General features: G+C 40.4%; 1 protein-coding gene across 1 annotated transcript; it reads left to right on the forward strand.

Moving 5' to 3' along the window:
- Positions 1-27,455: 27,455 nt before the first annotated feature.
- RSPH3 (radial spoke head 3) lies at positions 27,456-48,383 on the forward strand. Its single transcript, XM_048226195.2, has 9 exons — positions 27,456-27,516; positions 28,598-29,291; positions 32,600-32,687; positions 39,751-39,892; positions 41,453-41,598; positions 42,598-42,801; positions 44,527-44,689; positions 46,590-46,676; positions 47,456-48,383. Exons 1-9 carry the CDS (start codon positions 27,456-27,458, stop codon positions 47,785-47,787), a joined length of 1,917 nt encoding a protein of 638 aa, XP_048082152.1. The 3' UTR covers positions 47,788-48,383.
- The last annotated feature ends 18,904 nt before the right edge of the window (positions 48,384-67,287 follow it).

The following is a 67,287-nucleotide window of genomic DNA, read 5'->3' on the forward strand; positions in this document are numbered from 1 at the left end:
AGTGCTGCCCTCCTCCTATTAATAGACTACAAAGAGGGGCCCCGGGAGACAAACAAACCTGCAGAGTGCAAAGTCTTGCCAGAAAAAGGAAATGCAGAATGATACCATCTCTGCAGGAAAGGAAAGACACAGTGTTGGCACTAGAGGATATGACCCAATTCACAGGGCCTGAGTCCACACCCCAAACGGCCTACAAGGACCAGGTACTAAACTTGTCTGAGCCTCAGTTTCTTCATCTGTAAAATAAGGATAATGGCAACACATCAGTTGTGGGAGGCACACAATAGAAAACTGAGATAACCCCTTAAACAAGATGGGGGTTGTGTTCTCCATTAAATGAAGAACAGACAGGCAGTGCAGGGCTGGCAGTTCCAGGACATCCCAGGGCCCCGGGCTCCTTCACGCCAGGGTCAGCTTCACGAGCATGGGACCTGTGCTGTCTCACTGAGCCCCACGCTGAGAAGGACCCAGCACTGGGGTTAACGCTCTGCTGCTGGCATTTTCTCATTATTAGTAACTGTTGAACAAGGGCCCCTCACTTTCATTTTGTGCTGCCCCCTGCAAATTAGGTAGCTCGTCTTATTCACACTCCGTGGCCTTCCATCATTTCCGTATGCAAGAACCTCCTTCTCCAGCCTTGACCTCCAAATTCCAGGCAGGGATGTTCTGCTCAGTAACTTCTACCTACATCCCAGCAGCCAGAAATTATTCCCATGGCTACACTTACCCACAGAGGAGTCTAGGAAATAGTCTCTCATAGGCATATTGCCTTTCCCAACAAAATCAGTAGGAGTGGGAACTATTAGCCCTTGACACAAAAATCAAATAAAAGAGATCATGGATATGGTACAACACATACTAATTTAATAATAGAAAGGATAAAGCACAGATTATTTAGTATAATGAAACAACTGAAAATGTTGAATATGATTAGGGATAATATAAAGACAAGGCAGATAATAATTTTGGAGTATTCCAATCATTCATATGCACGTTGTGAGAATTCTATAATTATATGAGTAGTTTTAAATAAAATAAATTACTAACAAATATGAATTGACCTCCTAAAACTTAAAACGTACTGCACTTATGTACAGAATTCACAACCTAGAAGAAGAATACGAAAGCACTAAAGGCAAAGCTGCATTCCACGTGAGAAATAACATCAAGTGCTATAGTAGAAATGAATAATTGCTTCGTGGTCCAATTAATTTTAGGAAAGGTGCTTCCTATGTGAAACTCCAGAGTCAGTAACAAAAGATTTCAGCCAAGTGTATGACATTTAAAATAATCATGAGGGGCACCTGGGTGGCTCAGTCAGTTAAGCATCTAAATTGAGCTCAAGCCATGATCTCAGGGTCCTGGAATCCAGCCCCCAAACTGGGCTCTCTGCTCAGCAGGTAGTCTGCTTCTCCCTCTGCCCCTGCCTCCCACTCATGCTCTCTCTCTCTCTAATAAATAAAATATTTTTAGAATAGGGGCACCTGGGTGGCACAGCGGTTAAGCATCTGCCTTCGGCTCAGGGCGTGATCCCGGCGTTCTGGGATCGAGCCCCACATCAGGCTCCTCTGCTATGAGCCTGCTTCTTCCTCTCCCACTCCCCCTGCTTGTGTTCCCTCTCTCGCTGGCTGTCTCTGTCTCTGTCAAATAAAAATAAATAAAATCTTTAAAAAAAAAATATTTTTAGAATAAATAAATAAATAATCATGAGAAACTCCAGGAAGGCATGCATTTATGTGATCAGAGCACATCACTATTTAGAAGGAAGTAGGCGATTTCTTTTTTCCATTCTTGTCAAAAAAGGCATTTCCCTATCCAAAATGGTTTTGGAAAAGACAAAGTACTACATAAGATAACTGCTAATATGTGGATGTTCATCTTTTCAAAACAACACTTACATCTTGTTACTTTCCTAACCAGAGATCTCCAATGGCTTCTTCTTTTAAAAAGATTATTTACTTATTTTAGAGAGAGAGAGAGCCTGTGTGAGTGGGGGGAGGGGCAAAGGGAGAGAATCTCAAGCAGACTCCCCATTGATTGCGGAGCCCAACTCAGGGCTTGATCCCACAACACATGAGATCGTGACCTGAGCCAAAACCAAGAGTCAGATGCCTAACCAACTAAGCCACCCAGGTGTCCCCCCAATGGCTTCTTAACACCATTTTCATCAAGTCTAAACCCTGCCACCTACCACTCAAGGCCCACCTTGCCTAGCCCCATCCTGGGGACCCAAACTTACTTCTTTCCTTAGTCCTCCAGTGACTTCCTACCATAAATAATAACAACAGCTAATGTGAAATATGCACGTGAATACCACCTTTCAGAACTGGAGATACAGCCAAAGCTGTGTTTAGATGAAAATTCATGTCCTTATACAATTATATTAATAAACAAAAGTAAAAATGAATGCATTCAGTTTATTGTTCATGAAGGTAGAAAAGGAATAATAAAATAAAGTTGAAATTGGCAATTTCAAAAACAAAAAGAAGAGTAGAACTAATAAATAAAACCAAAGCTGGCTCTCTGAAAACACACTTCTGCCTAACCTAGGCAAGGGAAAGAGACCAAAAGTACACAACAGTAGAAATGCTGATGGGAAATAACATCAGAGACTGAAAATTAAAAGAATCAAAAGACTCCTTTGCTGAGCTCCATGCCAACGCATTTGAAAATGTCAATGAGGTGATCCATGTCTAGAAAAACATAATTTAATGAGGCGCCTGGGTGGCACAGTCAGTTAAGAACCGACTCTTGATTTCAACTCAGGTCATGATCTTAGGGTGGTGGGATCAAGCCCCGCCTCAGGCTCCACACTCAGCAAGGCTTCTGCTTGAGATTTTCTCTCTCCCTCTGCCCCTCCCACTCATGCCCTCTCTTTCTCTCTAAAATAAATAAATAAATAAATCTTTAAAAAAAAAAAAAGAAAAACATAATTTACCAATCTCACTCCAGAAGACAGAGAAAATCTAGACAGATGTATTTATATAAGAAACAGAAAATTACAGATAAGTCTTATTATTATCGATGCAAAAATCCTAAATAAAATATAGTAAATGGGATGTATGAAAACCAAGCGGAGTTAGTACGGGAATGCAAGTGTAATTCCATGTGAAATTTATTAATGTAATTCATCATTTTGGTAAATTATAGGGAAAACATAACCAGCTCCATAGATACTGAAAAATCACCTGTCAAAAATTAATCTCCAGTACTGAATTTTTAAAAGTTTCTTAATGAAATAGAAATTTATGAACATGATTTTTTTTTTAAGATGTCAGTCTTAGACAAAAGGCTTCATGCGCTTAATGAGGAAACACTAGAAACTTCCACTGAAGCCAGAAAAAAGTCAGGTTGGTATTATTTCCATTAACTATCACTGTTCTGGAGGTACTAGCTAAAGCAACCAGATGTGGGGCACCTGGGTGGCACAGCTGGTGGGGCAGCCGACTCTTGGTTTCGGCTTAGTACATGACCTCAGGGTGTTGAGATCGAGCCCCATGCCGAGCCCCTGGCTTAGTACGGCGTCTGAGTGAAGATTCGCTCTCCCTCTCCCTCTGTCCCTCCCCCTGTGCTCGCACACGCTCTCTCTCTCAAAAACAAATAAATCTTTAAAAATAAATAAAATAAAGCAACCAGATGAAAAAGAAACCGGAGGAATAAATATTGTAAATGAGGAGGCAAGGCTTTCCTATTTGTAGATTATATGATTATTTGGAAAATCAAGAGAATCATTAAAAACAAGAACTACTAGAATAAGAAAACACATTAAGCTAGCGAGCTATGAAATTAATACACAGAAACTAAAAGTCTCCATACATACTAACAGAAAATATAACAAAAGAAAAGGTTCCATGCACATTAGCAACAAATGGATAAAATATCCAGGAAGAAACATAATAAAACCAATTTGACAAAAATTTTTAAAAAGTTCTTGGAGGACAAAGAAGCAGAATGGAACAAAAATAGAAGAACTGACTATATTCTTAGAGAGTAAGATTCAAAATCACCAAGTTTTCCTAAGTTACTTATAAACTTAATATGATCACGAAAAAATATCCAACAGGAAGGGTTTTTGTTGTTGTTTGTTGTTCCTGTTGTTACTTACTGAAACGACACATTTAAAGAATCGGTAAATGCTGATTGGAAAGAGAACTCTGAAAAGAAGGATCTGCGAGGGAAAGCCAGCTCTGCCTGATTTTCAGCCATGCTCAGTACGTGAACAGATGGGTCCTGGCATATGAACAGACAGCAAACCAACCAGACAGAATAGAAAGCCCAGGGATAGTGGCAGGTGCATTCAGGACTTTAGCACGTAAAGGTGGCATTCAAAGCAGTGGGGAATATAAGGATAATTTAATAAATGGTGTTGGTATAAACTGGAAGCCATCTGGGAAAAAGGGGGAACATTATCGCATTATATGTGCCAGGATAAATTCTAGACAGCTCAAAGATTTAAACGTGGGAAGTGAAAGAACCAAACTTCTAGGAGAAATAAGGGAAAATTCACATCATCTCAGAGTGGGAAAGGCATTTATAACATGACTTAAAGTCCTGACACCATGAAAGAAAACGACAAGTTCACAATGCCAAGGTCAAAGACACCTGCATGAATAAAACACCATAAACAAGAGACAAATGACAAACTTGAAAAATGCTTGCATCACATATACAGAAAAAGGGCTAACTTCCATAACCTCTACACTACCTGTAAATTGATAAGGGAAAGCACAGAACAATTTTTAAAATGTGCAAAAGGTATGAATAGCCAAAACAGAAGAAGAAAACCAAATGGCCTTTACACATTTGAAAAATGCACAAACTCATTCATTTTTTTAAAGGCAAACTAAAACTACACTAAAACACCATTTCTCCCATCAATAGGCAAAAATGGAAAGTTTAATACCACAGTGTGTGGCAAGGCTGTGGGGAAACTGTTGATTCATTTGTTTCTGTTGCAAGTAGGAACCAATACGTCCCCTAAGTAGGATAGTTTGGCAGTATCTATTAAAGTTACAAATACATAAATCATTTTTCTACTTCTCCCTCTAGGAAAATACTTCACAAATAAGTTTTCATGCATACAGTGTGATTGAGGATATTTGCTTTGTCTATAACAGTAAAAGACTGGAAATGACATAAATGTGCACCATCAGGTAATAATTAAATTATGGTTAATTAAATTATGACACATCCATACAGTTATAAAAATTTCTATGCAGCTGTAAAAAAGAAAGGAGCAAGCGCTTCAGCTATTGACACAGAAAGATGTCCAAGATATATGAAGTAGAAAAAAGCAACATGTAGGTCAATGTGTATTGTATGCTATCATTTATCTTTAAAAAAAAGAAATTAATTATAATAGTTTAATGTGTGGGGGTAGGGAATGGGAAGTGGGATGATGGGGCCAAGAATAAGTAGAAGACATTTCAACAATCCATTTCTATATTTTTTAGTGTTTGAACTATGTAACTAAGAATATCATCTTCATATATTAAATACAAAACAATGATAACTAACATTGTTTCTTATATGCCAAGCACATTGAAATGACCTGAGAAATACCTGTCTGGGGTTGGTGTTTCCACATCTGAATGGAGCTGGAAAGTGGGTCAAAGATTTGGGAGGGCCTTGAGTGTTCTCCAAACCAGGATTCAAAGTAGAACAGTGGGAGCCACCCAAGGTAAGACTATGTATTAAGGGGATTACATAGGATGGTTTGGAGGAAGAGCAACGTGAGGCAGGACAACTGGTTCTGAGGTTATTACCCAAATATTAGGGAGCGATTATGTTTGGTCAATAGGAAATCAGGCAGAGTAGCTGCGGTGGGAATGCAGAAGGTCAAAGTGTCCAGACAGTGAAGGGTGGACAGGACGTGACCATTGGAGAGGGCAGGCTGGGCTCTCCAGGAGGACAAACAGGATGAATGCGGGTGGGAAGGAATAGGGCAGGTACAGGGAAGAGCGAAGGCCTGTTCCTGCGAGTATGGCCAGGGTTAGAGGGTGCAGGCTGCAGAGACAGGAGGCCAGGATTAAAATCTTGAAACTTATCATCATCTCTTTGTGCCTTTATTTTCCCATCTGCAAAATGGGGATAATGGTACTACCTATACTGTAGGGCTGACAAGACTAAATAAGATCATATGCATAAAGTACTTTACAGTACCGAAGGCAAAGCTGGTGTTCAATAAATGCTAGTTTTCTCTGGAACATCAGATTTAGATTATTTCCCATGAACTCCTTTGTTACATTACTTGTTTCCCATATATTCAAGTAAAGTATGCTATAAAAATTCAGATTCACAGAGAACATTTTTTAATTTCTCAATGTGATTTTTTTGCTATTTGAACACAGAAGCTTTTCAGAAATGTAACTATGCAATTCAAGCCCTTCACGGACACAGCTCCACACTGGAAATCCTGAAAGATGACCCAATTTCACTGCAGTTAGATAACAAAGCCCGGTGGATGTGTATTTAAAGAAGTGCTCCTCCCTTGAATTATCTTTCTTTTTTTTTTTCTTACAGCTGAATCTGCACACTGACATCAAATATAATGTGACAAAAGTTTAGTACCTCAGCAACTTCAAGATGATAAAATGTCCTGCTAGAGAAAAAATATCAAATTTCAACAAAACAATTTTTAAGCCCAAGAAAAGTATAGGGAAAATACATGTAAAATACACAGGATATTAAAATGTTGAAAATAATAAGCTAGGGAGAAATGGGCAAATTTACGTGTTAATTCCAAAAAGCATTAACTCAAAACATTCTCTGCATTTTCTGATTCTCTCCAAATTCTTTACATACTTTTAATCCATCTAAATAATTGAGATATGTTCCAAGGAGCACCCACTCATAAACTGGCAGGAGGAGATGTGTCCAAAGTTCTTTATTTACATCTCTTAACAGTACATAGTATTAAGCCACTGGACTTTGTTTCCATATATGTCTATATAATTCAAATGGACTGTTATGATTAGGGAGGAGAAAGAAAAACGAGGAAGCTATTTTAAGAGATGAAAAATTTCAAGTGAAAAGCGAGGCATGACTTTAGTCCTGTGGGGAAGTGTTTTGTCATCACTGGTTGGGACAAGACTGAGGGTCTGGATTACAGCAGGTCCATTCTTAGGACACTTGTTTCCCTTCTTGCTTCTTCCTTCCTTCAATCTTGCACTCTGTGCTCAGCAGCACAATCTAATTGGAAGGGAAAATAGTCTGGGTTAAGAACTAAGTCTGATCCCAGCTACACTTACTCCTTTAGCAAGTACCCAAGCATCCTTATATCTTGGTCCATTGGGTTAATAATTGTTATTCTTCCATAGGCTTATATTTAAGTCAACGTCATTAAGGTACAATTTACATGCAATAAGCTATATCCATTTAAAATGTACACTTTGATTAATTTTGCCTTATATATAAACTCCAGAAAACATCATGGTCAAAATATGGAACACATTATTGATCATACTTGGTATTGTCAGATTTTTTCTGGTTTAATTCATCCTAGTGGCTATGTAGTATTATCTCACTGTGGTTTTAATCTGCATCTTCCATTGGGGGATGTTGAGCATCTTTTCATGTGTCTACTGGTCATCTGTGAAATATCCAATCCTATGTCCATTTTTTTAAAAAATGGGTTGTCTTTAAGAATTGAGTTCTAAGAGTACTTTACATATTCTACAGCTAGAAACCCTTGGACAGGCACATGTTTTGTCAATATTTTCTCGCAATCAATGGCCTGTGTTTTGATTTTGTTTTCTTACCTATGTCTTTGGGGGAGTAAATGCTTTTTATTTTAATGAAGTCCATTCTAATATGTCTTTCCTTTGTGCTTTTCATCTTCTGTTTAACAAATCTTTTCCTCAATAGGGTCACAAAATTTTTTTCCTGTTTTCTCTGCTAAAAGTTTTATAGTTTGAGATCTTACATTTCGGCTTATGACCCATTACAAGTTAACTACTGTGTCTGATATGAGGTAAGAGTCAACATTTTTTTTCCCATATGGAATAGACCACTTTTTTTACTGGCATATAACATCATATTAGTTTATTATTTACTAGGTATATAACATAATGATTCATTATCTGTATATATTGTGAAATGATCTCCACAATTCTATTAACATCCATTACCACACAGTCACAAAATTTTTTTGTTATGAGAACTTTTAAGATCTATACTCTTATTAACTTTCAAATAAAGACTCCCTTTCCCCATTGAATTGCCTTGTGCCTTTATTAAAAAAATCAATCCATTAAACATATAGAGATATTTTTGGACTCTCTGATGTTTTGTTGAGTTATCAATATACCTATTCTTTTGTTTATAGTACAGTCTTGAATACTGGAACTTTATAGTAAGTCCAGCAACTTTGTTCTTCTTTTTAAAAATTATTTAGGCAATCCAAGGTCCTTTGCATCCATATAAATTTTAAAATCAGTTTGTAAACTTCCAGGGATTCTTATTGGGATTGAATTAAATGTATAGATCAATTTAGGAAGAACTGACATCTTAAAATTGAATCTTCCAATCCACGAAGATAATATATCTTTCCACTCATTTAAGTCTTAAAATTTCTCTCAGCCGTACCCTGTGGTTTTCAGTGTACATCTGTCTACATTTATTTCTAAATAATCTGATTTGGGGACCTATTATAAACAGAACTGTTTTTCCATTTCATTTCACATTTTTTTTCCTGTTAGAAGATAATAATAGAATTGATATTGTAAATTTTAGCTTCATACACTATGACTTTGCGTATCCACTTATAACTTCTGGTTGTTTTGCAGATCTTCAGGGTTTTCTATGTAAACAATCATGTTAGTTGCTGTTTAAGAAAACCCGGTCCTCCTCCTGCGTGTCTCCTTTACTCTTACACCACTGCAGCCCTCACACTTTCAACACCAGGCAAGGGTTTTCCCCACAACAAGCAATTCTCTGTGACAGCAGCGGAGTTTCCAACATTTTAACTCAATTCTGACACTGTCTACCTGAAGATAGCATCAGATCCTATAGGTTAAGGGCTCAGTCCCACAAAACTGCCCCCCGCTTCCAGATGCCAACTGCAAATACCAGTAGGTCCCCAGGGTGCCCACAATTCTGCCTGACTTAGCTACAATAATCATGGTTTCCAGGACCTCTTCCCCCTTTGGATTCTACTGACTTGCTGGAGTGGCTCACAGAACTCAGGGAAACACTTATGTTAACCGGTTTATTGAAGGATAAGGGACACAGATGAACAGTCAGATGAAGAGGCACATAAGGTGAGGCTGGGAGGATGCCAAGTACAGAAAGTGGAGTTGGACTGGGTTACCGTCTCAGTATGTACATGTGTTCACCAACCTGGAAGCTCTCTGAATCTCATACTTTGGGAATTTTTATGGAGATTTCCTCACATAGTTTTGATCAATCATTAACTCTATTTCTAGCCCTCTTCCCTTCACAAGAGAATGGGGGTGGGGGGGTGGGGGTGGGTATGGCTGAAAATTTCAAGCTTCTAATCATAGCTTGGTCTTTCCTGTGATCAGTCCTTATCAAGGAGCCCAGCCAGAGTCACCTCATTAGAACAAAAACCATTCCTATCACTCAGGAAATTACAAGGGTTGCAAGAGCCCTGTGTCAGGAACCAGGTTCAAAGACCAAATATTAGAACAAAAGATGCTCCTAGTTCTAATACCGCTTAGGAAATTGCATGGGTTTTAGAACTGGGGACACAGACCAATATATATTTTTTCCTATTATTTCACAGTGAAAATGAGGACAATTTTGCTTCCCCCTGCCCAATCTTTATCATTTTATTTGTTTTTCTTCCTCTATTGCAATGGCTAGGACCTCCAATTCAATGTTGAATAAAAGTGACAAAATTGAGCACATTGCCTTGTTCTTGATTCCAGTAAAGAATAATTTTAATCCTTCAACATGAACATACAATGTTAGCTGGAGGTTTTTCATAGATGTTCTTTATAAGTTGAATAAATACTTTATATTCTTTGTGTGGTGAGAATTATTCTTGTGAATGGATGTTGAATTTTGTCATATTTTTCCTCTATGTATTAAAATGATCATATAGTTTTCTCCTTTATTCTACTAATATGGCAAAACATTGATTTTCTAATGTTAAGACAACTTTGAGAGAGGAGTGACATCAGCAAGATGGTGGAATAGGTTTCAGCACTCATACCCTCACAGAAATATTACTCAGAACAACTTTCCATGCACAAAAGTACCTTCACAAAGGCTAAGGACTCCAGGTAAGGGATTACAGCACCTGGATGGAGCACAGGAATAAGAAAAGATACACTGAAGTAGGTCGGAAAGACAGCTTCACATTACTCTTGTCACCATTCCCCCAAGACCCAGCAGCCCAGTTTGGAGAAAGACAAAAGAGAGTTGCAAAGTGTTCAGTTGTCTTTTCCCTTCTTAAAAAAAAAAAAAAAAAAAAAAAGTGAGATCATCAGGCCTGAAGTTTTCTTTATAGGAAGGTTTTTGATAGTTACAGAGTTACTATAGCTTAATGGTTATGGAGCTATTCAGATTTTCTGTTCCATCTTGGGTCAATTTGGTAAGCTGTATTTTTCAAAATTGTCCAATTCATCAAAAGTATTGTTTGTTAGAATCAAGTTGTTCTTATTATCCTTTTAATATTTGTAGGATTTATAGTGATAATCCTTCTTTCAGTCATGATATTGCTAACTTGTTTTCCCTCTCTCTCTCTCTCTCTCTCTCCCTTTTTTCCCGTCAATCTAACTCAGGGTTTATCAGTTATGTTGAACTTTTCAACAAACAAGCTTCTAGTTCTATTAATTTCCTCTACCAGTTAATCTGTTCCATTTAACTGATTTCTTCTCTGATCTTTTTTTCCTTCTAATTTGGTTTGCTTTGTTCTTCTTTCCTGAGCTGCTGCTTCTTTTTTTTTTTTAAGATTTATTTATTTTAGAGAGAGAGTGGTGGGGGGAGGGGCAGAGGGAGAGAATCTTTTTTTTCCTTAAGATTTTATTCATTTATTTGACACAGAGAGAGACAGCCAGTGAGAGAGGGAACACAAGCAGGGGGAGTGGGAGAGGAAGAAGCAGGCTCCCAGCCAAGCAGGGAGCCCAATGAGGGGCTTGATCCCAGGACCCTGGGATCACGCCCCGAGCTGAAGACAGACGCTTAACGACTGAGCCACCCAGGCGCCCCTCAGAGGGAGAGAATCTTGAAGCTAAAACTTGAAAATACCAAGATGCCCTTGAGTGAATAAACTGTGGAATATTATTAGGACTAAAAAGAAATGAGCTATGAAACACCAAAATGACGTGGAGGAACGTTACATGTGTATTTCTAAGCGGCAGAAGCCAGTCTGAAAAGACTACATACTGTAGGACTCCAACTATATGACCTTCTAGAAAAGACAGAACTATGGAGAGAGTGAAGGGATCAGTGATTGCCAGAGGGTGGGGGTTGGAGCTGGGGGAGGATGAATACACAAAGCACAGAGAATTTCTAGGGCAGTGAAAATACTGTTTGATAACTAATTATAGATACATGTCATTATACATTCGTCCAAATTCATAGAATGTACAACACTGAGAGTGAACCATAATGCAAACTATGGACTTTGGGTGATGTGTCAATGTAGGTTGATCAATTGTAACAAATGTACCACTCTGGTTGGGGATATTGACAATGGGGAGGCTATGTGTTGGGGGGCAGAGAATATATGGAAATTTCTGGCCCTCTCTCTCAATTTTGCTGTGAACCTTAAACTGCTCTAAAAACTAATGTCTAAATAAGGGGCGCCTGAGTGGCTCAGTCGTTAAGTGTCTGCCTTCGGCTCAGGGCGTGATCCCGGCCTTCTGGAATCGAGCCCCACATCAGGCTCCTCCACTGGGAGCCTGCTTCTTCCTCTCCCACTCCCCCTGCTTGTGTTCCCTCTCTCGCTGGCTGTTTCTCTTTGTCAAATAAATAAAATCTTAAAAAAAAATAATGTCTAAATAAAAATAATTTTAAAACTCAGTTAGGTCAAGATAATTGATCTACAGATCATCTATGTCATTACTGATACTTTGTCTAGTTATTTTATCAATTGCTCTGTAAGAGATGTTAAAGTTTCCCACTATGATCATGGTACCATTTCATCAATTTTTATTTCTTTTATTTAGAGTCTGTTTTAAATGAGTACACATTTATGATTGTTATATCATCCTGACTTATATGGGGTTTTCTTTCATTATGTAATGTTCCTATTTATTTCTGGTAATAATACTCTGTTTGGAAGTCTATTTTATCTGATATTAATATAGCCACTTCAATTTTCTTTTTTTTTGCATGATATGTCTTTTTCCATCCAGTTTATTTTCAACCCTTTTGTGTCTTTATGTGTGTGTGTGTTTGTTTGTTTGTTTGTTTGTTTTTTAAGTAGGCTCCACGCCCAGCATGGAGCCCAATGTGGGGCTTGAACTCACAACCCTCAGATCAAGACCTGAGCTAGGATCAAGAGTTGGACGCTTAACCAACTGAGACACCCAGGAGCCCGTCTTTATGTGTTTTTTATTTAATATGTTATATTTTTCAGTTCTAAAATTTTTACTTTATACATTTTCAATTTCTCTTATGAGATTCCCTGTCTTCTCATTTATTAGGAGCATTTTTTTTACCCCATTGGACATAATTATAATAGCTGCTTTAAAATTCATGATTGCCTTCTCTGTTGAAAACAGGTCACATTTTCCTGCTTCTTCATATTTTGAATAGTTTTGGAATGTATCCTGGACATTGTGAATGTTATATCATCAAAAGTGACTTCTGTGGTATTAATTCCATTGTTGAAATTTCTTTTTAACAGGCAACTGATTTGGTTAGACTCAAACTGCAAAGCTTGCCTCACCCATGGTGGGGAGTAATTAAATCTCAGTTCACTGCTCTAAACCTTAGCTGCAAGAGACTTTGAGTCCGCCTTGTGCATGTGTGGTGTGTGAGTTGGCTAGAGACCTGGACAGAGTTCAAATACAGATTCCAGGTCACTCCTTCTCTGGGTGATCCCTCACTCTCTCCTGGTTCTGCTCCATCCTCTGATTCGTCAGGCCAGAAACATGACAAGCTTTCTACTGGAATTTTAGTCACCCACACAATCTGTGCAACCATGACCTGTTCTCTGGCCAAAACTGATACCAGGAAACTCTCCTCCCCCAAGTTTCAACTCCCCCATTTGCTTTTGTTCACTCTCCAGAGCCCTTGGGTAGTTGCTGTCTGTAGTTTGTCTAGAGTTTACAGCTGCAGTTTCTGAAAGGGTTGGACTGTTAGGAGCCTGCTCCCCTGTGACACTGGGTGCCTTTTCTTCTTCAATACTGCATATGCATTACCTAGTGAAAAGCTCTCAACATAACATGGACGGTGTCCCTGGTCGCCACTATTGAAAGGATAAAATGTGATCAGATCTTGGAAAATTCTTTTGGCATATTAAATGTACTGTTGAGTAAAAAGAGGCATTTAGACATATGTTAGAAACTGACCAGTTTCCAAAGATGTAAATATGGCCCAAACAAACGTTAAGAAAAATATATTGAAGTCTTAAGGAAACATGGGTCGGGGGAGATGCTCACTGGAGGGTGACGGGGAGGCCATCTGGTCATTTCATTCGTGACCCTAATTATTTTTATCCATGAATCTGTAGCAAAAAGTGACAAGGTTTTCACTGTGGCTGGAAATGAGAAAAAGCGTGGCTTGGTTTCTGACAAATTTGTAGGTGGTATGACACGTGAGTGGCATACACTTAGTTCCCAAGAAAAATTGTATATGGCAAGACTTAGATGTCTAAACCTAAAGCTTGAAAAGACAACAAACATCCACAGGCCTCAGAGTACATGGACACGCATGCTATCTACATTCATTCCTTTCAGGATATTTAATTTATAAAGAAAGTTCAATAACTCCTTTAAAGACAGGAATTGTCTATTCAACAAACATTATGCCATATCCAAGCAGCAAGACAATCTGTAAAATTCATCCCCTCTCAAATTGCTAAACTGGAGTTGCTAAATCTAGCAGTTCTTGTCTAAGAATTTTCACAGGTGTTCATTTGCATGTGTAAGATTCCTCTTGCTATGTAAGCTTTTAAACAAGTTGAATCGGATTTCAAATCTAATTTGTAAACACTGGTGTCTGACTATCCATTCCCATAGCAGAGACAGTAATTGTTCTACATTTCCAGCCATTCCTAGGGATTAAAGAGTTAGAAAACAGAAAGGCAAAATTTAAACTCCAATCTACTGGCCCCAGCTCATATCAAATTCCCAGGCTTAAAAAATGTCTTCTTCCTTAATATCCTTGCCTCAACTGTCTTCCCCATCCAATTCATACAGCATGTGATGCTTGGAAGCCTCATCTTCCAAATCCTACTTCACTGTGTTTACCAAACCCTTCAAATCCCACCCTCTTGCCTGGCTCCCTAGAGGACGTCTATTTGCTCATGGAGTCCCTCCCACAGTCACCGTCATCACTCCTGGATGGGTCTCCTCAGAGCCCTGCCACGGAAGCATGGCAGGCTAGGCACTCCATCACCTGGCTCTGCCTATTTTCCCAGCCCACCACTCCCAGAGCCCCCTGCACCACCTGCCCTTGCCCTGCGTGCAGCTCCCATACTCGTGCAAAGCCACACCTGTGCCTTTGCTCATTCCAATTCCTCTACCTGGACAGTGTGCACAGTCCACACTCCCCACACCTTATCTCTTCCACCACGGAGCCCACCTCCTCTCCAAAGTAAAACTGACCCTTCTTCTTCTGCACCCTACATTTTAATGTCCTTATTTTTTCATGATTCCCTCCCCCTGGTAGAGTCTAACTTGTTTGAGCGCAAACATGCATCACATTTCTCTTTGTATTCCCCAGTCCTAAAAACCAACCTCACATATGTTAAATGTTTGTTACATGTTGCATGCTGTTACCAATGTTAAATGCAGTTAATGAGAGAACAGATACATCAACATGTACTCTTTAGTTCAACCAGGCAAATAGGACAGTGGTTCCCTACACATAATTCACCTGCTTACCTCTCAGCTTTACACAAAACTTCCTCTGAAGTAGAATTTCTCCAAACTACAACCACCCATCCTTCTGCCTCGTCCTTCGATATTCATCGACTTCAAAGGCTCTGTGAATCAACCCTTTCACTTTGATCCTTCTTTCCTACTATATTCTCGATTCCCAAACCCCTTGGGAGGATACTGAAGGCATTATCTTCCTGTGACTTCAAACATTTCTGCGCTCCTTCTTTGTACCAGGTGTTATGACGAGATGGGGATTTTGGGGGGGTGGTATTACCTCATTTAATTCTCACAACAACCTTGTGAGGTGAATATTAATATCCATGTTTTTATGGATGAGAAAATTCAGTAACTTTCCCAAGGTCACATCGGTCATGAGAGATGAAGACAACACTTAACGTGGATTGACAATATTCTGAAGACACATTCCTTTTCTCCAACCCAGCATGGGAGATGAGGGACAAATATTCTAGGCTGGATACTGGTTTTACATCCTTCCTATAATACATCTATTATGTTTCACAGACTGAAATGTTTCTAAAGCCACAGAGTAGTTCCCTTAAAAATGCGTAAAGCTTATCTCTGACAAGAGATAAAAGCAAAGAAGCTCCTGGCTTTGGGCTAAAACCATATGTATGCAAAGGTAACTGTATTACTCAAGACCATTCTTCCTCTGTCTTCAGCACAGTGGGTGCGGAAGGGGGGCACTGGAGGGGCTTCCCCAGGGAAGGAGCAAGACGCAGGGGCCTTTTCACAATGTGCCACAGGCACTTCAAGAAGTGTCATTCAGGTCTCAGACCCTTTGAGAAAAACAACTCTTATTTTTACGAATAGGAAGAGTTGGGGTTTTTTTTTTTATATATTCTTACAAGAAATTTCCATCCGTTGGCTTTTAATTTTACTTTTCATTCAAAAGCACAGCATGTTTTTATATTGAAAACTTCCTAGGAAGTGAGAGCCATTTCTCACACTCAGTCACGGCTTTGCTCTGCTGCGGTAAACAGCACGCATCCCGAAACCCTTGCTAGAGAGCCACTGAAACCTTTCAGATCAAAAGGAAATGATCAGTAAACGCTTCGATTCTGAGTTCTTCTGTAGCAAATGGAAAAAACGGAGAAGGGGCAATCCTCAATGTTAGCGTCAGATTCAAATAACAAACTGTGCAGAGAGGAACAAGAACTGATGTGGAAACAGGCTCTTTCAAGTCAGACCCGGGTTTTGAGGGGCCTGACGCTCGTGCAAATTTGGAAACGCCCGCCCCATAAGAAAAAGAATGCAAACTCACAAATACAAATTCGAGAATGAACACAAATATTTACATAGAATGAGAAACAAAATCATAAATTATAAATTCAAATGGAAGTGACATTAAATAAATTATAAATTTATATTTATTAAATTATTAATTATTATTAAATAAGCTGTGGTTTATCTAACAGCAAGCAAAATCCAACCCCTCAAAATTATGTAATATTTTTATTAACAACCTCCTGACGCACTTCAGTAATGCTTCTTTTTCTACAATTTTTGGCTGCGCACCCTTTTTAATCACTTCCTCCTGTAAATATTTTGTATTATTTTCTGTAGAGAGAATAAAAGTTAATCCTGGAGGTTGGGTTTTTTTTTTTAGCTTGATTAAAATTTGGGATTCTCTTCAACTTTAATAGCTTAGAATAAATTTCAGCTTCTCAACTCATTGTTAATATAAATTTTTAAGACTGTCAAATTTGGAGAAATCTCTATCAAGTTTCATACACGAGCTGTAAAATCTGGTAGGTTTTCCCACAGGCTACCTACTGGCTCCGTATATTTCAAATCTAGTTTCTCCTCTGCTACCCACATACTTTCTGTATGAGGCTCTGTAAAAAGCATTCTTGCATGTGTTCTTGTACAGAAAGCTGCGTGAGCAGGCACCATAGCCGGTGGGAATATCTCTGGAAGCCCTTCCTACCCCAGGACGGCTGTCAGTAGCTTACCTATTCAGGGAAGAGACTGTCAACCACATAAGTAAATCCCACAGAACCCAAATTAAAAGTATCCATAAGTCAACCATCCCTGAGCAAAATCCCAAATTTCCATAGCCACTCCAAAGCGGGTAGGCAAGGGGACACAGGGGCAGAGTGGAAAGAGACAGGAGTCTTAGACTGATTATAGTTAAGATACATTTTGCAAATATATAACCCACCCCACCGCGTGAATCCATTTTTGACCCTTAGGAGGGACTGGGGAAATGACAGGCCCTTACTTAGCTCAAGCTGCCTTTGCTACCCCACCTCTGGGTCCCTAACGTTTTCGGCCCTCAGACTGCCACTAACAATCAGTGAAAAACACATGCACGAGCTCTTCAAGAACTCGTCTCCATAATCACTGTTGTAGTCTAGTCAGCATAGACATCGGGTGCCAGGTTAGGTGGTTTCGTTCATTTATTTCTCACGGGGACGCTGAGGAGCACTACCCCCCCCCCCCCTTCAGCCTGGGAAACAGGCTCAGAGTCACGAAGGAACAGAGCAGGACCCAGGGCAAACTCCGAGAAGCCCTGACTCTTTCTACGTTCAAGGGCTGCTGCTTCCTACAGTCTTTTTCCCCACAGAATAGAAAACGTTTAAGTATAGAGATGAAGAAGGAATTTTAAAAAGTTACCTATAGTCCCATTACCTAGACACAACCTTAGTAAGATTTTGGTATATTTCCATGTTTTACGGAACATAGAAATTGAAATTATTACATTAAATAAACCCATTTTTCCTCATTTTTAAGGCAACATACGTGCCTTGTTAAAAACGGGAAAAATCTTGAAAAGACACTAAAAACCTGCTGTATTAGTTTTCTGAGGCTGCTTTCACAAAATCCAATAAAACGGGTGGCTTAAACAACAGAAATGCCTGGTCTCATTGCTGTGAAGGATTTCTAGCCTAGAAGGCTGTTTCACTCTGAGGGCTGTCAGGGGAATCAGTTCCCCTCCTCTCTCCCGGCTCCTGGCGGGCTGCTGGCAGTCTGTGGCATCCGTGCCTTTAGAAGCATCACACTGATATCCAGTTTTATGTCTGCATGGTGTTCTCCCTGTGTGCAGGGCCGTGTCCTCCTTATATGGACATCAGTCATATCTCATTAGGGTCCCATCCTACTTCAGGATGACCTCATTCTGATTTAACTAATTACATCTGCAAAGATCTTGTTTCCAAATAAGGTCCCATCGGCCAAGGGTTAGGGAATTGACACACGAATTTTAAGGGGAGATGATTCAACCCATCACACCATCCTTATGAGTGAAAGAAAATCAGTGTTGACAATTTATTATTGGGTAGTTTTTAAAAGTATGGCTACAAATTATTTTGACACTGCAAGTGGGATCCTTGTCCCCTTTCCTTGAGTCTGGGCAAGGCAGCGACGGCTCTGCTCAGTGGTGCTAGTAGTCAAGTCATCAGAGCCCTGGCACTAGATGGAGAGTGAAAGAGCTTCCAGACGCTTTCAGCCCCAACTGTCAAGTCACCCCAGTTTGAGTCTTACCACCTGAAGTCCCAGACCTCCCTGAGTAAAGACAAAGCATTCCTCCTGTATCATGTTCCGATTCCCAATCCACAGAACCCAGGAGCACAGGAAAACCGTTATTGTTTAAGCCACTCATTTCTGGGGGAATAGTACCTAGAAATATTATGGTTCTTAGGTGGTTTCTTTTTAATGTGCCTTTAAAAATATATCTCCCTGAAGTGAGTCACTGACTTCTTAGATCAAAAGGAAATGATAAATTGCTATCTGATTCCGAGATTTTCTTTAAGAAATAGAAAAGCAGATAAGCTACATTTCTAAACATCAGCATCGTATATAATGAATATAACGATTCCAACCAGAGGCAACATGGGGACGTTCCCAAGTCCCAGGTTCTTAGAAGAAGAAAGAGTGAAGCCTACTAACTCAGTGGCTGCTAACACGTGGTTTACTAGTCTCACCCAATTAAAAGTACAAGTCAGGTAAACATCAGAGTCTTAACAGATGCAGAAAACATGTGAGGCTCTTAGAAACGAGAACAATCAACACGCCACATTATTCAGCCCTCGTTTTGAGAAAGGGGGAGTGTTAGTATCTCAACCAGGTAAACAGTTAAGCCAGTATTAACACATATGAGAACCAAGTCAGTTTAAGTGGTCATCAAACGATAGTTCTGAAACAGGGGGTAAAGCATGAGGAGCACGAAAGCCATTTCCTGGGAAATAGGAGGAGCCTCTGGAGGAAGAGCTCAGGGAGGCTCTGCAGACCGAGCTCACCCTCCGCCCTCTGGACGCACAACCAACCCGACCACGTGCAGGCCAGTCGATTATCTGCATTTTGGTCCAAAGTGAGTGACGCTGGTCTTATAAATCCTGGGCTCATAACTTCCTCATTACTGAGTTGTTCATTGATGAGTATGACACTCTTTGGGGTAGTAGAAGTCTTCAAGCATTTTTTAATGAAGGAACAGGATGGCCCACGTTGCCGTGCAAATCTGAAAGCAAACGCTATTGCCTTGAAAGACAGTGGACTTAGCTCGATATAAGGTGTTCCCAGCACTTTCCCCTGAAAACTATCAGATGTCATTTGTCCTCTGATCTTAGATATTGCAGAAAAGCCTAAGGCCAGTGGGATTTTTATTTCTTGCATAGCTAACTTGCTTCTTTTTGCCTAAATGCTCATAATACCTCTTCCCTTTGTCCTTGTAATATAAAAATGTTGCCATTCGTTTTTCTTGGAATGTGTATTTAGGAAACACGTGTTAAATTAATTCTTTAGTTCTTGCTTCTATTTTCCCATAAGAATAGGAATCATAGGTTGAATTGTTATCCCTTCTCTAAATATCACCTCCCATGCTGGGTCAATATTTTTAATCTTTTCCCTCTAGGTTCTGAGAACCTTCCTCAATACGTTCTTTAAATGACTGATTTGACATCTGACAACATCCTCTAGTATGCAGAACTGAACTGTTACTGAAGCTTTAATTTTCCTTTCATCCCGTGTTTCTTGAGACTCTGCCTTGTGCTGATTCAGACATGTTGAGCTCTCAACTCCCCAAAATTCTAGGCATTCTCTCACCTCGAGGGCTTCACATGTGGTACTCTTTTCCCCCAGAACACTTCCCCCCTCACTTCACCTGGCAAACTTCACATTTCCCCCCTTCCTCCTCTGTTTCCTCCTCACCCTCACCTTCCAGGAAGGGAAATAAATCCACACTTGGTGTTTCCACACTTGGTGTTTGCCAACAGACACAGCATCATCATGGCCTCTGGCCTCACTCTGACTACCTGGGTGCGTCTGAAATCTCCTCCTCAAGCTACAATCCACCCTCCTATGCACAACTCCCTTCCTCCCTTCCCCTGTCCCCTTGTCCACATCCACTGCTAGACAAAAATGCGACACACCCTATCGCTGCCACCCTGGGTACGTAGTTCAAAGTTGGAAGACCTTCCCCTTTTGGTCAATGTCATTTTAAACCAGGAGTCCCTGACCCTGTCTTTTTAAACAAATCTCAGGGACACAGACATTATTAGATAATTTCAAGAAGCACCCTAGAACACACTTTCGAAGCCTTCATTATGTGCATATATTATATTAGAGATTCTTATCGAAGAGACCTAAATACATCAGATATGCACAGACCACTAAGAATATGCACAGAATATACACACAGAATATGCACATATACCATAAAGCACAATTCCACCAATGTTATTAGTATTCTCAGACATCAGGTAAGCTGTATGGCCAGGACAGGGACACCAGCCTCCCAGGAAAGAGAATGGTCTCCACTTTCAAGATGTCTCCCTTTTGGCAGGCAGGGGACTTACCTACCAATGTCTCCATCTCCTGGATTTCAATAGAATCTCAGGGCTGAGAGATCCCATTCATTCAATACAAAAACATGTATGAAAACTGGCTTCTGCTTTCGTACTGAGGGAATTCAGGTCACGAGAATTTATTTTCTGGTAAAATCTCACAGATAACTAAAGTGACTTGTGATTCATTAATGCATATGTAGAAAAAACATTTAGTAATGGTTCTAGTTATGATTTTTTTGTTAATAGCAAGGAGCATATTTGTTTGGATTGAGAGGAAGTTAAATATATATCCTATCTAGCAAGCGCGCCTCGTAATGTTGGTGTGTACGCTCCTGAAGAGTTTTGTAATAACAGGTTCTTACATGAACATAGATTTCAGAGCTCATTTCCTTTCAGAAGAATGACATGGTGAAATTTTTAAGTGAAGATTTCTTTTGAAAAATTATAACTCTTTTTATTTTAGATAAATTTTCATTTCTTTAAATTAGGTGCATCTATCTTTTTATCTTAACCCTTTATAATGTCAATTTTTGAAGAAAAAGATAATCATGTAATAGGGTCTAATTTTAAAAATTAAAGACAGGCAGACCCTAGGATATTAGACTGTTTCAGAACATTTGGGTTTTAGTTTTTTAAATCTGAAGGTCAGTATTAACTGACATTGGCATAAATTTGAAATTCATATTCTCTTCACCAAAATCAAGGTAATTCTATGGCATCCACTTCTCCAGCTCTGCCTTCTTACCTTCTCAACCTATAGGCTGTTGTCATGTGTATATCGTACAACCTTCATAGTATCAAAATGTTCCCCGTCAGGTAGAGGAAGCAAGTTGGAGCCAAAGAAAAGAAAGACACCAGATGGACGCAAAGAGTAGAGGGGGGTGTACACATTCAACCCCCCCCCCCGCTCCACCCCCCGGCACCGCCATTCCTAAAGTCACATGAACTACCCTCGTAAACTTCAAAATACTCCCTTCTTGGCAGGCAAGTCCCAACTGGTTTCTACCATCCGCAACCAAACCTTCACTAATACAACCGCTTTATGCAACACCTATTTCGTTATAAAGTTGGGCATAAACAAGTTTTATGATTTTTAATCTTATATTTACACAGCTCTTCACAATTGTCTAAACACTGCCACACACATTCTCTTTAGATACGTAAAAATCATTGGGTGAGATGGGTAAAGCAGCATCTACCACAGACAGAGCATTACTTTAAAATAACCAAAAAAATGTTGTCTTTATTTTATCAATAAAGAATCACTTACATTTTGCCTGAGGTCACAGAGCTAGCAGGTGCAAAAGTGGAGTTGGGCTGGAGTCCTCGGACGCCACACCAGGGGCTCTACACCCATCCCCCCCCCACCCGCCGGTGTGCTCATTCCTAGCCTGCTGCTCCTGCGTCACGCCACACCTCAGCACCTGTGTCGAATATGCTACAGAGACTGGCTCTAGAAGGGAAACCTGTCCACAATGGAAAGATCTACTTTCTAATCGGTCTATTTAATAGATGTGATTTTGTCAAATAGCATCTCCTTAACGCAAGGTCTACTTGTGCAGCTATGATTTTACTTAGCAAAAGCTAATAAAGTTAGTGACACCTTGTGGCAAAACGTACGAATTCGTGTGCTACTACCACCCATGTTCACTCGACAGACTTGTCCAAAGGCCTTATTAAGTAGTTAAGACAACAGCAAAAATTCTGGAAAGAATAATCTAAGGTTATAGTTCTCCCCATAACTAGATCTCTCCTCAAATTGCTCTGCTTGGGCTGCAGTCCCCATGTCCCAAAACTGCTGTTATTGTCAAGTTCACAGACACTGTCCATGTGGGCAGACCCAATGGTTACTTCTCAGTTCTGATCTTACTTAAGTCCTTGTACCATTTGACCAGGTTGAGCCCGGGGCTCTTGAAACCCTGGGTTTCAGCAATGCCACGCTATTTCCCTCCTACCTCTAAAGCCTTTCAAGCCCTCCCAGTGCTCATGAATACCAAACATACTCCTGGCCCCAACCTTTCCACTGAACTCCAGACTCACAACTCCAACCGACCAACTTGACACATCTGTTTGATGTCCAATAGCCTCTCAGAATTAACATGCCCCAACGGGACTCTCAATTCCCTGCTTCTTCCACCCCATCAACTATATCTCAGTAAATGACATGATTATCATGTTTATTTTGCTCAAGTTAAAAACTTAGAGGTCATCGTTTCTTCCTCTATTCCTCCCCCTCTATCTAATCCATCAGTAACTTATCTGGACTCATTCTCCGAAATATCCCCAAGGCACCCCTTCTCTCCATTTACCCTATGATCACCCTAACTCAAGCCACATCCCCTCTCCTAGCCACAGCACCTTCCTGACTATTCTCCTCTTCACCTCTTACAGTCCATTCTTCACATGGCAATCAGTGATCTCTGTAAAAGAGAATTCGGGACATGTCATCGTCCCACTTAAAACCCTTGAAGGATTCCCCATAATCCAATCCTCTCCATTCTACAAGGCCCTACCTGACTGGACTCCTAGCTACCACTAAACACTGACTTTCAACCACTCCCCCCCTTGCTCTCCATGTCCTAGACACACTGGCCTTCCTTCTGTTACTTAAACATGACAACTTTGCTTTTGCCTTCGGGACGGTGCACCAGCTACTCCCCTCTGCCTGCACTGCTCTCCCCCACAACTCCTTCCTATGGCATACAGGTCTCACGTCAAATTATTACTTTCTCAGCCTTTTTCTGCAGTTAATCTAAAGCAGCAGCTAAGCACTCCCTATCCTAATACCCGCTGTGTTTTCATCACAGCTTTTATCATTCCATGAAATTGTTTTCTTTCTTTTTCAATTCATTTGCCTCTTACTTGTCTCCCTTCACGAGAATGAAAGCCACATCTATTTCTAGTTCTTACTAAAGTGCCCGGAGCAAGGAAGGTGCTTGATGTTTACTGAATAAGAAGTGTCATACTTTCTGTCTTACTTTCTCTTACCTATGCTTAGAAATATTTCAGGGGCGTCTGGCTGGCTCAGTCAGAAGAACGTGTGACTCTTGATCTCAGGGTTCGAGCTCCACACAGGGTGTAGAGATCACCTAAAAAATAATAAAACTTTTAAAAAAAGAAATATTTCAGAAACTATAGCCATTCACTCCTTTTCATACTCCAAAAGGAAAAAAAGCTCCCCCTTCTTTTCTTGGATAAACTGTATACCTGTGCTATTCATTCATTCATTCATTCATTCATTCATTCGATAAACTATTAGAGCCAGACACTAAGCCATGCGGTAGGGCCAAAAACATGAATAGGATTCAATTCCTATGCTCAAGAAACTCGTGTCCTAGCTGTGGAGGCAAACGTGCAGATAAAAATTATAGTTGAGAACTACAGACAGAACTTGAAGGGATAAGACCCAGACTGTGGAGTCTGCTTTAGATCTCTCTCCCTTTGCCACTTCCCCCTGTTCTCCTGTGCTCTGTCTCAATCTTAAATAAATAAATAAAGCTTTTAAAAAAAGAAAAAGAAGGGATAAAGGGATATCACAAATCATGGAGGCAGAAAACACAATAGTCCGCACAGTGGGACTGCCAAGGTTCAGCTACTCTGGGGGGAAAAAGCACAGGGATAAACTAGCAAGATCTGAGACTGGAAAAATAGGCAGTACCAGGTAGTGAAGAGCTTACAGCACGTGTAAGGAGCTTGAATGCACAGGGCAAAGAAGCTACAGAAATGTTTGAGGAGGGACCTAGCATGACCAGAGTAGCATTTCAGTTCGACCATTCTGTGGTTGCACAGAATAGCTAAGTCAGGCTGTCTGGATCAGGTCAAAAGCTGGTAAGAATAGCAGGTAGGGATGCAAAGAAGGGGTCTCAGAATCAAGAAATATTTAGGAGGTAAAATGGGCAGGACTTGGTGATAATTGGGGATACGGACAATGAGAGAAAAAGAAGGAGAGAGAGAGAGAGAGAAACATAGCAAGAGAGGTTTAGGGATGGGAAGATAATGAGCATAAGCTGATACTTCAGTGCACAGGTTCTAAGACTCGAGCAGATAAGGGTTTATATCTCAGTTTTGTCACTTACTTGCTGTATGACTTTGGTAAGTGACTAACTTCAAGCTTCTGTTCCCTTATAAGTTAAGTAGACATGATCTAAGAACCTACACAAGGTCATTGTAAGAACTAAGTGAAACCATGTCTGTAAAGTGCTTAGGATAATGCCTGCTGTGTCAGAAACACCCATTAATTAGTAAGGAATTTGAAAATTATTATCTGTCTACCTGCATCGGCAGTCACATCTACCTTTTCTACTACTCTGGACAAACCGTGCATGCTTCCAGGAAGGCCAGCCCCACCAACTGTACACGAGAACCCATCCCTTTCTTGCCTACATCATTCCATCAATTCTTGGCTCTCTCCCCTATAACATCCGTTCTGCTCTCTCTACTCACTCCTAGAGCATACCCATGTATAGTCAACTCGCCCATCAAAAAATATAAAACTTTCTCTTGGCTGAGTTTGCCTCTGGCTACCAGCGTGTTTCTTTCTTTTCCTTTGTAGCAAACCTCCCTGAGTCACAAATCTCCCTCCTCCCTTTCTCTTCTAAATCTCTAACTGAACTGTCCTCCCTAACTCCCATACAGGCACCCTTTATTCCAGCGCCAATGATCTCTACATCAGATCCAGTGTAGATCTCATTGTTAGATCCAATGTTTACAGCTTGCTTGACCCATGAACTGCATTAGCCATCTTTACTCCCTTCTCCTTGAAACACTTTCATCACTTGATTCCCAGTGACCAGATTTCCTGCGATTGCTTCCGTCTCTCTGGCCATTCTTTGCCAGGAGCCTTCGTTGGTTGTTATTCATCTTTCCAGCCGCTCTGTTCAAGGGCTCATCTGTCTTCTCTCTACACTCCTTAGCATTCTCACCAGGTCTCATGGCTTTAAATAGCATCTTTATACCATTAACCCAAAAATCCAGATCTCTACTCTAGACCAATCCCCTGAAGCCCCAGACTCCCATGTCAAACTGTCTACTCCACACCTCCACTTGGATGACTAACATGCCTTTTAAGCTCAATGTACCTAAAACTGAACTCTCTCCAAAAAAGGCTCCCTCCAAAACCTACTCCTCTCAGTGTTCCCTCTAGCAGTAAACAGAAACTCCATTCTTGGTGTAGCTTCTAGCTAAGACTGAGCAGTAAGCTTGAATCAGACAACCCTCTTACAGGAATAACTGTAAAGGCCAAAACTAAAACTAAAAACAAAAATAAAAACCACATAGGCCGTTTGAAAGCACTGGAGAATAACCAAACCAGTGAGGACATGAGGGACTGGGATCCCAGGGAGAAAGAAAATACATAGGGATAGAGAACTTCTCCATTGCTTTTCTTGTGGGGCATTTGCTGAGTTTCGGAGCCCGACATTTAGGGGCAAGAAGAAAGCAGTGGTCAGAGGTGTCAGGCGTCTTTCTAATCAGGGCAGATAAAAATTATAGTTGAGAACTACAGACAGAACTTGAAGGGACAAGACCCAGACAAAGGCGATCACAGAGAAATAAGCCTGACAATTTCTTTGGCTTTTATCCTTAAGGCATTTGTTGAATTCTAAGTTGCAAGGACACTAGAAATCAAGAAACCAAGATGCTGCAAAGTGGCTAAAAAGGTAAGCAGACCTTTCAATAACCTCGAAGACTTGGGAATACAAAAATTGGAGTGCAAGGTCCCCAAAGATGGATACCTATTGAACACCCCAGGCTTTCTGCTGAGATTCCTAAAGGCTTATGCTCTGGGATCAGGGCAAACCAGAAAGCAATCAGCCCTCCCAAAGCCTGAATCCTTGATTAAAGTTCATCTGATCCTACTCTAATTGCCAGCCAGAATAAAATTAAATCCTCCAGAAAGAGAGAACATCAGCCAGAGCCTCTCCACAATTTTTCTACACAATGTTTAACATCTAATCAAAAACTTTAGAGTGATCTTTAACTCCTTTCCTTCTCTAGTGCTCTATTTTGAATCCATCTGTATCTACCTTCAAAATAGATTGAGGCTCTCTCTGACCACATCTCACCCCTCTATTGCCTGGTCCCTGATCCAAACCCCTTTCTGGGCCAGGCTTACTGGTTCATTTTGGTCTCTCTGCTTCTGCTTTGCCTGCTTCAGTCTATTCTCAACCGAGCAACTAGAATAGAAATGCTTTTTTAAAACATTAAATTATGTCAGGGCACCTGGGTGGCTCATTGGGTTATGTGTCTGCCTTCCCCTCAGGTCATGATCTCGGGGTCCTGGGATGGAACCCCAAGTCTTCAGGCTCCGGGCTTGTGGGGAGTCTGCCTCTCCCTCTGGCCCTCCCCCCTGCTCGTGCATGCTCTCTCGCTCTCTACCTCCCTCTCTCAAATTAAAAATTAAATAAATAAATAAATAAATGTCCAGCTTCTATTCAAAACCCTCTGGGGTTTTTAACCTCAGAGTAAAAATTCGTCTTTACGCTGACCTACAAGGCACAACATCTGAATTCATTACCTCTGACTTCATCTCCTAATGCTCTCCTCTGTTCCACTCACCCTAGCCTCCTCATTCTTACCTTGAACACACCCGGTTCGTACCTGCCTTAGAACTTTGCACTGACTGCTTCTCGGAATGTTAGTCTCGTTTCGCTGCTCCATCTCCTTCACATCTTTACGCAAACGTCAACTTCTCAGTGAGGCCTTTCCTGACCAATCTAAAACTCTAGGTCCCCCTCCACCTCTTGACACCCCCCAGTCTGCATTTTATCCTTAGCTCTTATAATTATCTAACATATATATTTTACTCACTTAGAGTTCTCCAAGGACCTTGGGCTTTTGAGCCTTTGATCAAGCCACTGAATGTACATCCCCAAGACTCTCATCAGTCAAAACACTATCACCCATCAAACACAATTAAACTGTCACTTTCTCCTGTAACCCTTTCATAAATTACTTCAAAATCAAGTGATCAGACCTAAAATTTTCACGCAGTGAAAATTTTACCTCTAGCACTTACTATACACCTTTATGTTAGAAGTATTTATATCACACCTACACACTGGCTTTCGATCTTAATCATCAAAGTGCAGGAGTTATCCAGATCTTAATATAATGGCTCATCATTTACCAGACACAGTGCTAAGTATTTTATACTTATTAACGCTCCTAATCCTCATGACAAACCCTAACAGATAAATTCTATTACCCCTATTTTACAGATCAGGGAAATGAAACACAAAAGCGTTAACTTGCCAGAGGCTATGGGCTTGGTACACTGCAGAACCTGGATTCAAATCCAGGCAGCACTTGGCTTAGCTGAAGAAGGGAATGCAAGTGCAAAGAACTGATCGTTCAGGGTTACATACAAGTCATTTACACAAACTATACTAACATTGCTAATACTAAAACCAGAGCATCTGCACTTCTAAGCACAGACCCACCCCATGACGCTTTGTTCTCCAGAGTCTGGGGACTGACAGATACAGGAGGCCTAACTGAAAGACTCAAAGCACCCACCCCTTTGCCAAAATTAGATGTCTGCGGGACGCCCCTGTCGCTCCATGCTCCTGAGGATCCGCTGAGGTGCTAGCAAGGGAGCGGTAAGCAGAAAAGGCAGGCGGGAAATGCAGACACTAACGCGGACTGCGCCAGCAGCCCGCCCCCCAAGGTGGAGAGGTGGCGGGGCTGGGAAACACCAAGAAGCCCGCGCCGCGCTCTAGCACGTAACAGAGCTGGGAGCCCGGATGCCACGTGTGTGAAATCCCAGGTGAGCAGCCCGAGTAGCGGCGCGGCGGCAGTGGCGGGAGCAGAAACAGACGAGGGCGCCCCTAAGGAACGGGAGCACGTGGGCCTGGAAGAATGGCGCCGACACCAGCCCCGCAAAGCCAGACTCCAAAGTGGGAACGAGGACCGCCGCGGTGCTTGCCCAGTTCCCCGAAGTACCAAAGGCCGACACGGTCGGCAGGGCGCTCCTAAACCCTACGCTCACCGGCCGGGGAGGCGCCAACGGGCGGAGTCAAAAGCCGGAAGTTCCCCGGAGGGCCGGCCTTCCCGCTAAAACCGCCAGCCGGAACTGCCGGGAGGTCCCACCCCCAAGCGGAACTCCGGGTTGCTGGGCAACCGAAGTGGGCGCCTTCGGCTGGCTCAGTGTTCCCTGGAGCAAGCCGAGTGTAGCTCCCACCTCTTGTCCTGGCAACCTCCCGTCTCGCCCGCCTTCCTTCTTGCCGCCTCTCCTTGCGTCGCGGAATCCCTGCCCTTGGCACTACGCACACGTCTCCGGCTCCCACGACCACTTAGCGCCCACCTGCCTGAAAGCCAGTCTCCACCGAAAGCAAAGCGACCCCGCTCCAGGCGTGGCCTCCAGGCTCACCGACCGCACCTCCCCGGTCATGGGCACCTACACCTACACCAGCCGGCCCCGGGCCCTGCCCTGCCAGCGCCGCCGTTACCGAGACAGCATAATGCAGCCGTGAGTGAGCAACCAGCCCCTGTGTGGTCTCCACCTGCCCCTGTCCCGGGGCCGCGGGATGCGGGCCCCGTCGCCCTGGCAAACTTGCCTGTGCTGCTTTCCCCTCTCCACACTCTGCCGAAATAAAATTTCTTCCCTAAAGAACTCTCCCGTGGCGTGGAGGAATGAAGCAAGAAGGGGCACGGGCAGTCTCCCTTAGTGAACTTCTAGTGATAATAAGTTGCTGGCGTGATCGATTAACGTACAGGGAACCCACTGGTTTCACAACGTTTGAGTCAAGTAACTACTGTTGGCCAACTATATGCACCTTCCTAGGGGCATTCATGTACATTTTCTTCCTTAGCCCACAGTACTGTGAAGTTGGTCTAATAACTCCATTATGCAAATGGAGAAACAGGTACAAAAGGTGTCAGACACGATAGCATGTCCAGAATGACAGCCAAGTAAAACTCTTTCCATACCAGTCTTTGGTCAGGAATCAGGTTATCCTTACATGCTGGAGCCCAAATTGTATTTATTTGCAAATATTCAAATATCCACTTCATTATTACCCATAATAGTGTTTACGGGCCTTTCTAAAACTTGTTCTTTCTATAAGCCTCAAGTTTTGGAACCAGCAGAACTTCCCAAGAATGCAGACTCCATGGAAGCTGGAACCTTTGTGTCTTTTGTCCACCTGAGATTTTGCCTGACATATATAGGAAGCACTCAACACAAATTGCTGAATTAATGATTGAACACATCAGCCAAGTAACTCTTTGAAACACTGAGTCCAAATTCATAATTATCTTATTATGGCAAATAAAAACTTTTTTTTATAAGAAATGCTTGTCACTTTAAAGAAACTGAAATGGAAAATTAAAAAAAAAATTTTTTTAAAGATTTTATGTATTTATTTGAGAGAGAGAGATAGCAACAGAGATAGAGCACCAGCGGGGAGGAAAGGGAGAAGCAGGTGCCCCACTGAGCAGGGAGCCCAGATGTAGGGCTTGATCCCAGGACCCTGGAACCATGACCTGAGTGGAAGGGAGATGCTTAACAGGCTGAGCTACCCAGGCGCACCGGAAATTTTAAATTTATAGAAATTTAACACTTTCAAAAACACTTTCTGGTGGCTTTAAGTGGTTGCTTATAAATCATTACTATTAAATTACACCAACAAATGAAATAAGAATCGATGGTGGCTCATTAGGAATGATTTTTTTTTATGGTAGTTGATAAGCAAGTTGCAGGACCTTGCTTATACTGAAGCAATCTTTTAATTAGAGCCATTGGAAGGAGTATGTGTATATGTGTGTGCATTTGATTTTTCAGTTTAAAGTTATTCTTCGTGGTGATTTTCAATTTATAAAACTAATATATTCTTGTTGAAGCAAATGAAAAATACAAAATAAGGATGAAAAAGGCACATTATCTCCCACCCACCTCTATTCCCACTTCCCTCAACAATCTTACATTATTCTTTTACACCTCTGTGCTTGAGCATGTATCAGTGTACACTGATACAGGAGGTTTATTTCCAAAATTGAATCATACTACACATATTAATCTGCAATTAGCTTCCCCCCCTTTTTTTCCCTACAGCCTCACCAGCAATAGGTGTTCTGGATTTTTCTTTCTTTTTGGCTTTTGATAGTGTGAAATCAAAACCAAAATTTTTCCTCATTTTTATGTTAATTAGCACTAGGAGGTTCTAATCAAGTAAGCGTCCTTTAGATAATTTTCTATTTTAAAAGATCACTGGGTACTTCTCAGTAGTCCAGGTAAAAGAGTGGTGGCAATGAGCAATGGGGAGATGTGAGAAAGATTGGGGAAGAGAATCATTAAGACTTGCTGGATACAGGCAGTGAGGAAGAGAGAAGAATCATGGATTACTCCCAGGCTTCTAGATTAAGCCAATTGGGTGTTTAGGGGTACCATTTAATGAAATAGGGAACACTAAAGAATTAACAAGGTGGAGTGGAAGAGTGGTAATTAGTTAAATTTTGAGGTTGCTTTCAAGACATCTCAGTGAGATGTCACTGAGCCTATCAGTTGGGTAGCATTCCTGGAGCTCAGAGGAGAGTTCTGAGCTGAAGGTAAAATAAAATTGGGAGTTTTAGGTATATGGATTGGGAGTAAAGCCTTGAGAATGGATGGGTTCAATGAAGGGCAAGAGAAGACCTAGCCCTGAGGAAATCCTCCAGTGCTAGAGGAGCCAGCAAACACAGGCTGAGAAAGAGAAGTCCTAGAAGAACAATCCGAGGACTATGGTGGTATCACAGCGGCTAGAAAAGAGAGCGCTTCAATGAAGGAGTGCCCAGCTGAGCTGAGCACTGCCCAGAGATCAAGTAAGATGAGCAGTGTTACATGCCTGGTCTTTACGTAATATGAAGTCAGGTTATCCAACAGTGGTTTTAATATATGATTAAAAAAAACAACTTACGGGGCGCCTGGGTGGCTCAGTGGTTAAGCGTCTGCCTTCAGCTCAGGGCGTGATCCCGGCATTATGGGATCGAGCCCCACATCAGGCTCCTCTGCTATGAGCCTGCTTCTTCCTCTCCCACTCCCCCTGCTTGTGTTCCCTCTCTCGCTGGCTGTCTCTATCTCTGTCGAATAAATAAATAAAATCTTTAAAAAAAAAAAAAAAAAACTTACTACCCCTCTCAAAATCATTTCTGGTAGAGTACTGTTATTGGTGTAAGTCCATATTTGGTTTCATTAGCCATACATAGGATATTATTTAAAGAACTTTGAAAGAAAACATCAACTGTATGATTTTCACTACTGATACTCTGATCCCCCAAATTAAAATTTTATTAAAATTTAAAACAATATCATTTTAACAATATATCTTTGAGGTTAAAGAAACAATGAGAAATTTGACTTATTTTATTTGTTAAGCCTGATGCTGTGAATCCTTTCAATCCTTGAATCCAACTACTGTCAGTACTTAAGGCAGGCCCCTTTCCAACTGTCCATTTTCACATTTGTCAAGCAGTCTAACAGATTTACAGCTCTAAATCCAGCTCTGCCACTTACTAGCTAGGTAACCTAGGGCACATTCCTTTCTGAATCTCCTTCCTTTTCCATCAGATGGGAATCATAGTTCCCAACTTGAAGCTTATTGTGAGCAATAAATAAAATATTATGTGAAGGGTCTGGCATATAATAAGCATTCCATAAATGGCAGTCATTTGTCACGGACTGTGCCAAAATAAAAATCTATTTTCATAACATTTGTATCTTAGTCTAAATCCAATTAATAATGAGTTAACCTTATAGACCAACACTATTACAATAGTTACTTAGAATTTGCTATATTACAGAGCTGAAGAACCCATGCATTACGGAAACATAATGTATGACAGAAGGGTGATCCGAGGCAATACTTACGCTCTACAGACAGGACCACTGGCAAGTATAATGTGAATATTCTAACACAGACCTTTTCAAACTAATTGTGCTAAAGGACCAGTTTGTTTGTTTGTTTTAATTTCTAATTTGCGGCAGACTAAAACAGTTATAAAAATACTATAAAAATTAAATCTAAAAAAAAAAAAGACATGCAAAATACAAGGCTGATGGTGGGTGCCAGGGACTAGGGGAGGTGGGGCAATAGGGAGTTAGTGTTTAATGGGTACAGAGGTTCAGTTTCGCAAAATGAAAAGTCTAGAGACGGATGGTGGTAATGGTTGTATGACAACGTGAATATACTTAATGCCACTGGATTCTACACTTAAAAATGGCTAAGATGGTAAGTTTTATGTGTACTTTACCACAATTAAAAACAATAATTAAAAAATACGAAAGCCCCAATATTTTACTGATTAACAGAACTTTGTAAAAGTGCTCTAAAAGCTTACAAACTTTTACTCTCAATTTCTATAATTAAATTGTTACAGACCAGTTCAAAGATTTCACAGATAACACTTCGAGTAGCAGTGGTATAACGTATTTAGGTTTGTTTAAATTATTTCGTACTATAATACTATCTTCATTATTTCATCAAAAATTCTTGTCTTTAATTCACTCAACAAATATTTATTGAGTTTTAGATCCTGTGCTGAGTACCTAGGATACAGAGGATTAGGATGTGGCATGATATTAAGAGTGATGATTTCGTGGCACAGAAATGAAATATGGTTAAGTTAATCTGTAAACACTGTATGATATATACATGCCCACCACCACGTGGTGATACATGGAATATTAGACATTCTGAAGCATGTACAGCAAAGCCATCGAGAAAACTTACTAAAAATATTGTATGTTTCAGCCATACTCTGGATCTCCTGCATTAGAACCTTCAAGGGTTGGACACAGGAATGTGCATCATTAGTAAACTTTAGGCAGTCTGGTACAGCCAGTTCAGGGACCAACACTTGAAAACAACAACTCAAACATGTGATATAGATACGTGATTCAGCATCTTGTGGCAGTAGCAATAAACACTGGCACGCCTAGAATGAAAGTAAAAAGGAGAAGCACCTTTTTTTTGTTTTTTTAATTAATATTGTTATGATTCGATATACTTTTTTTTAGTTCTTTAGCCAGTTATTCAACAACTTACCTAAAATCCTATACTGAGACTTCCAGTTCCAGACAAGCAGGAATTTGCCAGTATTCGGGCAAACACAGGAAGACCCTGAAAGTGGAAAGAAGGAAGCCGACTGGCTAGGGATCTCGGAATTTGAGAGACAGAGTGATGAGTTCCCTAAGTCTTCTTATATCCCATTCAGAGCACTGGAGAAGCTAGCAACCTGGAACAACCAAGAGGCACAAGCCTGCTCCCTTTATCCAAAAGACTGCAAAATGGTAACCTAGCAGAACAGAAACCTTTTTACTACCCCTCCTCCAGCCAAACCCCAAAGGAAAAACTGTCCTTCCCCTCCCAGTGGAGTCAGCAAGATGGAGCTGGGGAACTGGACTTCCATCCCCGCATGGCAGCAACAACCCAGTATTAATCGGTGCTCTGATTCACTCACTGAGGTGGTATCAACAAGGGTAGAGCAGGAAGCTGACCTTCCACTCTCACCCAGGGGCAGTGAGATGGCAAGAGATGGTACAAGTTGGTACCCTACTTTCCCTGGGGTGATGGCAACAGAGCTAGGAGGAAATTGAATTCATTCCGATCTGGCAGCAACAAAGAGAAACAGGTGAGATAAGGCAGTGTTAGAGCTCCGCTTCTCTATACCCAACACTGGTGTCAGTGGATCACAGCAAGGAGCTGAAATACTACCCCCTCCAGGCACCAAAAAGGTGATATAAGTTGATTCTCTGCTTTCACACGGGGCCTAGGAGGATGCTGAACTTCCATCTCCACCCACGCCAGCATGCTAAAACAAAAAGGGATGATTTCCTGCTAAAAAAGATGAAGATCCAGAATCTCACATCCTAACACCCAAAATTTTCAGGATAAAAAAAAAAAATATCACTCATCGTACCAAGAACCAGAGCAGTCACAACTTGAATGAGAAAAATCAATCAAGAGATGACAACACCAATATGACTCAGATATAAGAATTCCTGACAAGGATTTAAAGCAGTAATCATAAGAAAAATGCTTCAATCAAAAGTGAATAATTATGAACATTCTTAAAACAAATGAAAAAATAGAAAATATTAGCAAAGACATAGAAGATATACAAATGAGCTAAATGGGGGTGCCTGGGTGGCTCAACTGGTTAAGTGTCTGCCTTCAGCTCAGGTCATGATCCCAGAGTCCTGGGATCAAGTCCCACGTCAGCCTCCCTGCTTGGCAGGGAGTCTGCCTCTCCTTCTCCCTCTGCCCCTCCCCCTGCTCCTTCTCTCTTGCTCAATCACTTCTCTCTCAAATAAATAAATAAATAAATATATTTTTTTAAAAATTAACCAAATGGAAAATATCTAAAAAGTCACAGGACAGACTCATCAGAAATGACATAGGTAACAATCAGTGAATTCAAAGCCAAATCAATGGAAATTACCCAGTTGGAACGACAGATAGAAAACAGACCATTAAAAAAAAAAAAAAGTCTCACAGCTGAGGGGCAATAACAAAATGTCTAACATTCGTGTTATCTGAGTCTCGAAGAGGAGAAAAGGCAAGGGACTGAAAAAATATCTGAAGAAATGGTGTTTGAAAATCCCACAAATTTGGCAAAGGCAAAAACCTACAGATCTGAAAAGTCAGTTAAACCCCAAGCAGGAAAAACCCAAAGAAATTCACACCAAGACACATCAAAATCAAATTTCAAAACTAAAATAAAAAAATCTTGAAAGCAGCTATAGACACATGACACATTACCAGAAGGGGCACAATTATTTGAATAACTGTGGGTTCCTTATTTGAAACAATGGAGGCCAGAAAAAGTGGCACAGTATTTTTCAAGTCCTGAAAGAAAAGGACTATCAAACCCTAATTTTAATCCAGTGAAAATATTCTTCAGGAATAAAGAGGAAATCAAGTCATTCTCAGATGAAGGAAACCTAGAGGATTTGTCACCAGCAGACTTACCTTTAAAGAAGAGCTAAAGGAAGCTCTCCACATAGAAAGGAAATGATAACAGAAGGAGGTTTGGGACTTCAGAAAGGAAGATAGAACAATGGAATAGGTGAAAATAGGGGTAAATACAATAAACTGTCTTCTGGGTTTTAAAAATTATGTTGGATTGTTGAAGGAAAATTATAACATCATCTGATGTAGTGCTTAATATAGGTAGGTAAAATATTTAAGATGATTAGATTTTGATTATATTTTAAAAGTAAGGAAAACAAGGGTATCTAAATGGGAGTAAAGTTTCTGCCTTTCAGTTGAAGGGGTAAAGTGTTGATATGAAATGTTGATTGTGTTCAGGTACGTAGTATATTGTAAAACCTGGAGCAACATAAAAACTATGCAAAGAGATATAGTCAAAAGTATTCTAATACTATTTAGATAAATAAAAAAAGAATTCTAAAAAATCTTCCAACTAATTCACAGGAAGGAAAGAAAAAGAAAACAGAACAAACAGAAAGCAAGAAGTAAGATGGCAGACAGCCCTAAAATGGCAATGGCTGCTTTAAAATGTAAATGGTCTAAATAAGCCAATTAAGAGACGGAATGGAAGAGTAGATAAAAAACATGACCCAGCTGTATTCTGTGTACAAGAAACTCATTTCAATTATAGTGATGTAGGTAGGTCAAAAGTAAAAGGATGGGAAAAGATATACAAATTAAACATTAATTTTTAAGAAGTAGTTGTGACTATATAAATAACAGATAAACCTAAGAAACAGACCTAAGAAAAACAATATTATCAGGGACAAAGAAGGACATTACATAATGGTAAAAAGGTCACAATATACCAAGAAGATATAGCAATCTTAAGTGTATATGCACCAAACAACAGAGCTTCAAAGTACATGAAGCTAAAGTTGAAAGGAGAAATAGACAAATCCACAGTTTTAGTTTGGGACTTCGACATCCTTTTCTCAGAAAATCAGCAAGAATGTAGAAGAATTACTTAACACCACAAACCAATAGGTTGTAATTTATATATATATACAATACTTCACCTGATGACAACAGAATACATATGCTTTTTTTTTTAAGATTTATTTATTTATTTTAGAGATCACGAGTGGGGCTGGGGGGTTCGGGGGAAAGACAACCTCAAGCAGACCCCTCGCTGAGCGTGGAGCCCAATGGTGAGCTTGATCTCATGATCCTGAGATCATAACCTGAGCCAAAACTAAGAGTCAGATGGTTAACTGACTGTACCACCCAGGCACCCCAGAATACATATGGTTTTGAGGCACCTGTGGAATACTGACCAAGATAGAACATATCCTGGGTTACAAATCTCAATATATTTAAGATATTTGAAATCATACCATAATGGAATAATGTCTCTTTCAAAATTTCAAACTAGAAATCAATAATAGATGATAACAAGAAAATCTTCAAACACTTGAAAATTAAGCAGCATGCTTCCAAATAATCCATACAGGAAGTATTAAAGGGAATTTTGAAAGACAACTTAGGACTAAATGAAGATACAACAAATCAAAATTTGTGTTTCATGCCAAAACAGTGCTGGGATGGAAAAAAAGCTACAAAGACTTCAAATCAATAATCTAAGCCTGTACCTCAATAAATGGGGAAAAGATGAGAAAAATAAATCCAAACCAAGCAGAAGGAAGAAAATAATAAAGATAAAAGTAGAAATCACTTACATTGAAAACAAAAACAATAGTGACCCCTGAGTGACTCAGTTGACTAAGCATGGGACTCTTGATTTCAGCTCAGGTCATGATCTCAGGGTTGTGAGATGGAGCCCCAAGTCAGGTGCTGTGCTGGGTGTGGAGCCTGCTTAAGGTTCTTTCTCTCTACCCTCCTACCCCCACTTGCACACACTCTCCCCACCCCCCCAAATGTAGGGGAGTCAGGGTGGCTCAGTCAGTTAAGTGTGGGACTCTTAGTTTTGGCTGAGGTCATCATCTCATGAGTCCTGAGATTGAGCCCCACTTCAAGCTCCGCACTTAGTGAGGGGTCTGCTTGAAGATTCCCTCCCTCTGGCCCCTCCCCCCATGCATGTACACTTGCATGCACACTCTCTCTCTCTCTCAAATAAATCTTTTTTAAAAAGTATGCAAAACCAGTAGAGAAAGTCAATGGACCCAAAAGCTGGTTCTCTGAATAAAATCAATAAAATTGATAAACCTCTAGCAAGACTATCAAAGAAAAAAAAAGACACAAAAAGCAAATACCAGAATGACTATCAGAGGATATAACCATAGATGTGCAATCATGAAAAGATTAAAGGCCATTACTTATCTTCGTAAAGATCAATAAAATTGATAAACCTCTAGCAAAACTAACAAAGGAAGTAAAAAAGGGGTGACTGGGTGGTTCAGTCAGTTAAGCATCTGTCTTTGGCTCAGGTCATGATCTCAGGGTCCGGGGATCAAGCCCCGCATTGGGCTCCCCGCTCAGTGAGGAGTCTGCTTCTCCCTCTCCCTCTGTACCCCCCACCACTCATGCACTTGCTCTCTCTCATAAATAAAATCTTTTTTTAAAAAAGGAAAGGAAGTAAAAGAGAAGAAACGAATAAGCAAATATCAGGGATATAACTAGAGATTCTGCATCTATTAAAAGAGTAAAAGGATCATAACAGACTACTACAAACAAATCCATATGTATAAATTCAACAAACTAAATGAAATGGGCTAATTCTTCAAACTATAAACTACCAAAATTCACCTAACATGAAATAAATATTCTGAATTGTCTAATAACTATGAAAGAAATTGAATTTCTAACTTAAAACCTTTTAAAAAAGAAATATCCAGGCCCAGGTAGTTTCACTGGAAAATTCTACCAAACATTTTTAAAAATTCTCATTGATTTTATACAATTTAAACAATTTTACACAATCTCTTCCAGGAAATGAAAGAAGAAGGAACATTCAGGTAATCTGTATCACCCTGATACCCAAATCAGACAAAGACACTAAAAACAAAACTATAGACCAATAGCTATCATGAATGTCGATGCAAAAATCCTCAACAAAATATTGGCAAATAGAATCCAGTGGGGATTCCACACTCAGCAGGGAGTCTACTTGAGATTCTCTCTCTCCCTCTCCCCCTCCCCACCCCACTCATGTGCTCTCTTTCTCTCAAAAAAATAAAATAAATCTATTATATCACAGCTTCAGAAAATCTATGCATTTAAATGACAATGGCCATTGTATTAGGGAAATGGGATTATGGGACATTTTTAATAAATTTTAATGTTACTACATTGTTATTTCAATTAAGATGTTTTTACAATTCTAATTTTAAATATTAAATTTTTTTTCATGCAAAGTAATTTCATATTTCCCCTCTCTTTTCATATTTACCTTGAGATAAGGTAGGTTAGCCAAAGGAAATGACCACAGAATGAGATACAGATATGAAATCAAGGACCTCCAAATAGTGCAGAACTACTATAAATAATTATATTTTTTAACCCTTAATCAGGTATTGTTTTGTGCACTGAGACAGTCTTTGTTTGGACGGAGAATATTTTCTTTGTGAGCTAATATATTTTTTCAGGAATTTTGTCTAAATGAAATTCAGATGTTTTTTAAATCCTAGGGCTTTTCAATTCCTTAACTACACATTAAAATGTATTGTAACTGAGTAACTTGTAACTTGTAACTTGGTTACTGGGCATCCAAGGAATTCATGGTAAAAATGCTTGAATGAGGAAAAACAATTTCTTAGATAGGATTCTGCAGCTGTTGATTCCAGCCAAGAGTCATACTTTGAAGTTACTTACATGCTACAGCTGATAACTTTATAATTACCTGACAAAGTTCAATCAGAATTTTAATCATGAAGTCACTGATAATCAGGAAGCATTATATGACAGATGCTCTTATGCTATCCAGGAATCACTTCTGGAATGGTGGTTTTGTATGCTTTGAGAACTATCTTCTAAATTTTAGAAGGCTTTTCTGTCACGCAGCCTGGGCAACCTGATCCTATAGAGGTTCAGAGACAGCAGCAGGCTAAGAGGAGGGCTCTTGCCAGAAAACGAGCCCAAGAACAGCTCAGACCACGAACCCCCGAACCTGTGGAAGGCAGAAAGCATGTGGATGTGCAAACAGGTATGTGACCATGCTGCTGGTATCGTGGCTCCTGGGTTTGCTCAGTTTTCTAAGTCAGTTCATTTTTTATTTGGCTTTTATATTACTTACGTATCTGTTATGCTATGCAGTACTGCCCCAGTCACATGGTAGGAAGAGTGCATTCATTAAATCCATACACTATATTTTATTATTATTTTGGGTACAGCTGGAAGTATGAGATGGGGTTAAAAAAGAATTTTATGACCAAATTAATTCTCTTAGCCCTTTTCACATACTTTTTTCTCAAACTGGGATTATTTCTCACTTTTTCTTTTATACCCCAAAATGAATCACTGCTGGACCTACAGTAGAAGAGAGCAATGTAGTTCTATTTTGACATTTATTTATCTTTTGAGAGGCGTGAACTCATCCAGATCTGAGTCCTGCACCTCTCTCCCTACAGCCTCTTCTGTTCTCTCCTTTTATCCTCCTTTCACTGCACACATACTGCAAGGCCACATAGGCTCTGCTCAGCCAGTGCCAGGCTTTCCTACTGGTCTGGCTGTTCTAAGCTAGGGAGGCTTACCTGGACCTCTAGGGTCAAACTGTGTTGTTGTCAGAATCTTGATAATCAGACAACGCTTGGTGTTTTCCTTAGACTGACGTAACTTTTCAGGATTCACCTTGCATCTTGCCAAGATGGTGAGTGGCTTTATCAGTCATTGCTGGGTAGTTAGGACAAAAGGAAGGGAACCATTCCACGCCTTTCCCCCCCCTACATTGAGGCCAAGTCTAGAATGTGTATCAGTCTGTAATTAGCCAATGTAGCTGTAATTCTACGAGAGCTGAATATTACTGTTTGTTTATACCATCAGAGTATTAAGTGATATAGTAGCAGCCACCTTGTATTGGGTTTTCCTATATCTCAGAGACTATTCCAGTCCTCTACCTGTGTATCTCCTTTATTATTAAAGACTCCTTGTGATGAATAATTGTGATCCGTTTTACAGATAAAGAAATTAAGGCTCTAAGAAGATGTAACTTGACTAGGTTACACCTATGTTCAACATCTGACTCCAGTTCTCTTGTTCTTTGCATGACACCACACTGCCCTTGCCTCACATAAATTATTCCTAAGGTGAAATTTGTTTTCATGTATCTGTTTATAATCTATAACCTAGAGAGAACATCAAGTAACATAGTGACATGGTACCTAATTTTTAAAATATCCAGGAATTTTGAAATCTTTATACATTTACTATCTTAGGACTCAATTATATAGATGTATTATTAACTTTCCAACCCCGATCATACTTTGCATCTTACACACATCTAGGCTTCATATTCCTCTTTAGTTCCATTTTCAAGTACAAAGCTCAGTGCTTTCCCAACATTCCATAAATGTCCTAGCCTGACTGACTCTGGTCTTTCGAATACATAAAACTGCTTAGTACAATATGTAAATTTAATCCCACACTTGAGCGCTTCTTTTCTGATCTGATCCATTTAATTCTGTTTTGAAGGACCTGAAGGTTCAATACACATTTATGCTTGAAATAGACCAAAATTTCAAACTCAATGTATATGGTATTCTCTTAGAAATATACCTTGAAGAAATTGCTGACCACATAATAGAAGTTGATATGGAATGCCAAACAGATGCGTTTTTGGACAGACCACCAACACCACTCTTTATTCCTGCCAAAACTGGCAAAGATGTGGCCACCCAAATACTAGAAGGAGAGGTATAGTACATTATTTAGACTTCCCTCTATCTTCTTTATAAAGAGGTAAAGTTAGATTTAGTTAAAAGCTTACAAACCACTTCATAATCAGAAAGATTCTTACTGGATTTCTTTCCAAATGTACCTACATAGTTTTATCCTGAAATACAATGTTCTGATTTCCCCTCTTCGCTGATCAGAAATAAAAATCATTAGGAATATTTTTAGAATATCTGTACCTTGCTATTTTTGTGTCTGCATACTTAATATATGGATACAAGGTAAATTTGTACCAAATAAAGAAAAATAGTATCTCTTGTATAAGAGGTTCCACTATTAGTTGCTTTTAAATTATATAGTTTTCATGAAGATAATCTATGTTAGAAAAAAAATCCTTAAATAATTACATTTGCATATCAATGTAGAATGCATAAATAGGTCAGTTTATGAAATTGAAGAGAAGGGAATGCTTATGTGCATAATGACTTAAGTGAGATTTAAGACTTACTTGAAAGAACTGCCATTGAAATTGGGAAATAAAATAAGTCTTCACAAACTACATAGAAGGTTGTATTTGCTTCTAAATCCTAGAGAGGAATCACCAAAATGCAGCTGTTGATTCCAGCCAAGCTTATTCTTGTTTCTTAGTTCTTAGTTCTTCAAACTGTTAGTGAAAACTAGTGAAAATCTTCAAACTGTTACTGAAAACCAGTGAAAATCTAATAGAAAGAGCAAAAATTAAGAAATATAAGGATATTTCCTTTCGGTTTCAGAGTTTGGTCTTAAAATTGTTGAATAACAGGGTTCATTTTGATGAGTACCTAGGTCTTTTTATAATTTTTGACTGCTATTCTGTGTGCCCTGTGGGGCCGTTTTGAGTTTCGGAAGCCATAAGTCAGCACCATCACAGTGTCGGGCACACAGTAGATGCTCAACAAATACAACCCTGTCGTTACTGCTTTCCTTGAGCATGTGGTTCATGATTAAAATTTTAAAGTTGCTTTGTCTTGTGTGTTTAAGCTCTTTGACTTTGATCTTGAAGTAAAACCAATGTTAGAAGTTCTGGTGGGAAAGACCATTGAGCAGTCTCTTCTGGAAGTAATGGAAGAAGAAGAGTTGGCTAACCTGCGGGCCAGTCAGCGTGTGTATGAAGAGTTACGCAATGTTGAACTAGCTGAAGTTCAGCGACTTGAAGAGCAAGAGAGACGGCACAGAGAAGAAAAAGTATAGCATCCTAGCTTTCTTTCTTGGATAGTCTTTGGCTATTTAACAGATTATGTTCTGAATCACGTGTGGTATGTCATAGAGCTAAAGATCTTTGCAAATACGAAAGAAAAGAGTTCGTTGCTCTGTTTTCTCCTCTTCCGTAGATCACAGATCTTTCATGCACAGAATCACATTTTTTTTTTTTAAAGATTTTATTTATTTATTTGACAGAGATAGAGACAGCCAGCGAGAGAGGGAACACAAGCAGGGGGAGTGGGAGAGGAAGAAGCAGGCTCCCAGCAGAGGAGCCTGATGTGGGGCTCGATCCCATAACGCCAGGATCACGCCCTGAGCCGAAGGCAGACGCTTAACCGCTGTGCCACCCAGGCGCCCCTGGAATCACATTTTTTAAATACCAGCTTACATAAATGTACCTAGAGTTTCCAAAAGTTTCTAAATGTAATAAATTACATATGTCCCAACTGAAAGGCACTCTTAAATATCAAGATTCCTAGCGAAGGAAATATATTGGTTTGCCATACATTAGTGGCCGAAAAGTGGATGGGAAAAGTAGAGTATATTGGGGATAGGTGGCGTGAAGAAGCAGAGGATCTGGATAGAATTCTGGATCTTTTTCTCAGTGGCCAGGCCCTTCCCTGTACCCCAGAGATTCTCCAGAACTTCTTTATAGAATATTTTACATTATAGGTTTTTAGAACTTTTAGTAAGAAAAGTTTTAGAGTCTAGTTTTTAAAATATGCTGATAAGCTTCAGCTAGGAAACACTAGGCTCAATATTCTTTAAGAGTCTGTCTGGGCCTGGCAATAATTTTTGCCCTATGTTGGACACTGAATGGATAAATTATATAGGAGTGCCTGAATACCTACAAGAGTTAAAATAATTTCCCAAAGAGTCTAGTTTACTGTACAGAATAGCTTAGTTGTTGGGATATTCTACTCAATACCTAATCAAATAGACTTTTAATTTTCCTCCAAAATGAATAATTAATTGTGTAAAAGGGCATAGGGCTTATGGTAGAGATTATGTAAATGCAAGACTGTTTACAAATGTGAAATGAATAGAGGCAAAATTAGCTTTGTTTAAATAATCAGGGAAATCTTTATCAAAGGAAACTTACTTGTTTATTTACTATTAGGAAATATACTATGAAAATAATGAATACAAATCATCTAGACTTATATTTGCTTGAACTCTGAAAATAGACTTCATAAGAAACTCTTTTAATGCTCCCACTTCCACATGGGCATAGGGGAGATGGTTCGCTAGCTTTATAGATATCCTATAGTCTACAAGAAGCAACAACAACAAAAGAGAATTTATAATTTTCGGATCTCTATGAATTCAAAGAAGCTTACAAATGAGATAACTCACTATAATTTTCATATTGATAATAATTTATGATAATATAAATTACAAATACATATAACTATTATATTCTTTGATATCATCCATATAGTCAAACCTGTACATCTTCAAATGATTTTACTTAAAGATGGATCAGGAGATGAATCTTACCTTAAGCTCCATCTCTTTTGAAATCAACGCTCAGTACCTGTTGAAATCCATTAAAATCTTGATGAAAACTGGGAACCATTAGTAGATTCCTTGCTGTCCATTTTTTGATACAAATATGTGTCCAGATTCTTCCACTCACTAGATCTGGCATTTGGGGAGGACGTCACAGCTAAGTTAACTGTGCACGGTGGTGTTTTCTGTGCACAGGAGCGGCGTAAGCAACAGCAGTGGGAAGTGGTCTACAAGCACAACGAGACCTCGCAGAAAGTGGCCGCCCGAGTGTTTGCGCAGCGCTACCTGGCAGACCTCCTGCCGTCAGTGTTCGGCAGTCTCAGGGATGGTGGCTACTTCTACGATCCCATTGAAAGAGGTTGGTTCATTGAGGTGTTGTTAGATCGCTCTGCTACAAGGATCCTCTTAATGCTTCCAAGGAATCCATGCCCATGTTTATGTTGAATTGGAATCTATCTTTAAAACAAATTTTTAAAGTCTCAATTATAGTTGTTTTAAGTAAATACTATTACTAATGAGAGGTATACTGTAAAGATCGTGACTTTAGGATGTCAGTTTGTCTTTACTAAGAAGCAACATTGGATAGTAGGAAGAAATACGGACTTGATGTCAAAAACTCGAGTTTGGGTCCCAGTTTCATCATCAATTTATTGTATGACCTTCAATTTCCTCATGGGTGAAATGAGGATTATTTAGGAGCTAAATGTCATAATATGTATGGAACATATGTATAAAATATGCGTGTAAGTAGTTGTTAACTTTTTCTCAGTTGACTTCCTGTTCTGCTCAAAAACCCTTTGGGGGCAGCAATGAAAGTCATGTATTCATTTAATTAGGTGTTTCCATCATCCCAGCCACTGTAGTAGGTGTGGGAGATAAAAATGAGGAGACCTGGTCTCTACCTTTACAGAACTCACACCCGTCAGCCCTCTGTGAGCACCTGCCAAGACCCACCCCTCAGCTAGTCCAGCCAAATGAAGGGTAAGAGTTGCCATTCCTCACCCTCCTTCCTCAGGTTCAAAAGCACTTAGATCCACATTGCTTTTGAATACAGGTCCTATTTCAAATGGCTAATAGTATTGTGGAGCAGAGTTTAGTAATGTTAATTTTCACTGAATGCATATTCAATTCAGTACACATACATAGAGGTCAGATTACACATAACTACTAGTTTACATTTATATTGTACTTTACCATTTATGTAGTATTTTCCACACACGATAGCATTTGACCCTCCCAGTAACCCTGGTGGGGAGGGGGGTATATAGAACAGATTAATTCCCATTTTTTCAGAAGTAGAAACTGAAGCTCAGGGAAGTGAAATGCCTTCTCCCAAACAGTCAGGGAAGCTCTTAGGCCTCCGACTCTGACCTCAGATCCAGTGCTCCTTCCACACTGCCCTGCCAACCCCCTGGGGTCTAGCTGGACCTCTGCTCTTAGTCACAGAGGCCAGCAATCTTTTTTTCTCTCATGAATTGCTGAAAAAGTCAGTTACAGATTATTTAGAAGCTTGAAAAATGAGATCCATGCCTCAGATTTAAAAAATTATTTCTAGTAGTGAGTATAGTATCCTAGTACACTCTTTTGTCACCCCATTGAAAAGTAACAGATGCCAGCCCCCCCCGAAAGAGCTATTCTGAAACGTTAAAATACTTATTGTATTTTGTACGTATTTTTTAAAGGTTCACACAGTAGAGTAGATTTCCATTCTAGTTTGAGCAAATTTATCACTAATGGAAGCACCTAGTTTCTGACCCATTTATAGATGGCCTTCTTCTCAGCTATTCTCTGATCCTTGTCTCCGGACTCTTGCTCAGCTTCTCCAAGGCCCCAGGCTTCAGATGGGGGCATTCTTTTTAGCAGCATGGTTCAATCCCGGACCTGTATCACATTTGGATTCGAGTTCTGCTCCCAGATGCACACCGTCCTCCCCACTCCCCAACCCCCTACACTACCTTCTTCGTCCACATCAGATTGCAGCAATTAGCTCCAAAGGCCTGGACTCTAAGGAAGACCTCATAGTTTTGAAAATACTATTTTTACCACAATAGAAAGGAAATGGACCAGAACATACATAGGAAATGTAGCAAAAGTAATGCTGTATAGGTCTATTCGACATTTTGTATTAAGAAAACAGTGTTGATGAGTCTTCAACAATTAGGGAGAAAGCACAGATTCTTCCACCTATAATGATTCCTAAAAATCATTATGACTGAATTTCATTATAACAAAATAAGCTTTTTTTTTTTTAATTACAGATATTGAGATAGGATTCCTTCCATGGCTAATGAACGAAGTCGACAAAACCATGGAATACAGTATGGTGGGAAGAACAGTGCTTGACAGTAAGCTCTTTTATTTTATTTAAAGGTTACTTCTGGGGGCCCCTGGGTGGCTCAGTCAGTGAAGCATCTGACTCTTGATATCAGCTCAGGTCATGATCTCGGGGTCTTGAGATCGAGCCCGCATCAGGCTCTGTGCCGGGCATAGAGCCTGCTTAAGATTCTTTCTCCCTCTCCCTCTGCCCCTGCCCTCACACTCACAAGTGCGCTTGCTCACTCTCTCTCTCCCTCTCTCCCCCCCAAAAAATAAATAAATAAATCACCTCTGGGGCCCCTGGCCAGCTCGCTCGGTAGAGCATGCAACTCTTGATCTTGGGGTTGTAAGTCTGAGCCCCACGGTGGGTGTAGAGACTACTTAAAAAAAAATCTTTTTTGAAAATAAAACCTTTTTTTAAAAAAGTCATCTCTGAAATTTTTCACCAGAAAGAATAAACAGAAGAAAGATGTTAAATTTTATACTTTTAGTTTTTAAAGTTTTATTATCTCAATTATTTTAACAAAGGCACAGATTTTTACCCTCAATAATACTTTGGTTCTTGTATAATTTGATCAGAGTTAATATCTTCTGTCATTACTTTATAAATGATAATCTGTTAACAGGCATTGACTATGATTCATATTCCATGCATTACGTGGCACAGAAGTTAAACGTGCTGACTTTGTATAAAAGTAACACAGGGAAGGGCCGAGGCCGGGTGAGTGCTTTATGCTCATCTGCAAGTCAGCACGTAACTACTCAGCTATGAACAATCACGGTGATTTTTGCACAAACAATGTTTCAGTGTTGATTCGTGAGGTGGTCGAGAAGAGGCTGTCTATGTATGAGCGTAAGGAGGACCGGCCCCCGTATGTGAAGCCTGACGATGGGCTGGGTGGCCCTGGAGTGATGGAAGAACCACTGATGGATGACGAATTCCATGAACAAAGCACATCACAGCCACAGAGGCCACTTTCGGACAGAGACTCCCTGCAAAGAACACCAAGCGATGGAAGGTATATGGAGAATGTGTCACCCCAAGAAAGGAAGCTTATGGAGGAAGGAGAGGATGAACAAACAATGAGGAAAACCTCAGGGAGAGAACTGTTGCAACCGAGGGGAGCCTTCGAGCCGTGACACCACTCAGCGGCCGGTCAGCATTGCGAGCAATCAGGTAATGATGCGCAGGTCCCCTCAGGTTATGGAAATTATGTTGTATTTACTCAACATGTCTTTTTGTCTAATGGACTGGGCAAATCAAATATGTTGAAATAATAAAACTAATCAAAAATGAAATGTAATTCGTTTATTTAATGGTAGAATATCTAGAAGCTATGTTGTAACTCTAATGAGAATCATGTCCAGTTACAAGCTTTCCGATACCATGAATATAACTAACAGATATATTTTCCCTTAATTTTTCTAATTCTGGTTAGTTGTTCTGTTTTGGTTTTTTTAGTGTCAGATTTAATGTTAGATACCGGTGCTGTCAGCCATTGAGACTTTTTGCTCTATAGGAAAACTATTTCACCTACTCCGTGAAAGAACACCTCAATGTTGTGTCACTGAAAGCTTAAGTGCTCCCTCCTTGCAAGGACTGACACATATACCCTTATCTGTGTAAGACTAAATAGATCGTTACCCCTTGCATCTTCAATATTCAAGTAAGGCTCAAGAGATTCTATGAATTGGTCATATGCTCTTGTCTGTTTTCTCACATTCCTGCTATTAAAACATTTCAGACAATATCAATAAAGCTAAAGTCTCTACTTGCCCCTAGGCAGTTCCACTCCCCTCCTCGATGATAATCACTGTTACAATTAGGTATGTACCTTCCAGGCCTTTTTCAAGATATTCATATATATATATATTTGAACATCAGAAAATATATGGGATCATTTTTCTTTATATAAACATAAATGTATAGTTTGCATTTTTCACCTAACAGTATATCTTAGACCTTAAACATTAGTGCATATAAATCTCTTTAAAATACGGTAAACTATTATATTGTATGACTGTGTTACAGGGAATTCACATGTGACTTTTTAACCTGAACTTATCTGAAGAGTTTCCCTGTGCTATTGAAAATCACAGATTTCTTTTAAAGATTTTATTTATTTACTTATTTATTTGAAAGAGAGAGACTGAGCGAGAGAGCGGGGGAGAGAGAGAGCGAGCATGAGCTGGGGGTGGGGGAGAAGCAGACTCTCTGCTGAGCAGGGAGCCCAACACGGGGCTCGATCCCAGGACCCTGGGATCATGACCTGAGCCAAAGGCAGTCACTTAACCAACTGAGCCACCAGGAGCCCCAATCACAGATATTTTATCTCTAAAGTCATATTAATCTTAAGCAATCATTGAGGTCCTCTGAAGCTTTAGATAGATACAACCTATTTTTCTCAGAAGCACTGTAGATTTATAAGCAGTAGTGATTTGAAATAACTTGCAGTTATTAACACACTTATCTTAATTTCCTTTTAAGTTAGGTACCAAAAATATATCCACATTTTAAAAATGAAGAACTTCTTCCTCTGTCTTTAAAAAGAAACACACCATGTGTCTCTATAGCATTATATGGTTCTCAAACCATTTTCCCATATATTATACCACTTTATCATTTTAACCTCATGGCAACCCTTCTGAGGTACGCGTGACAATATTTCTATTTCCATTTTCAACCAATCTTGTTAGGTCATCCAGCAAACATTAACTGCATGCCTGCCGTGTGCCGGGCGCCGTGTTGGAGGCCAGCTCTGTGCGTACCAGCCTAGTGGTGGAGCTAAGGGAAGTAGGGTATAAATGAGGGAACAGCAGCTCAGGGATTTTAAGTGATTTGCCATAAGTCACAAGCCTCGTAAGTAATGGGATGAAAGCTGGGACGCAAATCTTCTTCCTTCTAATCCACTATACTTTCTTGTAAACAACCGTGAGCCCTTGTGAGGTATGAAGAATAACTTTTAAAAAATTATCGCATTAGTAGCAATTTAAAAATTGGAATCACACCTGTTACCATTGCTAGGTTATTCCTTGTTAAAGTCTTTTTGAGCACCCTAAAATATACAAGATTTTAATTTTGGCAAGAAGAGCAAGACATTTTGTAATTGGGGTCACTGTGAATCGTATTGTTATTGATTTTAAAGTACCTACAATTTTAAGACTGCTTCCAAAATGGATTAGAGGTTATCTTCTACAATTCTAATCCTCTTCTACAATAGCCTAATCCACTAAACACTTTGCAGATGTTCTACTAAACATCCAGACCTGTGCTCTATAATTCCATGAATTAATTCAATTTTTTAAATATATGAAAATCTGTAGACCCCACACTGAAATTGGTTAAGCTTGACTGCCATCCTATTCAATGTTAGAGAGAAACAAAAATGATTAAGAGGTTAGGTCTGGGGCACTTGGGGGACACAGTCTTGGTTTCAGCTGAGGTCACAATCTCAGGGTCTTGAGGTGGAGCCCCACGTCCGGCTCCCCACTCAGCGGGGAGTCTGCTTCAGATTCTCTCTCGCCCTCTGCCCCTCCCGCTCGCGCTCTCTCTCTCTCTCAGAAATAAGTTAATAAATCTTAAAAAAAAAAATAGAGGTTAGGTCACTGTCCCTTTGAGAAAACTTAGAGAAACAGGTTATATATTATCTGGACAAAAAACATTGAATGGAAACTTTAAATTGGCTTTGCCTGCATTTGCTAAAACTGTTCTTATGAGTTCTATTCCTTTCCATTATTTCTACTAACACTAAGCTAATAGAAGCTAAATAGTGATAAAATGCATGTTATGTAATAAACTTATAGAGACTGTCAGCCCTGATAGTGATAAATTCCCATATCACTAAAATAGGTCAGGGAAGTCAAAGTAATTTCCTCCAGGGTAGGCATCATTGCGTGCAAGCCATTCTGACTTCTGTTGAGCTGAGGGATATTGGCACAGCCTGGAAAGTCACTCAGAGCAGCTCAGGGTGGGGACTGGAGGCTCAGACCCTGGAGCCAAGCCTGGGCTTGCTTTCTCCACACATAAGGTGGTTTGCCTTTGTAATTAGAAAAAAGAACTGGCTTATCCATTGTGTTTTAGTTTTCAAATGTGGGAGGGTGGAAGACCTACAGAAGGAAAAATTATTTGGAGATTATAATTCCTTTGAAAGTTATAATGGGGATGGGGCAAGTGGCATTTTCATATCATATCAAAATGTTATGGTACCATAACCATCAAAATATTAATGATACCCACTTCTATCCTAGAAGACGTTCATTTTCTTATCATGTTGTTAAAATGAATCAACCATACAACAGCTACATTTTTAAAATCTATAATCTTAATATTCTTACGCTTCATTTACTATGAAAAACTTGGCACGTTATGCTTTTCTATTTTGTTTGTGGGTGAATTACAGAAAATTTTTATATATATTCTATAGCTCGATAGCCGTAGCCATGTGTCTCAATTTATTTAGCATAAAGGCATTCTGGAGAGGCCCAAACGGGTTTAATTTTCCCACAGACCAATTAGCACCTATTGTTTCTTAGCAGAAGTTCCCAGATTTAACCAGAACCAACCTTCTCCTGGCTTGTCAAGAATGTTACAAATCAGGGGCGCCTGGGTGGCACAGCGGTTAAGCGCCTGCCTTCGGCTCAGGGCGTGATCCCGGCGTTCTGGGATCGAGCCCCACATCAGGCTCCTCTGCTATGAGCCTGCTTCTTCCTCTCCCACTCCCCTTGCTTGTGTTCCCTCTCTCACTGGCTGTCTCTATCTCTGTCAAATAAATAAATAAAATCTTTAAAAAAAAAAAAAAAAGAATGTTACAAATCAGGTATCACTACAGTGAAAAATACCATTAATGATACTGAATTAGTGCCTGTAATTCTCCCTTTGAATTGGAGGATATTTACCTTTGTGGTTTAGTGATGCAAACTAATTAATTTGTAATTAAAATTTAGTCCATTGATTTAGTCCATTTAGATATCTTGTGTTTTTCATAAACAATTTTAAATCTTTTTTGAGAAGAGAGTTCAAAGCATGAGTAAATTTTTATCACTATATGCATTTATAATTTTTGTAAATACTTAGCCTTTTGTCGTCTAACAGTTTAGATTATATTGATATCCATATTCACCACTAGGTGTCAGTAAAACTCTAAGGTAAAGTTAACTTGCCTCCAGCTTCACACATGATAACCATAAAGAGATGGACCTTGGGAGACAAAGAGTTCAAAAATATATTGTATTCCCTGGAGACTCTAGACTCATACTGAATATTTTATCTTGCCTTAAGCTCATCTACCAGCTCTGTAGGGATGCCAGTGGACTCCAACCGGTATCTCAGACCCTGAAAGTGGTAGTTTTAGAACGGACCTTAGCTGTCATATACCCCAGTCTTTTATCCAATACAGTATGTTTGACAGACAATAATTTAGTCCTGGTTTAATCACTAAGAATGGGGCTTTCACTTTATGCACAGCTCTAGAATAGCGATTCTATCTTATTTAATTTTGTCTCCCCAGGCCCAGGCTGTAGTGAATAAATGCTTAGTCAATTACAATGTTGGATAGTTCTCATTTTTAGAGATTTATCTTCTACTGAGTCAGAATCTGTCCCATTATAGTCTATGTTTTTTTTGTCATAATCATGCCATTTGGCATGAGTATGATACAAGAAAACAATAATTTTATTGCCATCTCAGCCCTATCCTACACTCCAATAAGTTTTTCCTTTCTTTCAACTTTTTCTTTCTCAGAATGAAATATCACCACTCTTCCCAATTATTCCTCATATGGCATAATTTCAGAGCTTCCTCACCCTCCACCCTAGTTACTGTTGCCTTGAAACTCCTCTATTTGTTCAACGTCCTCTTAAACATATTCCCCAGAATTAGGCATACTAGTATCGATGTAATCTGACTCAGCAGGGAGTACTGTGGGACTGCCCTCTCCCATGAGTTGGACACCGCCAACTCACTTCCAAATTCAGATATCTAGAAACCTCATTTTTGAAACATAGGAGAGAAAAAGCCAAAATGATTTGTAAGCAGTCACTATGTCACAAAGTCCACACACATTGCAGTGGACCATCCAAAGCTATTTTAAATTATCGCTAACCAGTTTGGCTATTTGATTATCGACTCCACAGCATACTGGAAGTAGCATATTAACAAGCAAAGAGGGACTGCTGTGGGAAGACCCATAGGCTAACATTTATAAGAAAAAGGCAGGGAAAAAAGCGATACCTCAAAAAGCACAGCAGTCTGGAGCCAGAACTGAATGTTCCTCAATATGCCCTGAATACATCATTATATTACAGCACAGTACAGACATTACTGGTTATGGCGGAAACACTTCGGGAACGGTGGAGTAAGGACCTCTGGAAATCTGCTCCTCCACAAGGGCAAGGAGAACACAGGCAGAAATTGTCAAAAATCAACATTTAAGAAGTCTGGAAATTAACCAAAAACTTATAACAATGAAGAACATTTATTCGAGAAAAGTGGTAACAACAGTAAGCCTTGCGGCATTTTAACTTGCCCTATTCCCAACCCCTCCTTCCCAGTTCCATGAAAACCATGAAAACCAACAGACTCAGAACCACAGTAACTGAAAAAACCAGCAGCCTATCAGCCATTAAAAAGGAGCAAAATGGGCTTAGATCTCCCCAAAAAGCCACATCCCCAGAAAATTGTCAATGTTTGACCTGTCTGGCAGCTCCCTAGAAAAGTCCATTAACAGGGCTTATCTTTATTTGGCCTGACTCAGAGCTTGCTCAGTGAGAAAAGTCCTAACACCAGGGCATTTGCAAAAAAAAAAAAAAAAAAAAAATCAGCAATTGTTTAACATTGCAGCTGCCTGAGGCGGAAGTACCTGTTGGAGCAAACAGCAAACTTGAAATGGAAACCTGGGGAATGAGATGACCATAGAGAGATTTAAAAAGCTTCAAAGTATTACTGAGAATATATATATATATGTAGGGTGCTTTGCAGGGCTGTGTGTACGCCCAGAAAGACCTGAGAAGGCCTTAACTTCTCCTCTCTGGCTGCCCCTGAGGATCTGCACAAGCAGGAGTTAAAAAGCTAAGTCAGGTTGTAAACTGCCAAAATATTGAAGGCATGTCTCAACCTACGCAGAAGTCCCTTAGCAAAGGGTGAAAGACCAGTTCAGGGCATTTAAGGAGATCTCGGTCTAATCATTAGCTGACCAAGTAAGCTAACTGAGCAGGGCCTTCAGAGGTAGCACACAGCAAAAAATCCAGATTTCACAGAATTTACTCAGGAAGGCCGTTAAATAGACAAACAGCAGCAACAACAAACAGCAACCAAAAGATCCAGGTTGGAGGGGTAGAACAAGAATCTGATATCCAGAGTTACCACAGTTTCATTCTTTAAATTGTCCAAATGTCAAACAAACAAACATACACAAAAATAGGAAAGTATGGCCCATGCAAAAGAAAAAACAAACACTTGATAGAAACTATTCTTGAGAAAGCCCAAATTTTGAATTTACTGGATAAAGACATTAATCAACTAGTATAAATAAGTACAAAGAACTGTAGGAAACCATGTCTAAAGAATTAAAGTCTGAGAATTATGTCTCGCCAAATAATGAATATCAAGAGGTGAGAAATCATTAAAAAGAGCCAAATAGAAATTCTGGTGTTGAAAAGCTCAAAAACTGAAATGAAAAATTGACCACAGGGTCAGTAACAGACTTGAGCTGGCCAAAGAGTCAATGAAATTAAAGTTAATTCAATTGGAAGAATCCACTCTGAGGAACAGAAAGAAAAATGAATGAAGAGAAATGAAAAGAGCCTCAGAGACATGTGGGACACCATAAGTATACTAACAGACACATAATGGGAATCCCAGGAGAGAAAAGAGAAAAGTGCAGAAAGAACATTCAAAGAAACCATGGCTGAGAACATCCTCAATTTGATGAAAAATGTTAATATTTACATCCAAAAGACTCAATGAATTCCATGTGGGATAAACTCAAGAGATCCACCATTATACACATCATAGTCAAACTATCAAGAGACAGAAGCAGAGAGACTCTTGAGATCAGTAAGACAAAAATAACTTATATACAAGTACTCCTCAAAAAGATTAACAGCTCATTCCTCATCAGACACCATGGAGGCAGAAGACGATGAGTATATTCAAAGTAAAAAAGAAAAGGCTGCCATTCAAGAAGTCCAACGAAACTGTTTTTAAAAATGAAGGAGGAAATATGGCACGCCTGGGTGGCTCAGTCAGTTCAGTGTCTGTCTTCAGCTCAGGTCGTGATCCCAGGGTCCTGGGATCAAGCCCTGCATCAGGCTCCTTGCTCAGCAAATAAATAAATAAAATCTTTTTTTAAAAAGTGAAGGAGGAATAGTCTGTATAGGCCTATATCTGTTAAAGAAATTGAATCAATAATGATTAATTTTCCAAAACAGAGCACTAGGCCCACATAGGTTCACTGGTGAATTCTACCAAACATGTAACAAAAAAATCATACCATTCTCTACAATTTCTTCTGATGACAGAGGAAGGGGGGAATACTTCCTAACTCATCTATGAGACCAACATTACTCTAACATCAAAACCACCCAGACCTTACAAGAAAATTACAGACCAGTATCTCTTATAAACCCAATTGCAAAAATCCACAACAAAATATTAGCAAATTGAGTCCAACAATGTATAAAAAATGTAATTACCATGAATTAGTAAGATTAAACTCAGGTATGCAAAGCTTGTTTAACATTTGGATACCAACTAATATAATCCATCACATCAACAGGCTAAAAAAGAAAAATCGCAATATTATATCAATAGATTCAGGAAAAGATTTTGACAAAATTCAATATGCCCATTCGTGATTAAAAAAAAAAACCAAACAAACAGACACACCACTCTCAGTAAACTAGGAACAGAGGAGAAACCTTCAATTTGAGGAATAAAAAGCCACATGATAACATCAAAGTGAGAAACTAGAACCTTTCTCACTAAGATCAGGCACAAAGCAATGCCCTTATAACTATTCCTTTTCATCATACTGGGAGTCCTAACTAAGGCGACTTAAGACAAGAAAAGCAAATGAAAGGTATGCAGACTGGGGATGAAGAAATAAAACTGTCTTTGTTCACAGGTGACATGATTGTCTATGTAGAAAATCTGAGTCCGGACTTCTGGGGAAGATGGCACAGTAGGAGGACCCTAGGCTCACCTCATCCCATGCATACAGCTAGATAACACTCACATAAGTATAAATAACCCAAAAATGACCTGAAGACTGGCAGAATAAACTCCACAAATAAATGTAGAGAAGATAACACATTAAAGATGGTTGGAAAGGCAGAGAAGTGGTCAGAAAATAAATGGACCCATAGGACTATCCACAGGAGGGAGGAATGCCATGGGAAGGGGAGAGAAACAGACCCCCACACTGGGAGGGCCACATGGGGAAGATGAATGTCTATAACATTTGGCTTTGAAAACCAGAGGGACTGAATTTTGTGAGTTCTTATAAACTGTGGGACTTAAAACCTGGAATTTCTTAAAAAATCAGCGGGCTCGGCTCTGGAAGAGCCAGTGGGCAGAGGAAACGAGTCCCTGCCCTTAAATAGTTGGCACTATAAACAGCCCGTGGAGATACAGCATAGGAGAAGCAGTTTGAAAAGCCATACACGAAGGAGAGTATTTACTAATGTCAGAGTGTGTCCCAGAGGGACAGAAACCTCTGGGGAACTCACCCAGGAACAAAGGAACTGGAAGGCACCATTTCCTTCCCCTGCCCCCCAGTGTAAACACACAGCCACTTGCAGAAATTGCTACCTAACTGGCTAGCACTGCTGCCCATCCTCCCTGCCCGGCTGCTTCCAGCAATCTGCCCCTCTAGATGGCCCACCTCAGTCCCTGCACTGCACAGCCCTGCCCATGGAGGAATGGTGGCAAGCAAAGCTTGCCAGCACCAGGGCCCCAACTGTGCTGCTTCAGATCTACCCTCTCCGGTGCACTCTTGGCCAGAGCCCATATACGGTAGTGCCACAGGACTGGCTGTGTACAAGCAGCCCCCACAGTGGCCAGCACCGCTCCAAGTGACTCCTGCCCTGGGGTGAAGGAAAGATAACCATACCCGCAGTCAGATGAAGCCCCCAGCAGTGGGCTGGAGGCAGATATCTGGTCTGACCACAGGCCCCACCCACCAATGAAAGCTGCTCAGGGTACAACAGAAGGAAAGTGCCCTGCAGTTTGGTGCTACCACATCTTCGGCCAATGCCCAGTCTGACTCACCTCAAGCCCCAGGCCGACTGGCCAGTTACCACCATAGGGACTGAATACTGCCCTGAACATGGCTGTCTTTCCTATCACAGAGAAACAGACACAGAAAGTTAAACAAAATGAGGAGACAGAGGATTATGTCCCAAATGAAAGAAGAGGATAAAATCACAGGGAAAGATCTAAGCAAAATGGAGGTAAGTAACACGCCTATTAAAGAATTCAAAGCAATGATCATAAAGATACTCACTGCATTTGAAAAAAAGAGTGGAGGACATCAGTGAGACCCTTAACAATAAAATAAAAAAGAACCAATCAGAGATGAAGAACACAATAAGTGAAATTAAAAATACACTAGATGGAATAAATAGTAGAATAGATGAAGCAAAACAAATCAGTGGCCTGGAGGACAGAGTAATGGAAAATAAGCAAGCTAAGCAGGTGAAAGAAAAAAAATTATGCAAAATGAGAATAGATTTAAGGAACTTAGTGACAGCATCAAGCATAATAACATTCACATTATAGGGACCCCAGAAGGAGAAGAGAAAGAAAAGAGTCAGAAAATTTATTTGAAAAAAATAATAGCTGAAAATTCCCAAATCTGGGGATGGAAACAGAAATCTAGATCCAGGAGGCACAGAAATCCCCCAACAAAATCAACCCAAGGAGGTCCACACCATGACACATAGTAATTAAAATGGCAAAGTAGTGATAGAGAATTTTAAAAGCAGCAAGAAAAGAAAGCAGTTACATACAAGGAAACCACATAAGGCTATTGGCTGACTTTTCAGCAGAAACTTTCCAGGCCAGAAAGGAGTGGCATGATACATCCAAATGCTGAAAGGAAAAAAAAATCTGCAGGCAAGAATAGTCTATCTAGTAAGACCATCATTCAGAATAGAAGGAGAAATAATTTCCCAAACAGTTAAAAGAATTCATGACCACTAAGCCAACCCTACAAGAAATGCTAAAGGAGTCTCTTTGAGTGGAAAGGAAAGACCATAAGCAAGAGTAAGGCAAGTAGGAAGGACAAAATCAATAAAAATAACCTTATATCTGTAAAAATCAGTCAAGGAACTCACAAAACAAAAGGATATAAAGTATAACACCATATACCTAAAACATGGGGAGAAAAGGAGTAAAGGATGGGTTCAAACATTGACTATCAACTTAATATAAACTACTATACACAGAAGATGTGATATACAAACCAAATGGTAACTGTAGATAAAAACCAGTAATAGGGAACACCTGGGGGCTCAGTCAGTTGAGCACCTGAGTCTTGATTTCAGCACAGGTCATGATCTCAGGGTTGAAGATCAAAGTCATTACATGCATTTTTCTAACCACAATGTTATGAAATTAGAAACCAATCATAAGAAAAAATCTGGAAAGAACACAAATACATGAAGGTTAAATAATATGCTACTAAACAATGAATGGGTCAACCAAGAGATCAACAAAGAAATCAAAAAATACATGGAGATGAATGAAAGTGAAAACACAACAGTCCAAAAACTTTGGGAAGCAGCAAAAGCTGTTCTAAGAGGAAATGTTATAGCAATACAGGCCTGCCTCAAAAAGTAAGAAAAATCTCAAATAAATAACATAACTTTACACCTAAAGGAGCCAGAAAAAGAACAAACAAAACCCCAAAACCAGCAGAAGAAAAGAAATAATAAAAATTAGAGCAGAAATAAATGAAATAGAACTAAATGAACTAAAAAATCAATGAAGATACCAATGAAACCAGAAATTGGTTCTTTGAAAAAAATCAACAAAATTGATACAACTTCAGCCAAATTTGTTGAGAGAGAGAGAAAGAGAGAGAGAGAGAGATGACTCAAATAAACATAGAGGAGAAATAACCACCAATGCCACAGAAATACAAAGGATAAGAAGAGAATATTATGAAAAATTATATGCCAACAAATGGGACAATTTAGAAGAAATGAATAAATTTCTAGAAACATAAAACCTTCCAAAATTGAATCAGGAAGAAATAGAAAATTTGAACAGACAGATTACCAGCAATGAAGTTGAAACAGTAATAAAAAAAACTCCCAACAAACAAAAGTCCAGGACCAGATGACTTCACAGTTGAATTGCACCAAGCATTTGAAGAAGACTTAATACCTATTCTTCTCAAACCATTCCAGCAAATAAAAGAGGAAGGAAAATTTCCAAGTTCATCCTATGAGGCCTGCATTGCCCCAATACCAAAACCATATAAAGACACTCCAGCAGTGCCTAGGTGGTTCAGTCAGTTAAATGTTCAACTCTTCATCTCAGCTCAGGTCTTGATCTCAGAGTCATGAGTTCAAGCTCCCCATTGGACTCCATGCTGGGCATGGAGCCTATTAAAAAAAAAGACACACAAAAAAAGAACTATAGGTCAATATCTCTAATAAACACAGATGCAAAAATCCTCAACAAAACATTATAGCAAACTGGATCCAACATTACATTTAAAAAACTCATTCACCATGATTAAGTGGAATTTATTCCCGGGATGCAAGGATGGTTCAATATTTGCAAATCAGTGTGATACATCACATTGGTGAGAGAAAGGATTAAAACCATATGATCATTTCAATAGTGTTAATGCAAAAAAAGCATTTGACAAAGTGCCTCCACTCATGATAAAAAACGCTCAACAAAATAGGTTTAGAGGGAACATACCTCATCATAATAAAGGCCGTATATGAAACACCCACAGCTAACATCATACTCAATGGCAAAAAACTGAACGTTTTCCCCTTAAGATCAGGAATAAAACAAAGATGTCCACTCTCAGCACTTTTATTCAACATAGTACTGGAAGTCCTAGGCATGGCAGTCAGACAAGAAAAAGGAATGAAAGGCATCCAAAGTGGTAAAGAACAAATAAAACTTTCACTATTTGCAGATAACATGATACTATATATAGAAAACTCTAAAGATTTCACCAAAAACTACTAGAACTGATAAACAAATTCAGTAAGGTCACAGGATACAAAATCAATGTACAGAAATCCTTTGCATTTCTATATACTACTAATGAAGCAACAGAAAAAGAACTTAAATTATATATATATAATATATATATATATAATTTAGCCATTAAAAAGAATGAGATTTTGCCATTTGCAGCAACATGGATGGAACTGAAGAGTATAATGCTAAGTGAAATAAGTCAGAGAAAGAGAAATACCATATGATTTCACTCATATGTGGAGTTTAAGAACAAAACAGATGAACAAAGGAAAAAAAGAGAGAGACAAACCAAGAAATAGACTCTTAACTCTAAAGAACAAACTGTTGATTACCAGAGGGGAAGTGGGTGGGGGGATGGGCAAAATAGGTGATGGGGATTAAAGAGTACACTTATCCTGATGAGTACTAAGTAATATACAGAATTGTTGAATCGTTGTATTGTACACCTGAAACTAATATAATAATGTATGTTAACTATATTGGAATTCAAATTTAAAACTTATTAAAAAATTAAATTTTTAAAAAGAAAGAAAAATCTGAGTCCCCCAAAATGTCCTAAAATTAATAACTGATTACAGCCAGCTTGCAGGGTACAAGGTTAATATATAAAAGTCAATTATTTTTCTATATTCCAGCAATTAACAAGCAGAATTTGACATTAAAAACACAATACCATTTACATTAGACCCCAAAATGAAATATTTAGGTAAAAATATAACAAAATATGTATAAGATCTATATGAGGAAAACCACAAAGTCTGATGAATAAAATCAAAGAAGAGCTAAATAAATGGAGAGACAGTCCATGTTGACGGATAAGAAAGCTCAATATTGTTAAGATATCCGTTCTTCCCAACTTGATCTACAGATTTAACGCAATCCCAATCAAAATCCCAGCAAATTATTTTGTGGATTCGACAAACTGATTCTAAAGTTTGTATGGAAAGAGAAAGACCCATAGGGCCAACACAGTATTAAAACAGGAGAACAAAGTTGGCACGACCCAACTTAAGACTTGCTATAAAGCTATAGTAATCAAAATAATGCGGTACTGACAACAGAATAGACAATACGTCAATGGAGCAGAATAGAGAACCCAAAAATAAACCCACGTAAGGATAGTCACCTGACCCTGACAAAGAGCAAGGGCAACATAATGGAGAAAAGATAGCCTTTTAAGCAAATGGTGCTGGAACAACTGGACATCCACATGCAAAAATGAATCTAGACACAGACGGCACACTCTTTAACTTAAAATGGATCAAGACCTAAATGTAAGACACAAAACTATAAAACTTTCTTATAACATGAGAAGATCTAGTTGACCTTGTGTTTGGAGATGACTTTTTTTTTTAAGATTTTATTTATTTGAAAGAGAGACATTGAGAGAATGAGTGGGAGGAAGGGCAGAGGGAAAAGCAGACTCCCCGTGGAGCAGGGAGCCCGACGAGGCACTCAATCCGAAGACCCTGAGATCATGACCTGAGCCAAAGGCAGATGCTTAACTGACTGAGCCACCCAGGTGTCTTGGTGATGACTTTTTAACACAACACCAAAGGCATAATCCATGAAAGAAAGAATTGATAATGGCCTTCATTAAAATGAAATATTTCTGCTCTGCAAAAGGCACCGTCAAGAAAATGAAAAAAAAAAAAAAAGCCACAGCCTGGAGAAAATCTTTGCAAAAGACGTATCTGATAAAAGACTGTTATCCAAAATATACAAAGACCTCTTACAACTCAATAAGAAAACAAACAACCTGATTTTTAAAGTAGGCCAAAGACCCGAACAGACACCTCCCCAAAGAAGATATACAGACAGCAAATAAGCGTATGGAAAGATGTTCCACATCATATGTCATCAGGGAAATGCGAATTAAAACACCACTGAGATACCACTGCACATCTACTAGGATGGCCAAAATCCAGAACACTGACAACACCAAATGCTGACAAGAACGTGGAGCAACGAGAACTCTCATTGCTGGTGGGCATGCGACACGGGCAGCCACTTTGGAAAACATTTTGGTGGTTTCTACAAAACTAAACCTACTCTTAACATATGATCCAGCAATTGCACTCCTTGATATTAACCCAAAGGAGTCTAAAACTTAGGTTCACACAAAAACCTGAACATGGATGTGTATAGCAGCTTTATTAATGATTGCCAAATTGGAAGCAAACAACATGTCCAAAATTCAGTGGCTTAAGCACAATAAAACTTTATATTACTCCTATGCAAAACCTAGTTCAGATGTTCCTGGGAAGGTGACTCTCCTGAGCAGCTCCCTTTCAAAAAATAAATGTAGTATGCAGGCCTTCTGTCTGGTGGCTCTTCCATTTTGTGGCTTCAGACCCTCTTTGGCATAATCCCATGAGCAGTCGTTCAACCCGACAGGGTCCCCTCTCTTATCGTCTTCCTCTGGAGCTTTGCGACTGCCTGCCTCCAGTCTCACATCCCGTCACTTCTGCTGCCACAATCCATCAAAACTCCTATCTGATTGTGTCACTTTCCCCCTGAAAATCCTTCATTGTCTCACCATTACGTACAAAGTAAAAAGTCCAAAGTCCTTAATAGAACATAAAGGCTCTCTTTGATCTGGTCCCTTCCTGTCTTGCCAGCCTCGTTGCCCATGACAATCCCACATGCACCCTCTGTTCTTACCAAACTGAATGACTAACAATTTCCTGAGTTTTAGTTGCTCTGCTTTCCTTCCCTCCTTTTGCACCTGTTATTTCTCTCACCGGTGGTCATCCCCTCCACCATCCACCTGCCCCCACCCCCCACACACACAAGCCATTTGCCTACTTAGCAAACTTCTCATCCTTAAATACTCAGTTTGAGCGTCCCTTCCTGGGGGCTCCAGCATTCTGGCAGCACACAGACCATGCCTGAAGAACACTCGGGGAAGGAAAACTTAGAGACAGGAGTAACACCATGCAGAGCTTCCCCATTCCCCATCACGACCTGGCAGGGCTTCCGGGGACTAAGCAGAGCTGGCATTAGCCTCTAAGAAGCTCAGCCCTGCACTACTTTGAGCATATGAGCAGCCGCATAATAGTGTAAGTACCAGGTCCCCCCCGGCACAATCGGAGTCTGGGGCCCACGCCCTGCAGTGGCTTCCAGCCCTGATCTGCCCCTCAGCATTCCATCGGGACTGACTGTACTGCCTTAAGCATTCAGCTGTAGCCGGTTTCTGTGGAGCAGAGTCCAGATTCCAGGGGTCCTGTTCCACAGGAGGCCCTCCCTCTCTGGAAGGCCAGTCTTCAAGGATGAGTCCTGGACCAGTTGACCCTTACCTCTTAGTTCACCTCCCTAAATTCAAAGGGCACCTCACCCCATCCAGTATTTCGCACCATTTCAACCACAAGGACTAAGAGTCCAGTCTTGACATGACTCTCAAGAGGCATTGCAGAACAGACCAGACGCCATCCGATCCAGATCCAGCCAAGGAAAGAGGTCACAGGGTCAGAGCTGGCTACCTGGGAGCAGCTGCACAGAGCCCACTGCTTCTAGGGGCTCCGAACTTGATGTAATGCTCTGCTGTCACTGTCTTGAAATTTTTAGGAGGTTTTGAACCGGGCCCCACGTTTTCATTTTGCACTAGGCCCACAGATTAATGTAGCCAGGCCTGTCCAGGGTGTTCACTGGGATATCATAAACACCCATCCTTCTCACTTTGTATGAAGGACACTGATGTTTCTACCTCACCACTGGTGCTGAGCCATATTCAACATGAAGTGTTGGCCAGCAGGCAGACGTACCCTTAGCCGGCCAACAGAAAGTCTGGAGTGATCCTGTTATCTAGAACCACTCCGGCCAGGGAGGCCGCCGGTCGCTGGACCTCTATGGCATGGGAAGTCCCGCCTGCTCTTTTGCCAAGCGCAGCTAACAGACTGGTATTATCATCAGCTCCACTATTCCCATCCAAGAATGAAACCACTTGAGAAACCCTAGTGCCTCCTATATCCCACCAGAATATTCCACCACTGCTAGAAGGTTGCTCCCTCACACTGGGGTCAGAGGATGGCTGCCTGGACAGTGCCATGTGTAATCACAAGGACCAGTCAGTGGCTCTTCTCCCCAGCCAGGGGCACGGCGATGCTCTCGGGCACCCTCCCCTGGTGTTTCTTGTCATCCTGGCAGGATGAGGATGGCCTGCCTGGCCCCAGGGCTGAAAGTTCATTGCTGGCAGTTGTTCTCACCTCAGTGTTAGCTCCTGTCACATGGAGTTAGCACCGTTAATGAGCTCGTTTCTACCACTAGTCTCCGTCTGTGAGGATTTTGCATTTGAATTCCCAGTGTCCACACAGCGGGTATCAGCAAATGTCCACTGCACAAGCAAATGGAGGCTGGGTCGGCCAGATGAGGCCAGCACTGGCTTAAAGGTTAACCGAGCCACTACATCAAACTCACTTCGTTTCCCTGTTTTCCACTGACCCTTCATTTGCAGGGACCCACGCTTCTAATTCAACTCATAGGTCACATTTTCAATGAACAGGGGTTGCCCGGATGACCAGCACTTTGTTGGTCCTACGACTAGGAATGTTTGTGTGCCAGCCTGTTTTTCACGCCCTTCCCGTGGCTTTGGTTTTTCCTGAGTTTCTAATTTTCAGTCATGTGTTTTTATAAGATGAATCAACAAGATACATTATTTCAGATGCTGTTACTAACATCACCTAAAAAAAAATTCCCTTCAAAGCTATGTTTATCCATTCAGTTAACCAGTGCTTTATTTTTCTTAGTTACCTTGTTGGATAAACTAAGTTATTCAGAGTCTTACAGGCAAACTTGTAAAACGCCGCTTGGTTTATTTTTGGTGCTCTCTGTAATACGTCGTGCAGCAGGATGGCAAAGAGGGCTCTGTTCTCAGAGGTGAGGCCCAGACCGAAAGGCCGAGAAGAACGCAGCAGGCGGGGGCTGCTTCCCTGGGCGGAAAGGTGTCCACATGCGCGCCCGGGAGAGGCTGCGAGGCTTCGCCCTCTGAGGCTGTTAGGGAGTCAAGTCTCCTGTGAGGGCCTGCTTGGGAGTTAGGGCGTGCTGTGCAGGGCTGAGGCAGGAAAGAGGCTTCCTGCAGACCACTCAGGACTGTGACCTGTATTCGTTGGAGTTAATGCTACCGAAGGGTTTATTGCAAAGTTGAAAGACGTATCTCCAAACACTAAAGAATGGATTTATACACCATGTCGTAAGTGACAAGCCCCTGTAAGAAGAGCGTTCAGAGCCCAGCCCCACCGACCAACAGCCTGGGGACCTGGGGCATCTCACAAGCCATAGTGCCAGCCATGGCTCAGCTGGCTGGTATACCAGGCGGCCAGCAATGGCAAGCACCCAGCACAGCTGACCCTTGAACAATGAGCAGATTAGGGGGGCCAACCCCCCCGATCAAAAATCATGTATAACTTTGGTTGTTAAAAAAGACTGTATTTATTTATGAGAGAGAGAGATAGCAAGAGGGAGCACAAGCAGGGGCGGGGGTAGAGGGGTGGAGGGAGAAGCAGGCTCCCTGATGAGTGAGGAGCCTGATGCGGAACTCAATCCCAGGACCCCGGGATCATGACCTGAGCCAAAGGCAGACACCTAACCAACGGAGGCACCTAGGCGCCCCTCCATGTGTAACTTTGACTACCTAAAAATTTAACTACTAGTAGCCTACTGTTGACCAGAAGACTTACCGAAAACAGAAACAGATGATTAGCACATACTTTGTATATTTATGAATTAAATATTACATTCTTGCGATAAAGTAAGCTAGAGAAAATATTATTAAAATCCTACGGCAAATCCATTTGATACTGCTGTACTGTATTAGAAAAAACCCATGTATACGTGGCCCTGCACAGAGGAAATGCAGGCTGTCCTCCTCCCACCCGCCCTGAGAGCCGCTCAGCGCACACCTTTTAGTGAGTAAGGCTTTTAGTGAGTAAGGCTTCCAAGGAACCACACCCAGCTACCTCATGGGATCTTTGAGGAATCCCCAAAAGTTCTCTTTGAGAGAAAAAGCCCAGATCATACACCCACCATCCAGAAGGGCCTAATAGCCCACCACAGCCACATGAACTTGGCGGGTTCCCCCTCCCAGCCCCCAAACCTCCAAGGAGTCAGAAACAGGTGTTCATTGCGAGTTGGGGAGAGGCGGTCACACCACCCCCATCCCCAGCCACCCCACCGCAGACCACCAAACCTGAAGCTGGCTAGGTCGCAGGAGGGGAGAAGCTTCCAGCTGGATGGGAGTCTGGAGTTTTGACTATTGCACCGCATTAGACTCACTTGATATTAGACAGGGGGTCTAAGTGTCTTAAGAGTGACCAGAAAAGGGGCGCCTGGGGGCTTAGTCGGTTAAGCATCCGACTCTTAATTTCAGCTCAGGTCATGATCTCAGGGTCGTGAGATTGAGCCCTGAGTCGGGCTCCGCACTCAGCAGGGAGTCTGCTGGAGATTCTCTCTGCCTCTGCCCCTCCCCCAACGCACCCATGCTCACATGCACGCTCTCTCTCTGTCTAAAATAAATAAATGAATCTTTAAAAAAAAGCGACCAGAAAAGCCACAGAATCTCCCCAAGATTTCGTCCAAGAAACAAGGAGAAACAGGTCCAGAGTGGGCTTAACAAGCCAGTGGGGAAAGCATGAACTTGGGCTCCGCCTGCCCCCTCTCCAGGCTAGCTCGCTCCCTAATCTGGTCGCGCGGCGGAGGGGGGATATGTGTTCATTAAATGCTATGCAGACATTGCCACCCTGCCTAGTTTCTTTTGTTTCATTTACAACTGTTTATCTTTCTCTGAACATAATACAAAGGAAATGCAAACATACATGTTTATAGAAGACTGAGTTTCTAAACACACATACCGCCCGGGTGCCATCTTGCCCTGGTAAATTATCGAGTTTCGGCAGCCAGCTGGGTCCCGGAATTGTGAGGGAAAAACTACTATAATCGAGAGAAGATACAAGGTATCAACTTCACATCTTTTCTCCTGATTTCTTTTGGGAAAAGTCCTTAGAGGTGTAGAAGCTTCCCGGAATGCCAGGAATCCACAGCGTTGTGCACAATGCCTAAGTGAACCAATTTAGTTGAGAGTTCTCACTATTTAGCTTCAAAGAGCTCTATCTAGTTATCTTCTTTTTAAAAATCTATCAGAAAATGAGAACGGAGTTTTTTGTATATAAATATAAATATAAAACTAGTAAACTAGTGAATATAAACTAGTAAAACTAAAAGGCCTTCCCATAACGCTTAAGCCCCTTGACAACTGAACTTAAAAGAATCACATGTAAGGTGGCCTTGAGTTCAGAGAGACCGGCTGGCACCCGGCCAGCTCCAGGGGTAGCATCACGAGAACTCAGCCTCCGTTGATGATGGGTCATCAAGCAAGGTTATGGCTCCGACCTAGTGGTAGCCTGCTACTCTTGAACTTG

Source organism: Ursus arctos, unplaced genomic scaffold (genome assembly GCF_023065955.2).
Source record: "Ursus arctos isolate Adak ecotype North America unplaced genomic scaffold, UrsArc2.0 scaffold_13, whole genome shotgun sequence".
In the NCBI taxonomy this organism is placed as follows: Eukaryota; Metazoa; Chordata; class Mammalia; order Carnivora; family Ursidae; genus Ursus; species Ursus arctos.

Bases quoted from the DNA above. Each gene is read 5' to 3' on its own strand.
- RSPH3 (XM_048226195.2), top strand. From the start codon at position 27,456: ATGTTAGTCTCGTTTCGCTGCTCCATCTCCTTCACATCTTTACGCAAA. The intron at 32,688-39,750 runs GCAAGTATAATG...TCTGTCACGCAG, and splicing joins CTCTACAGACAGGACCACTG to CCTGGGCAACCTGATCCTAT. The intron at 42,802-44,526 runs GTATAGCATCCT...TTCTGTGCACAG, and splicing joins GACGGCACAGAGAAGAAAAA to GAGCGGCGTAAGCAACAGCA.